The 72,089-nt window shown below is 38.4% G+C and overlaps 2 protein-coding genes and 1 pseudogene across 2 annotated transcripts in view; 1 reads left to right on the forward strand and 2 right to left on the reverse strand.

The window, feature by feature from the left end:
* Window positions 1–4,072: 4,072 nt before the first annotated feature.
* LOC120073697 (aspartate carbamoyltransferase, chloroplastic-like) lies at window positions 4,073–23,216 on the reverse strand (annotated as a pseudogene).
* LOC120072650 (Pentatricopeptide repeat (PPR) superfamily protein) lies at window positions 23,123–25,939 on the reverse strand. The gene has a single exon (XM_039025079.2). It carries the CDS (start codon window positions 25,715–25,717, stop codon window positions 23,555–23,557), a length of 2,163 nt encoding a protein of 720 aa, XP_038881007.1. The 5' UTR covers window positions 25,718–25,939; the 3' UTR covers window positions 23,123–23,554.
* Window positions 25,940–70,986: 45,047 nt separating this feature from the next.
* LOC120073909 (patellin-3-like) overlaps window positions 70,987–72,089 on the forward strand; it is a 4,787-nt gene continuing 3,684 nt past the window's right edge. The window contains exon 1 of the mRNA XM_039026823.2: window positions 70,987–72,089. This exon is cut by the window's right edge and continues 375 nt beyond it. Coding sequence (XP_038882751.2) covers window positions 71,016–72,089 — 1,074 coding nt within the window. The 5' untranslated portion in view covers window positions 70,987–71,015.

Here is a 72,089-nt window from a genome sequence, read left to right on the forward strand (position 1 = left end):
CCGAACAAAAACCTCTTTTACCTCTGACTTTTTGTTAACATATAAAACCAAGTTAAACGAGTGTGGTCATCTATAAAGGTAACAAAATAAAGCTTACCACTATGAGTTAAGACTTTAGACGGACCCCAAACAACAGTATGAATTAAAGAAAAAGGTGATGAAGCCTTGTACGGTTTAGGTAAAAAGGTGGATCGATGATGTTTGGCAAAAATGCAACTTTCACATTGAAAAATTGAACAATCAAATCCTTTAAATAAATCGGGAAACAGATACTTTAAATAAAAGAAATTTGGATGCCCTAATCTACGATGCCAAAGCATGATAGTTTCTTTAACAGAAGAAGAACAAACACTACTCAAGCTCTGAACTTTTTTATGACTAGCAGAAATTTTATCAAAGTAATAAAGACCATCAATCATCCTAGCACGTCCAATCTACGATAAAAAGATAGTTAGCATCCTTAGAGTGTTTACTAACAGACAACAAGTTACAGGCTAATTTTGGAACATGAAGGACAGAACGTAATATAAGTTTTGTAGTCAAAGGAATAGTTCTTTTTCCTGCAATAGAGGTGAAGTTGCCATCGGCAATGTGAAATTTTTCATTGCAATACACAGGAGAATATGATTCAAATAAATAAGAAGAACTGGTCATATGATCAGAAGCTCCAGAGTCTATAATCCATGGAGATGAATTAATGCAAGAGAAAGCTTGAGGACAAGTACCTTATTGTGCCAAAGAAATACTAGGATTACCAGATGATGAATTTGTCTATAGCAGCTTCAGAATTTGATCCATTTTCTCTTTGTTAAATGAGCTGGAGTCAACAACGTTAGCATTAGAGTCATGTTGCTTAGAACTTTTCCAATTCGCAGGTTTTCCATGAAGTTTCCAACAAGTTTCACGTGTATGTCAATGTTTATTGCAATCGTCGCAAACTCAAATGATGGGTAACTTAGTGGACCTGGACGATTATCCCTACACTCCATAGCTTACAACATATCGTTGAAAAAAGGAAACCCAGAATAAAAAATCAGTAGATCTAGGAAAAAAAAACAACAACAACACAAAGGCTTAAACGAACCAGCAACTAGGAAAAATATAGTTGATGGACAGCGGCAACTGGTCGGCAGAAGACTAAGTTTTTTCTAGGGTTTCAAAAAGAAAAAAAAAATAGGTTTTTTTTTTGGGTTTTTAGGGTTTCAAAAATTTTGTTGCTCTAATACCATGCTAAAAACCATTATTCTTTTCTCGTATTAATCTTAGGAGGAAATGGTTTCTTAAATAGAAGAAATACCCAATTACAAATAACGAAAGAATAAAATAATTACAAATAACGAAAGAATAAAATATAACAAATATAATACAATAAGTACAATATAAAAATTCACAGTAAAGGAAATAATCAACATCATGTTTGAGTGATAACCTAAATGGTCTGTAGTAGATGGATAAGGCTGGGTACCTTATCCTGGTGACACTACGAGTATGGCCCGCTTTGTAGATGTTACAATTGTCTTAAAGTGCTACAAATGATATGATCCTCATCATTCATGTGGAGACATGTGAGTGGGGATATTCTATACAAAAGAATTCGCATAAGGTCGAACCACAAAATGTTTAGTCTCATTATATAACGTCATTCATAATAGAGACTTTTATTTGACCAGAATGACTATAGGTAACATGACATGAATCCTGAGTGAGTTATGAACTCCTGCATAAGAAAGCGATCCTTTGATTTGTATGGGTGAGAGTGGCTAGATCGCCGACTCAACAACCCTACCATTTTGGGGATTCAGCTGATTGAGAAGCTTGGAACACGATTACACAAGAAAGAATTCATTCCTTCCTCAATGTTAGAGCAAGTAGATAAATTGCTCTCTTAAAGACTGATCCCGTGGCTTGAACAATGTGGCGTCACACCCACTCCTGGACAAGAGGGGTTTGATCATAGTTGGACTATGATTTATTGTTCATTAGAAGGATCAATGGTATTTAAGGAGTTAGATGTAACTACAGGGACAAAACATTAATTTTGGCCCAGTTGTACTTACGAGTAATTTGTGAAGGGTCATTGTACTGTTGACTGGTAATATCCAATGGACATCGAAATATATCTGTAGTGTGAAGAGTGCAGTTGTAGGTCTTTAGTGGAGTACCCGATAATTAACGGATGGTGAATATTTAAATTAAAGAAGTTTAATTAATTATTCACGTACTGTTGGAGCTTCAAACTATAGGTCCATGAGGTCCCCTCTGTAGCTCAACGAAAATTAATGAGAATCAACTTTTGGATTAATTTGAATTATTCAAATTAATTGAGGGAATTAATTATATGTGATATAATTAATTTAATCTAATTATATATGATAAAATTACAATAATGTAATTTGATACATTATAATATAAAGGTTATTTGAGAGGAAATAGATATTTGAATATGACTCAAATATTAATCATATGAATTTGATTCATATAATTAAATTTAATATAAATGAGATTTATATTAAATATCATTGGTGAGAGAATAGAAACTATAGGTTATATTGTATTTGGAACAATATAGAATTTATAGGTTATGTGTTATATTTGATATAACATATGGTTTAATATATATTTTATATAATAAGGTAGTTATCATATAAATATATATTAAATTTATTTATTAAAATAAATCAATCTAATTTAGTTTATTTTTAAAAAAAAAAATTGGGAGGGAGTTGTAACTTCTTTCCCCTCTTTTCTCTTTAAAACGCGTTAGTGGGAAAGAAAAGACTGGTTGTTGTTCTTCTTCCGTGTGTGTGTTTTTCCCATCAGAGTGATATACAGAAGATTTCTATGAGAAATTAGGAATTTCATCTCTTCCTCTCAACACTCTAAAAATCCCTTTTTTCCAAAATAGCCAGAGCCCACAAAACTCCTGAATTCTCATCCAGAGAATACAAAGGAATCTTTCATGCTGGTATCCTTGTAGAAGGTTAGAGGGTTCAAGATCGATCATGACAAGATTCGGAGAAGGAAATTCATGAAGAAGAGTTCTTCAAGGGTAAAGTTTCTTAGACCTTTTTTCTTTCTTGTTCTCTGTTTTAAAGCATGCTGCAATTTTCTTTTAAATGCATAATCTGTATGTTCTTACTGTAAAATTTATGATTTGAAAATTTTGGGTATTTGGTTCGATCCCCTCCTTCCGCTCAATTCACTAGTTCCTTCAATTTCTTTTCCTTTGGAGAACAAAATTAAAGGGGTCGTATTGACGATCATAGATTCTATTATGGCACTATTCACAATCATTTTCAGTGCCTTTGATTTCTTTCTTATCCTTTCTCCCTTCAGGGACTAGAAATCTTTAGTTCTCCTATTGGTGATGCTCAGCTCTATGTCATGAGTGCATGTTGCTAACTCCTCAAATGTACAAAGTTTTATCCCTTGTAGGATATAGATACGCTCTCAGTGCATGCCTTGGTGCACATCTCCACTATGGATAATTCAGTAAGTCTATCTTTGCAATCCAAACTCAGAGCTCTCTATCGATTGATGTAGTCGATGGCCAGCTCTCCCTTCCGCTGCTTGGTGCTTGACAGCTCCATCATGCTGACAATATGCCTAGTGCTATAAAAGCAGTTGAGGAACTCTTTTTCCAACTGTTCCCAGTTGTCAATCACATTTAACTCTAAATCAGTATACCAATCGAAAGCATTTCCTTTCAAGGTACAGACGAACTCTTTGACTAGTTGGTCTCCTCTGGTTCATACATTTTCACAGGTTTTAGTGAAGTGAGCAACATGTTGTTTTGGATTGTTCTTTTCATCAAACTATTGGAACTTTGGAGGTTGGTACCCAGCTAGGATTTTCAGGTTATCAATTCTCTTGGTGTACGGCTTGGAGTACATAAAAGAAGATTGTGATAGTTCTTCATACAGAGCCCTATGGAGTTTGTAATCATATCCTACAGCTGTTGAACTGATAGGGAGGCGACAGAGGTAGATTGTTGCATCTGAGTTTCTTGTGAAACAGTCTTTCCTTTGTCATTGCCTTTAACAACTAGAGTTTGACTTGTCTCAGCAATTTCTCAAGCTTGTATTTGATCTCTTAAGGCAGAGATTTCATGGTCTCGCTCTTCAAAAACTTCCATCAAGAGATTTATCTCTCTCTCTATCTCTACCATGGCCGACTCAGTCGTTATGTCAACCATCTTGACAGACACTGCATCAAAGTGTGATTCTTTCTCTGATTGATCAATAGCAGGAGCATAGTTATCGAACAAGGAATTTTCTCTAAAGAAGATCCTGCCTTTAGGAGATTCCCTCAATTGTTTCCAGATTTTCTTTGTGAGGATAAAACTTTGTTCTTGTTCCTGCATGATATCCTTTGAATGACTGCGGGTGACAGGTCCCGTGTAAGCATCGATTGCAATGATAGCTTTGGATGCAACTTTCTTTGGTGCTATCTATTGATTTGCTGATTTAGATGACGAGAGAGATGAGAGGTAAAGATGTCCTACTGGGCATGCCAATTTGTACGCACGAAGTTTTCTAAGAAACTTGTTTCGTGGAATTTGAACTTTTTTATTGATGTAGATTTGATACGGATGTGGTTCGATATCTAGAACTTGATCCTCTTATTCTCTTTCGATTGAATGCATATGCTTGATTTGAGAAAGCGAAGTACGTAATGTTCTTGAAGTTTGAGTCTTAGAATAGTCTTCTATCTTCAAAAGACTTGTATCTTCAAGGAATGTTCAGCTTCAGGAGTATGAAGTCTTCTGATTGTTGGGAAAATTCTCAATGTCTCTCTGGAGTGTGGAATTGTTGACCCTCACAAATGAAAAAAATTCCTCGATTTATAGAGTTCTCAAGTGGACTTGGGTTTGGTTGGTCCATCAACCTGGTCCTTGAGCCTAATTAATTGGACTTGGACCTAATTTGGCACTTGGTCAAATTAAGCATATTCTTGAGTCCAATTTAACTTTAGCCCAAACTTTAATATTTAATTAGACCAAAATAATTAATTTGACATCAAGACGAAAACACATGACATCATCAAGATTTGTCAATTTATGACTTTAATTTCAACTTGGGATACATGCCCGCTTTTAATTTGTCCCAAATTCAATGATTTGTAATTTCGTCATTAATTTGAGAAATAACGTGACAATTTGTGATTGATCCAAAATTTTTCATTCAACAATAGTCACATGTATTTGCCTATTAAAGATAAATGTTTAAAAATGCTTATGATTCATGCCCTGTTACCTGAATAAGCCTAGGGAGGGGGTGCATAACCAAAGCATATCTCCTCATCACTTTTAACACATTTTTATCCATAATGTACTTGCCTCTAGCTTGTTCATAAAAATCAATCATCGCTCCAAATCTTTCCCACTGAATACGACTTACGAGTTTCTGTTGGGCGTGCACACTTGATATTCTTGAATAATAAAAGCCCAAATGATGAAGCTGGCCCCTTTTTGTTGATCCAACCGTGATCAACGCAAGTTGTTTTGCCCTAAATTAATTTTGGTTGGTAGAAAACTTGGTTCTGCTTGCTTCATGATCTTCCAGGAGATGTGCAACACGTGGAATAATCCACTATCTTCTACCTGATGGAAGGAAATGCTTTCTACTCTGATGGGAAATTAATTTCAGACTAATTACTCTCTTTCTCTCTCACGTTCTCTCTACTGTTTGCAGAAAAACTTTTGCTAACCCTTTTCTCTCTAATTATTTTCGCGTAATTGCCAAGAGAATGAAGAAGAAGAAGAACATGAAATCTTGTAATGAGAAAGAAGAGAAAGAGATCTACACGATGATATACGTGGTTCGACAATACAGTGTCTACATCCATGGGAAGAAGAAGAACTTTATTCAAGAGCTAAGTCACACTTTTCTTTACAAATCTTGTAGCTTTCTTGTAAGTTTATGTAAGATTGTTTCTACAAATTGTAAATGATGCATATTTATACATTTTGTCTGATACAAGTAGTTACATAAGAAACTGTAAAGAAAAATGTAAAAGGTCGTTGATAAACGATTGTATACTTGAGCTTATTTTACTTCAAATCTCCACCTTAAGCTCAACATGCAAGCTCTTCTCCTTCCAGATTTGACATGTCTTCACCCTTTTTCAGGAAGTTAGAAGCCGATCTGACCAAGACAGTTCGCGAGCTTGAGCTTTGAAATTGGTTTGGTAAGCATATCGGCGACATTCTCGCTGGTATGAACCTTTAAAACTTCAACTTCACCTTTTTCTATTCTATCCCTTACAAAGTGATATTTAATATCTATGTGTTTGGTCCTTGAGTGATATTGAGGGTTTTTGGAAAGATGAATGGCACTTTGATTATCACAGTAGAACTTTACTACTGTTTGATTGATACCAAAATCCTTCATCAACCCCTTTAACCATAATGCTTCTTTTATTGCTTCTGATAAAGCCATGTATTCTACTTCGGTACTTGATAGAGTTGTGATTGACTGCAGATTTTCTTTCCAACATAATAAATTTGGACCATACAAGAATAGATAACCTGTTAATGATCTTCTTTTGTCTTGGTCCTCTGCAAAATCTGAATCAACATATCCATATAGCTCTAATTTTGTTTCTGATATGTTAATTTTGATTGTTTAGACCATATTAGGTATCTTAATATCCATTTTATTGCTTCCCAATTCCTTTTTCTAGAGTTAGACATGTATCTACTAACAAGACTAGTACAGTAGGATATGTCTGGTCTAGTAGATACATTAGATTACCTACAACTTGGTTATATGAAATTAACTGCATTTGAGTCAAATGTTCTATGTCTGTTTCCTTTGGTGAGTTTTCTGAAGAAAGTTTAAAATGACTAGCAATAGGTATAGTGACAGGTTTTGCATTAGACATGTTAAATCTATTAATAACCTTTTCACAATAGTCTAATTGACTAATGGTGAGGATAGAGGAAGCCCTGTCTCTACTTATTTCAATCCCAAGAATCTTTTAGACTGACCCAAGTCCTTCATGTCAAACTCTCTCTTTAGGAGATCTTTGACATGTTTTAAATCCTCCTTAGATTTTTCAGCTAGTAACATATCATTAACATAGAGTATTAGATAGACTTTGTCCTTATAGGTTGTTGAATTAACATAAGAAGAAATGTCATAGGTTTTGAAACCCAATACTCTCTATGTAATCATTAAATCTTCCGTACCAGCATCTAGGGTATTGTTTAAGACCATATATAGATTTTTTTAGGAGACAATAAAGGTCTTCCTTCCCTCTTTCTTCAAACCCTTTAGATTGAACCATATAGATAACCTCTTCTAGATTTCCATGAAGGAAAGTTGTTTTAACATCTAGTTGATCTAGTTCAAGGTTGTACTGAGCAACTAGAGATAATAAAAGTCTAATAGAAGTTTTTTTTACTACTGGTTAAAAAATATCAGAGTAGTCTATGCCTTCCCTTTGAGTAAACCCCTTAGCCACTAACCTAGCCTTGTACCTGGGCTTTTCTTCTTTGGTAGAACCCTTCTTTAGTTTATATATCCATTTACAAGCTATAGGCTTGCATCCTCTAAGAAGAGGGGCTAGGGTCCAAGTGTTATTGACAGTGAGTGATTCCATTTCTTCACACATAGCTTGGATCCAAGACCTACCATTAGGGCAATTCACTGCCTCTTCAAAAGTAGCAGGTTCTTGGTCATTAGGACCTATTGTGGCATTTAGGACTAGGTTCATGTAATTAGTTTCAGTATACCTAGCTGGAGGAACTATCACTCTTCTTTGTCTATCCCTAGCCAATGAATACTGACTTAAATCAGGTAGAGTTTCAGTATTCTCAGTAGGCTCACTTGAGTTTTCCTCTTCTTCTTCTTCAGTTTCATTAGGAGGGTTATAACTAGTGGAAGAATCTTTAGGTCTCTCCACCTCAATCCTCGCAATACTAGGGCCTTTAGAAACGTCACAAGTTGTCTTTTCTTCTTGCATAAACATCTCTTTTTCTCTAAAAGTGACATCCCTGCTTACAACAAATCTTTTCTCAATAGGATTCCATATCTTAAAGTCTTTAACACCTTCTGAGTACCCAACAAACATACACTTCACTACCCTGGACTTTAGTTTCCCCTGACTTTGGTGAATATAGCCAACACATCTAAATACCCTTAGATTTTCTAGGTTAGGTGGATGTTTTGTCCATTTTTCTTCAGAAGTTAGGAAGTTTAGGGAGGAATGAGGACACCTATTTAAGGTGAAAACAGTGTAGCTTGCTGCCTCAGCCTAATACTTTTCATTAAGAATTGCATCTGAAAGAAGACATCTAACCCTTTCCATGATTGTTCTATAAAATCTTTCAGCAACTCCATTTTGTTGAGGAGTGAATCTAACAGTCCTATGCCTAGTTATTCCTATTTCTTTACAGAACTTATTAAACTCTTCACTACAGAATTTCAGTCCATTATCAGTTCTTAGGTATTTAATTTCTTTAGAAGTTTGCTTCTCTATCATGAGTTTCCACTCCTTAAACTTATCAAACACTTTGTCTTTAGTTTTAAGGAAGTAAACCCAACTTTTCCTAGAGAAGTCATCAGTAAAAGAGAGTAAATACCTTGAGCCATTTAGGCTAGGTGTAGAAGTTAGACCCCATAGGTCTAAGTGAATGTAATCTAGGATAGCTTTTGTGGTGTGTTGTGCTTTAGTGAAACTTTGCCTTGTGGCCTTTCCTAAAACACAGTGTTCACAAAAAGTTAGATTTTCTGAGAGACCTTTAGGTAGAATCCCTCATTTGGATAGGACTTCTAGGCCTCTAGCTCTAATGTGAGACAATCTCTTATGCCAAACATCAGCCTCTGTGATCTCATTTGTGGTGGCAACATATGCCCCTGTCATCATTTCAACTCCTTTGACCACAAGTAAGTCATTTATCTTTTCCCCAACTAGTATTACCTTAGAATCCTTTAGCACCTCAAGGGTTTCTCCTTTACCCCTGTATTCACACCCAATTGTATCAAGCATTCCTAAGGAAATTAGGTTTCTTTTAAGAAGTGGAACATATCTCACATTCCTAAGAAGTTTAATAGTTTCATTCTTAAGTTTCATAGAAACAGAGCCAATGCCTTCTATCCTACAACCTTGGTTGTTTCCCATATAAACCATTTCTCCTTCAATTTCTTTAAAAGTGTTGAACCATGGTCTCATTGAGGTCATGTGATAGGTGCATCCAGAATCTAGGACCCAATCATGTTTTCCTAGAGGATTTACATGGTTGGATTTGTCTAAGGTTGAGGCTAAAGCATCTGAGTAGATAAAAGAACCTTCTACCACAGAAGCTTCGAGCTATTTACCTTTAGAGTCCTTTTCTTTCTCTTGGTTCTTCCTTCTAAGAATAAAACAATCTTTGATTAAATGTCCTTTCTTTTTGCAATATTTACATTTTAATTTCTGTTTAGGCTTGTTTTTTTCTGAATTATATGGTTTTCTGTCCTTTGAGTGATTTGGTTTAAAGTTTCCTTTAGCAAATAACCCTTCACCACTAGAATGATCCTTTTTGTCAATTTGTAACTCTAGCTCTCTAGTTCTTAAGGTTGATATTATAGTATCAGTACTTATACTATCCCTTCCATATTTTAGAGCATTTTTAATCTCCTTATAGGGTTCAGGCAAAGAATTAAGAAGCACATAGACCTCATTTTCATCCCCAGGTTTTTCTCCTAAGGTTTTAAATTCAGTAACAATTTTCTTGAATTCATCTGAATTATCAGTCAAAGATTTTGATGAATCTATTTTAAATGTAAAAAATTTCTCCCTAAGGTACATTTTACTAGGAAGTTCTTTGGTAGCATATAATTCTTCCAGTTTTGTCCATATCCTATATGTTGTTTCTTGATCTAAAACTTGTCTTAAAACACTATTACTAAGGTTTAGGATCAACGTACCATAAGCTACCAGGTTCCAATCTTCTTTTTCTTGAGCTGTCACTGAGGCTGGGAGTGTTGATGAGTCAAGGAGAGCTCTGTGAGCCTTCTGTTGGCTGAGAATTACTTTGATTTTGGCCTTCCATAGGCCAAAATCTCCTTTGCCATCAAACTTCTCTACTTCGAATCTTGCTACTGACATCTTGGAGTGAAAAACTTGAATAGATTCAAGAACTACAATCTTGTAAGTCTTTTGCTCTGATACCACTTTGTTGGGCCTGCACACTTGATATTCTTGAATAATAAAAGCCCAAATGATGAAGCTGACCCCTTTTTGCTGATCCAACCGTGATCAACCCAAGTTGTTTTGCCCTAAATTAATTTTGGTTGGTAGAAAACTTGGTTCTGCTTGCTCCATGATCTTCTAGGAGATGTGCAACACGTGGAATAATCCACTATCTTTTGCCTTATGGAAGGAAATGCTTTCTACTCTGATGGGAAATTAATTTCAGACTAATTACTCTCTTTCTCTCTCACGTTCTCTCTACTGTTTGCAGAAAAACTTTTGCTAACCCTTTTCTCTCTAATTATTTTCGCGTCATTGCCAAGAGAATGAAGAAGAAGAAGAACATGCAATCTTGTAATGAGAAAGAAGAGAAAGAGATCTACACTATGATATACGTGGTTCGGCAATACAGTGTCTAGATCCATGGGAAGGAGAGGAACTTTATTCAAGAGCTAAGTCACACTTTTCTTTACAAATCTTGTAGCTTTCTTGTAAGTTTCTGTAAGATTGTTTCTACAAATTGTAAATGATGTATATTTATACATTTTTTCTGATACAAGTAATTACATAACAAACTATAAAGAAAAATGTAAAAGGCTGTTGAATAAACGATTGTATGCTTGAGCTTATTTTACTTCAGTTTCATATACCACGTCACACTTTGATGCAACTTCCATCAAGTCGTCACATTCTTCCCATTTCACATCTTGTGATGTCACATGGTCTTTAATGTCATCCTAAATAAACAAACAAGTTCAACAGTCGGAAGATTTTAAAGTAACCAATAACTTCATACAGTTTTGACTTCTCCGATTTTCTTTAAAATAGCAACAACAAGTGATAGCAGAGTCATTGTTTCCCACATCATGGCACAACAAATAATGTCATTCAATAGGCAATCATGTTAGAGTTTTGCTTTAAAACTTACCTTCATTTTTACATCTGGAGAGAAGTATATTTTCACATCTTGATACTTGGCGAGCAAATATGCAAGTGACCGTACAGTCCTCCCATTAGCAAGATCACCCACGAGCCCAACTCTAATTCCATCCAGTTTTCCTATCTCTCTCTGAATAGTTTATCCATCTACAAGATCCTGCCAAAACCAGAACAAGGTCAAGGGTTTCAAAAGGAACAGATGCAGAAATCCATCATAGCAGAAGAAACCAACAAGATTATTTTCAAGTTCTCGCAAAGCTTAGCAAAAGAAGCTCTGGAATCTGGATCCATACATCATTTCTGATGTCTTTTTAATGACCCTCAAAATAAGTTAAATATCTCATTCTTTTATGAAAAAAATTTTACAAATAGAAGAATATCAAACTATTTACAGAAATTAAAAAAAAAAAAAAAACATTAATAAACACTAATAGACTTATATTAGTTTCTATCACTATAGTATCAATGATAAATTTCTAGACAGTTATACGTATTTAGTGGCTATTTATAACAAATACTCTTAATTGATTCGGTTCTTTAAAAATTCTCTGTAATGTGCATGGAACAATTGAGAGTTGCAGAACGTGGTGAATGGTTGCTCATTTTTAGCCGATTCTTTAATCATTTTGCAAGAAATACTATGGAAACTTGCTGTTTATATTGCTTAATGAATGCAGAAGAGGGGTATGGAATCAGTAATGTGTCAAAACTGAATTTTCTTGCGAGGACGATTTAAAAATCAGTGAAATTTGGGGGATAAAAATTCTCTCAAATGAAAATTCTGTTTTCAAATATCTAACACTCATGTAATACTTTGTTACCAATAATCATGTTTGTAACACTTTCTTACTATTTAGTATTTACTCTTACATGGAACATATTCATACAACCATTATATTACAAGACTAAAAAAAGGCGCTAACAAACCTGAATTGGATGTTGTCCAAGACCATCACCAGCAGTAATAATAGGCTGCAGCAGCTTCCCAGCAGCACTGATAACGCATAGATTTTATGTGATGATATGTGATACTACTTCTAGATATGCGTTATTAACAATATTCTTGTAGTATGTTGTGCGTTGTCACAAGTTTCCTTACATTAAAATCAAGTATAATTTCACCGCAAGTTTCTCTGTGTAATCCAAGGTCGAACACAAGGACTGTTTGAGGTTATTGCGTTATGCTTGTGATACATGCGACCAAGGTTTTTCAATTTATAAAAGGATTTGTGTACAAGAAAGTAAACATGCGATAAAGTAAAGTAAAGCGGTAAAAATGTGATAATAACATAAATTGCGTTAAAGTAAATCTAAGCTAAGATGATACAAGATACAAGTTTCATGATACAAGATACTGAGGTCAAGGCGAGCTGTGAAGATTATGCAAAGATCGTGTAATATGGTGACAAGTCTTATGTACGAAGCAGAAACAGAAAAGATAATTAATACAAACATCGCAAGTTTCTTAATTGCGTTAAAGATATAAGTACGGTTCCGCTTTTTCCTTGGCGTACACCTCTCGGTGATCGGCCATGTTCCCACATTTCTGTGGTGAAACAGGGACGAACGTAATGAATGCAAGGTTGCTTCCATCTCTGGAAGTACTACTCGCTTTAGTTAACGCGCTCTTCTAACCTTCTCTCGATAGATCAGAATGACATCTTCACTTCTACTTTCACAGGAGAAGATGCCGTCTAGCATGCCTTAACTAAACACATTTATCTCTTTATCACAGATTAAGTTACTCGTTTAATCCATATTAATTACCAAGTTATTAAGAAAACTTCATGGAGAAATCGATAAACGGAGGAACGGAAGTAGACAGAGAAGTGGTAATGAAAGTGATCAAGACATTCAATATTTCTATTTAGCGTCTGATACATGATTTGTGAATGAAGAGATTAAGAAGATGAAATACACTTGATGAAATAGAGTTAGAAACAAATACAAATAAGCGCCAAGGTCTTAGCGCTGATCTGGATGGAGATTTGCTTGCCAGTGTGGATGGATCATGCGGAAGGATGAGCTTCCCTCTCAGGCTTGCTAAACTGGCAGCAGGGATCTAAGCATAGAGCTTCATGGCGGGGATCTGGCAGATTTGCACTGAGACTCACCTCTCGGCCTTGTCTCTTCTCTTCCCAGATTTCTTCCGATCAGTACTCAGCTCAGCCTCTCTCTCAATAATTCAGCAGTAATTAGCCCTCGTATCAATTATACCCGTATCCAGTATATCTTCTATGAATTCTATGGGGGTATTTACAGGTGAAAAGCTTTGACTCTTGGCCTGTGAACCCCACTTCTTGTTATGGAAATTTCGAAGATGGAGGAATAAATATTCCTTCTGTTATGCAATCAAACCGTCAAATATGCATAACGGTTAGTTGTACACGTGTCGCAATCCTTCGCCTTTGCATTGCTCAGCTGCATCTTTCGATCGGTTGCTTGCATGCGGTGTTGTTTTTATTACCGCATGCGGTTGAAATTCAGCTCTGGATCAACTGTCGCATTGCTTCTTGCATTAATCGTCTCTTCATTGTTGATTGACGGGCGCAATATGACAGAGATGCGTTGTTCAGTTTCTCGTTGAACTTTGATCGCAAGCGGTGATTTGGTTTCCTACAAAACAGAGTAAAAATATCCTCTTCTACCATCTTGACGATGTTAGTGGGTGTAATTGCGATAATTCATAATTATTGTATTTCTGAGCTAATTTTCATACAATCAACGCATATTCCTTCTCTTTTGGCCACAATATCTAGATAAGGCAGCATAAATAACTTGTATTTCTACAAGTTATCACACCCCCAAATTTAGATATATGCTTGTCCTCAAGCATATCTTCTACGCAGGCAATAATGCTAAATTCCTATCCTATAAGTCTGCGTCGATTGGCTACTCCGAATGCTACACTTAGGCATATTTCTTAACAACGCAAGTTCCTTCTATCCTTGCTAATTCTGAACAAAGCCCTACTTTATTCTTCTATATAACAAAATTCTGCTCAATGCTGCTTTTCTAGTTTTGAAAATAGAATGTTTATCTCTTATTTGCCAAAACAACTTGATATATCTATATGCAGTGGTCAAAATTTGCATTATTTATTAGAGACTATTGGTCATGGTTATACTCTTCGTTTTGGCTTGCTCCCACGAGTGTCATGCGAACATCCAACTACGGTTGTGTGCCAATTTCAACTTTAACTCATGATATTCAGAGGAGTTGTCTCTTACACTCTTTTATTTTCTTTTTTATTGCGTTGTTTTTGGAAACCCACCTTCATTTTGGCTTACTCCTACGGGTATCATACGAACATATAACTACAAGCAGGCTCCTTTCACAACTAAACTCTTATCAGGTTGGGAACATCTTTGAAGTTTTTCCTTGTGCTGACATTGGAGTTTGGCATAATAAATTTTTTTTTATTTTTTTATTTTTTTCTTAATGAACGCCTTTTCTTAATCATCGCATATTCTTGATCTTATCTGCTCAGACCTTCCCCACCCCTAAATTTAAAGATAAGCAAGGTTCTCATTGCGTTGTTTGGATAGACTAGACAAACACTTAGAATAAAAATTTCAAAAAGAAAGTTTGAGCAGAACTTTGAAAGATAAAAGGTAAAGTACTGCTAAACTAAAATTAACTAAGTGTTAGTAAGAATTTACAAAATATGGGAAATGTTTCTAAGTATAAACATATATTACATCATGGAAACGCAATGAATAACGCAAAAGTAAAAGATCAGAACATCAAAAATATTGACAAAGGATGATAAGGAAAAAGGCACAGGCAAAAAGGAGAGAATATGTACTCGATTGTATTGAATATTAACAAAGTATACAAAGAATTAAAAATTAACGCAATACAAAATGTTTTGCCTATACAAAGAATCAAAGAATTTCGTTAACTTAGAAAGAATAATGAATGGCCGCAAAAATGTAAAAATTATTGTTGAGGAGCAGGAGGATCTGGAGGAGGATTTTGAGGTGGTGCTGCCGGAGCTTCTTCAAAATTCAGTTGCTGCCTGAGATGTGGAGGCACCATGGGACCATGAAGATAAGCTATGAGAAAGTTAAAGTACTCATGGTTTTGCTCCGCAATCTGTCTTTGATGGCGATGGACTTTAAAAATATTGCGTTGAATATGGATCAATGCCTCCCTTGATGTGGCAGCACTATGCTGTATATCATCAATTTGCTCCATTACCACCTCAAATCTTTGGTTGAAAAAGGGTTGTTGGTGAGCAAAGAGTTGTTGTTGTTGGGAAAAGAGGGACCGCATTTTAGCTAACTCTGCAGCCAAGGAAGGGATGGAAAGTTGCGCCTACGATGTCTCGCCAGCATCGTTTTGGGGTTGGGCAGAGGTGCCTTCACCCAAATCGTGTGGGTCATCAATAAACGGTGGTGGAATGGAAGGTTGTAGTGATGAAGCTGCAGGTGAGTAAATTGGTGGGTATGCAGTTGGAGAATTTGGAGTGAGGACAAGGTTGGTGAAATGCTCATGGAGTGGAGAAGAAGGTTGTGCGGGTGGGCTTGAAGGGCTTGGAGGGCAGATAACTAAGGGTAAAGGGTCCAAAGGTTCCGGATCTTGCATTGTTTCTTCTTGGACTTTCCCTTTTCCCTGATCATCTCTGCGCTGTCTCTTTGGCCTAGGTTCTTGCGGCACATTAAGATCGATTGCGGGCCTCTTTAAAGGTAACTCTGGACAATGCAGGGAGTCTTTGAGGAGCAGCCTCAGGATTTTGATATTGATGAGGCCATGGATTTCTTGCATGGGTTCTTCTTCAATGCCTACCCCCACTGACAGGCACAGACTTGAGATAGTCCATGGAAAGAAATATTGTCCTCTAATGTGCCCTACAAAGCCTCAAATTTGACTTGTGATCAACCGGCCCACATCGATTGGAATGTCGCATGCAATGCAGTATGCGGCCATAACTCGATCCTTTGAAATGGTCTTGTCATGGGAAGTTGGGATCAACTGCTTCTTAACCAGATAAACCCAAAGCCTTGCCTCCGGAAGCAGAGTCTTGGACGCCAAGGTCTTGATGCCTTTTAAAGAAACCAACCACTTCGTGCCCGATTGCGTTAATACTAGCAGCACATCTTCCAACTGTTATTCTGTGGGATCATCAATGATTGTGTTACCCTGTGCATCTGGTTATCCTTCATTTGGTATAGTTCATTGATGTCCTTTGCACTAAAAGGCACCACTTGCCCTTTTATGGTCACCACATCCCTGGTGTCATGTAGTCCATGGTAAAAGTCACGCACTACCTTAGGAACAACAATGGCTGGGCACTGGCAAAATGTGTCCCAGCCATGCTCCATGGTCACGCTCGTGATGAGATCAGGTAGTGGTGTTGGCGTAGGGTAAAAGCCCATCTCCATCAACAAGTCGTCATTTTCTTTCTTTTTGAATGGACGTGCCTTTACCAACGCGGGCTTGCTGCTTTCTGCGACCGCTTTGCCCTTTCCATTAGCCAACGCAAGGCAAGTTTGTTGCCTTTTTTTTATTTCCCGTTCCTTTCGTTGTTCGTCCTTCTCTTGCTCGATAAGTTCCTTGCCCTTCTTCTTCTGTAAGCGCCTTTTATTAGCTTCACACTTCTTCTTCCTTCTTATTTTTCTCTTCCTCTTCTTCTTCTCTTTCTTCTCTCTCGAACTCCTCCACAAACTGCTCAGAGGCCAACAAAAGGTGTTGTTCCTTTTCAATCCGGCTTATTTCTTCAAGCCTTGAGATCTCGCTATTGCAGCAAACTTTCTCATCATGCAGTTTTCTTCTTCTATCACCTTCTGCGGTGATGAGTTTCACCCGCTCCATTTTCTCCTTTTTCTCCTCCTCTTCTTTTCTTCTTCTTTCCTGTTCCTCTAATGTGATGATCAGTCTTTGAGGGTCAACAGTAAACCCTTGCGGCGCATTCTCCCTACGATGCCGCATTAAGGGGTATCTTTTCCTTCTTTGCCTTCCTCTGTTGCAACCATTTGCGTTGTTTTAGGTTACGCCGGTTCCATCAATTGCGTTGTTTCCCCCCTGTCCTCCCTTACAAAGGTCGATTCTCCATCATTTTCCGGGCCCGCAGCCTTCTACTTCTTTTCTTCTTCCTTTTTTAGGCGCCTTTCTTCACGCCGGTGCATTCTTCTTTCTTCCTTCTCTTTCTTCTTCCTCTCCTTCTTCTCTTCCTCATCTTCATCATCAATCTTCTTCTCTTTATTCTTTTTCTCCTTGTGATGATGAGATGACTCAACTTCTCCAACCTTTCTCCCTTTTCTTTTCTTCTTCTTCTTTTCCTCTTTAGCTCCTTCTGGTTGCATCTCCATTGCAACTACGTCCATCGCAACTTCGGGAGTTTCTACCACAACTTCAGCCTCCTTAGTCTCCTCCACCACAATTCTGGAGGGTCCGTCATAGGTTTCTGCGTTGGCAGTTACCTCAGGATTCTCTAAGGTCAGAGTGTCTCTTCCTGCCTCTTCTTCAACCACCCCGCCACCACCATTTCTTCAGCCACCGTCGCCGTCACCTTCTCCGTGGACAGTGGTTGGTTTACAACCCCTAGCTCGGGTAATCCTCCTCCTTGCTTCAAATGACTCAGAATGTTGCCAAACACTTCCTTGTCATCACGCCTCTTCTTCTCGCTCTCAGTTGAGACGGCAGGAGTTGGAACTGGGGTATTTTCAATGTTGTGCCCCCTCTTGAACTGAGGAGGCCGGACGGACAATGGATTTCTCCAGGTTCTACTGGCGATTCTTGGGATGATATGGGGTTGGGCAGCAAGCCTGCGACTGGCAGTAAGGAATGTTGCTGCTCGCATAGCGATTTGGTCAGAGGAAGGGGTTGAGGGTGAAGTAGAAGATTGAGAAGCTTGGTCAGCCATGGATGGTAAGCTAGAGAAGACTGAAAAATTTGCTAGGGTTTTGGGAAAAGAAGGCTTCGTATGTTGGCGCTAAGGTTTTTAAAAATGCAAATGAGGTAAAAATCTCACAAACGGGGGAGGGTTCCTATTTATAGGTTGGGCCGCAGTGGGCCCAACGTGATTTTTCCGACGACAGGCCTCGAGAAGCTCAAAAGGTTCGTCGTTCGAACTTCCCTTTATGGAATTTCAGAAAAACGTCCTTTCATCTGCAGAATCATCATTGCTTTGGGATACGAAACGATTGAACTTCTCAAATGCAGAAAGAATTTTCTTTAATATTTTATTTGAATGGACGCAATGTGCTCGTCAACGCAAATGCATCTTCGCAGAGGACGGGCAACAACACATACACCGCCGCAACACACCCCTTAACTAACACATTTTTTTAGGATGCCTCAACATAGTGCATTTAGCTAAGGACGGGCAAATGACATATACGCGCACAACACACCCCTCAGTTTCAATGCATTTGAGTTGGATGAACGCAAAGCGTGTCTTGCTTGGTTCAAGATGCGTCTATTATCGCCTTACATACTTGTTGTTAATTATATGATTTTATTATTATTTTTTTTTTCATCACCGCAAGTTGCTATGACTTGCGGAAATAAATTTTCCTTTATTTCTCAATCATTCACTAATTAAGGACCAACGCATTAATTACAGAAAAGTTAAAGGAATTAAAGACGGTATAAAAATAAATGCAAAGGAAGTAAATGAAGAATTAATTCATAAATTCATGAAACGAATTAAATGTAGAAGTAAAGACAAAATTCAAGAATTCAAAAAGACAGAAATTGAAGAAAGCATTAAACATAGTTGTGAGATATGGACCGGAAGATGCGTTTCTTTAAATGAGCGCAATTCACATCTCTGCAGGCGGTTCAGCTTGCCTGCCTAATGTCCTAGGGACATTACTCCTTTCCATTGGATCCCAGGGCTTCTAAGTTGCTGGGCAACGTTCCTAGTGCTCTATTTCTCAGCTCAGATGCCAGCTGGCCCACTTGGATCTCCAAGTTCCGAATTGAAGACACCTGTGCTTGCATCACTGCGTCATTTTTGTCCATATATTATTTCAGCAGGGCCTCCAATGAGTTTCCAGAGGTGTTTGATGATGAGGGTTGCTGGTTATGCGATTGCCTTGGTTGCCCCTGGTTCGAGTTATGGTGAAAAGGATGATTTCCTCGACTGCCATTCTGATGGTTGATTGGCCCCCCTTGGTTAGGATTGCCACCCCAACTGAAGTTAGGATGGCTCCTCCAACCAGGATTGTAGGTGTTACTGAAGGGGTTCGTTCTGGATGGCGAATACTTGCTGGAGATTCGATGGGCACATTTCTGCTACATGAGCCCCTCCACAATTAACGCAACTTATTGCGGCCACTTAAGCCGGTGCAGTGGGTTACGCTGATTATTGGGAGATGGCTCCTTGATTGATTGCCATCGATTGAAGGATCGTGGTCAACGCGGCCATCTGAGCAGCCAACGTGCTCATTCTCTCCGCAGGGACAATGGCAGTTTCATTCTTTCTTCTTTCGGCGCCTCGGCCTCCATAGCCATTATCAATCCAGTCATCCATATTCCATGATATGCGGTCAAGAATGACTTTAGCCTCAGTATACGTTTTGTCCATAAAACCTCCTGCCGCGGAGTCATCAGCAACATCCTGCGTCGATCTGTTCAGGTCCTTATAAAAGGTCTCCATCAAAACGCAATCGGGTATCCCGATATGCGGCTAGTTTTTCACAAATCTTCTAAACCTCACTCAGGTGGTGCTCAGGGTCTCATTTTCCATTTGCTCAAAGTTCAGCATGCTCTTTCGTCGCCTTGCGTTGACGGCCGACAGGAAGAACTTCTTCATGAATCGTTCCACCAGTTGATCTCATGATGTGATCTCGTTCGGCTCCAGTAAGTGAGGCCACCTCTTGGCTTCGTCCCTCAAGGTGTAAGGGAACAAATACAATCTAATACTCTCTGGGGTTACGCCAGTTAATGAGAAGTTGCCGCACATTTCGACAAAGCTGGTCAAGTGGGCATGCGGGTCTTCACTTTGTAGACCCCCAAATTGCCCTGCATTTTGGATCATTTGTAGCATGATCGGCTTTATTTTGAACCTTGCGTTCTCCTCAACAATAGGTCTCGAAATCCCAGGCGAAAATTCATACAGGTTGGGTGCCGCATAATTCCTCATGGGGATGTTACGATCAGCAGCTAGGAACACAGGATCCTGTGCTGGCCTAACAGCCTCTTGATTTACTACGGGAACCGCATTGTCGTTATTATCTGCCATACTCGCTGCTTTCTTTCACCTTATCCAATTCTAATGTGCCCGTGCGCGAAAGGTACACTCGATCTCAGGGTCAACTTCGAATTCTAGTTCAGCACCAGTACTCATAAACCGTCAAGCTGCTCTTCGCGTTGAACAGCCAGTACAATAAGATCTGTCCTGCAAATACCACAAACACACTCAAACAATAAACCATTAACCAATCCCTGGCAACAACGCAATAAACTTGATAACGCATAGATTTTATGCGATGATATGTGATACTACTTCTAGATATGCGTTATTAACAATATTCTTGTAGTATGTTGTGCGTTGTCACAAATTTCCTTGCGTTGAAACCAAGAATAATTTTACCGCAAGTTTCTCGGTGTGATCCGAGGTCGAACACAGGGACTGTTTGAGGTTATTGCGTTATGCTTGTGATACATGCGACTAGGGGTTTTTCAATTTATAAAAGAATTTGTGTACAAGAAAGTAAACATGCGATAAAGTAAAGTAAAGCGGTAAAAATGCGATAATAACATAAATTGCGTTAAAGTAAATCTAAGCTAAGATGATACAAGATACAAATTTCATGATACAAGATACTGAGGTCAAGGCGGGATATGAAGATTATGCAAAGATCGTGTAATACGTGACAAGTCTTATGTACGAAGCAGAAACAAAAAAGATAATTAATACAAACATCGCAAGTTTCTTAATTGCGTTAAAGATATAAGTACGGTTCCGCTTTTTCCTTGGCGTACACCTCTCAGTGATCGGCCACGTTCCTACATTTCTGTGGTGAAACATGGACGAACGTAATGAATGCAAGGTTGCTTCCATCTCTGGAAGTACTACTCGCTGTAGTTAACGCGCTCTTCTAACCTTCTCTCGACAGATCAGAATGACATCTTCACTTCTGCTCCCACAGGTGAAGATGTCGTCTAGCATACCTTAGCTAAACGTATTTATCTTTTTATCACAGATTAAGTTACTCATTTAATCCATATTAATTACCAAGGTATTAAGAAAACTTCATGGAGAAATCGATAAACGGAGGAACGGAAGTAGACAGAGAAGTGGTAATGAAAGTGATCAAGACATTCAATATTTCTATTTAGCGTTTGATACATGATTTGTGAATGAAGAGATTAAGAAGATGAAATACACTTGATGAAATAGAGTTAGAAACAAATACAAATAAACGCCAACGTCTTAGCGCCGATCTGGATGGAGATTTGCTTGTCGGTGTGGATGGATCGTGCGGAAGGATGAGCTTCCCTCTCAGGCTTGCTCAACCGGTAGCAGGGATCTAAGCACAGAGCTTCACGACGGGGATCTGGCAGATTCGCACTGAGACTCACCTCAAGGCCTTGTCTCTTCTCTTCTCAGATTTCTTCCGATCAGTACTCAGCTCAGCCTCTCTCTCAATAATTCAGCAGCAATTAGCCCTCGTATCAATTATACCCGTATCAATTATATCTTCTCTGAATTCTATGAGGGTATTTATAGGTGAAAAGTTTTGACTCTTGGTTTGTGGACCCCACTTCTTGTTATGGAAATTCCGAAGATGGAGGAATAAATATTCCTTCTGTTATGCAATCAGACTGTCAAATCTACACAACGGTTAGTTGTACACGTGTCGCAATCCTTCGCCTTTGCGTTGCTTAGCTGCATCTTTCGATCAGTTGCTCGCATGCGGTGTTGTTTTTATTACCGCATGCGGTTGAAATTCAACTCTGGATTGACTGTCGCATTGCGCCTTCATTCCGTTAATCGTCTCTTCATTGTTGATTGACGGGAGTAATGTGACAAAGATGCGTTGTTCAGTTTCTCGTTGAACCTTAATCGCAAGCGGTGACTTGGTTTCCTGCAAAATAGAGTAAAAATATCCTCTTCTACCATCTTGACGATGTTAGTGGGTGTAATTGCGATAATTCATAATTATTATATTTCTGACCTAATTTTCATACAATCAACGCATATTCCTTCTCTTTTGGCCGCGATATCTAGATAAGGCAACATAAATAACTTGTATTTCTACAAGTTATCAAGCACCACTTTCAAAATGCCGCATGACAATTATATCCGAATAGCTCTTCGACAATTCTTATGGTATCTGAATCAAGTGCATATAAATTACAACTGAACTACTGTTGGAAGGTAAAGAAGAGGTGAATGATTCAATCACCTTCAAGGGTTTCCCCTTTGGCTGCTGAATAAAACTCCCGCGCATTTTCAGCTGTCACTTAACAATACCTCCCCATCTAACCTTTTCATGGCAGATTGAAACGAAAGCCTAGTTCCAGTTGAGGGCTCATAGAACAGTGTAGCCATCAAATATCCCTTCAGCATTTGGCTTTTAGATGAACTTTTTTCAGTTTTTTCCATATCAAGTGCAACTTCAAAAAAATAATTGAGAATCTCTAGAGCTTCAATCACATCGCTCAAACTTTTTGCCAACAAAAGGAGAAAATGAATTCTCAGTTTCCACAGCTCGGCACCGAATTTCATTTCTTAATTGGACATTTCTCAATATGTTCCCGTTTTGATGAATTCTCGTTATGTGAAAACATAGGATTTGTTAAGAACTTGGACTTGGAATATCCAATCCGGGAGTACGATGAACACAAGTTACAATACATATAGCCCTTAACAGATTTTATTGCCGTTTCAGTGGACACGTGCATGCAAAGAGTGTGACGTAAGGCGATGAAGCAGCCATTATAATGTACAAATATCCTGGATAGGCTCGGTTTCTAGTAAAACAGAGACCCTTATTAAATCAGCTTTGACATAAGTCATAACCATCTAACATGGAGAAGTATGAAATAATAAATGAAAAATAAAAAGATCTTATTGTTCACACAACAGCATACAAAAATATCAGTTCATACGTCTGCATCTGCCTTGCAGAAAAACACATGTTGTGTAATAAAAATATGACTCAGGAAACTGTTATAACATTACAAATAATCAGAAGAAAATCCAAAGCCATTTAGCTTGCTACGTTGGCCTACCTTTATGAATCTCGTACAGAGGGCATGAAAGCACCAGGGATGGTGAGTGAATAGCCCCCTGAAACTTATGGAGTTAGCATATTTGGGATGATTTGCTAACCATTTAAAGAGTGATTTCAAGTGGAAAAAAATGGTTTCTTTTTTTTTTTTTAAGACCCAAAACCTAGGGACCACAAAAGTATCCACCCCTTTTTTTATCAATCTGTTTGAGTGAAAAAGAAGCAGTAGCCACACCTTTAAAAGTTCACCAATAATCACCACAAGAGCATTGCCCGTCCTTGAAGCAGTGAAATCTGTGGGAATCTCTAACAGTAATTTCCCTCTTGACAACCCCAGAGATATACTTAATTGCATTGTGGCAATCCACACATATCCTCAGATTTTTAACTATCAATATTGGCTCACCTTCTCTAGTAGACATGAGACCAAATGCAACAGCTAACTTCTCACTGTGATGTCCTAACCTTAACTCTTCCTCTGTTTGCCTTTCTCTATCGTAGTCCCCTACCGATGCTGACCTCACGTCCTGAGTATATCCCGCTTCCTTAATCTTTCTCATCATCTCTTCCAAGTATTCCTGAATCTTCTTTATCATCGGGTGGGAAGTATCTTCGGCCACAAAAATGTGTATTCTCCTGTTTACTTCAATCCAGCTACAACCAGGTTTCTTCTTCACACCTCGGTCTCGCATAAGTTTTCTTACAGCTGCAGCATCCTGCAATCTCCCATTGTCAGCATAGATATTTGCCAGCATGACATAAGGTGCAGCATTTGAAGGATCCAGCTGAAGCAAATGGTTTGCTGCTTTGACTGCTAGCTCCACGTTCCCATGTGTTCGACAGGCCCCGAGTAATGCAGACCAAAAAATGGAACCAGGGTCAAAAGGGATAGTCTCAATCAACCTCTCTGCCTCGCTTAACTTCCCTGCTCGACCCAAAAGATCTACCATACATGAGAAATGCCCTGCTTCTGGTTCAATGCCAAACTTCTGCTTCATCATATTGAAGTAAATCTTACCATCCTCAACTCTTCCGGTGTGTGCACAGGCAGCAAGTACTGAAATAAACGTTATGTTTGTAGGGGTAAAGCCCATCTCCAGCATCCTCTGAAAAAGATGAAGTGATTGAAATCCCATCCCATGTTGTGCATAGCCTGCAATCATTGAATTATATGACACTGTATTATGCTCCGGCATTGTATTGAACAACCTTCTTGCGTCCCTTAGATTTCCACATTTTGAGTACATCGCAATCAGAGCATTATTCACTGATATTCTATTGGAAGGAATGTCCAATTTGAAAGCTAATCCATGAACTTGTCTTCCTTGAGAGGGTGATGACATGTTTGAACAGGCACTTATTACACACACAAGGCTGCAATCGTCAGGCTGGTGGCCAACACCTTGCAGCTGCCGGAAACATTCAAGAGCTTCATCGGATAACTCCTCATACAGGGAGTATCCTGAAATCATTGTATTCCAAAGGACCAAGTCCGGCTTACATATTTCATCAAAAACTTTTCTACAATCCAACATACATCCACCACATTTTGAATACAAATCAATCAAACCACTGCCCACATGACAATTCTTATGGTACCCAGACTTTATCAATTTGGCATGAAACTGAAGCCCGCCTGATAAGTCCTGCACATTCGTAAACGCTGTCAAGACACTTGCTAAAGTAAACATGTCAACAATCAAGCACCTCACAGTCATTTCCAAGTACAATTCTAAAGCCTTAGAGCCGTCACGATGCTGCATATATGCCACAACCATTGAATTCCACGATACGTCATCTCTATCTTCACCCATCCAATGAAAAATCCGCTGGGCCTCATTCAAAAATCCATTTTTGCTGTAATGTGTGATGAGTGCATTACCAACAGACACATAAGAATCTAACCCAGCAACAACACTCAGTGTGTGCAACTGCCTTATCAAAGCAACATTATCGCCACAAGCGGTAATTATACCAGAAAGAGTAAACCCATCCATCTCAAGAAAGGACTCCCTCATCTCCATAAACAACTGAAAAGCAGGCTCAGTATCCCCACGTTGCGCATATGCAGCAATGAGAGTGTTATACGAAACAGAGTCTGGTTGGGGCATTTCATCAAACAGTTGGCGTGCAACTTCAACAAACGATTCTTTCGCGTAGGCAGAAATCAGGGCATTGAAGGAAAAGGTATTGCAATCGTGGGTGTGATCGAAGACTCGACGAGCAGCGGAGAGGCGACGACATTTGGAGTAAAGAAGAAGGAAGTGGTTTGAGAGGTAGGTGGATGTGGGTACGAAGGACTTGATATACAGAGCATGGAGGGACTTTCCAGTACGGAGATCTCTCTCTGCAATACATGTTTTCAGAATCTGCCGAAAGCTTTGGAGAACAGAGGAGAATTGATGCATTTGCAGTGTTCATGGTGAAAGCTCAAGTATCAGTTCTCTTACATTTGCTTCGTGGAATTCCCTAAAACAAGCAATGGTCTTTCGGGTAGTTGCTCTTCTATTCATCTGCATTGGGTTGTTGTCATCTCTCACACCCTCCAAAGCTTAAGCTTAAAAAGTAGTGTGTTTTAAGTAAAAACAAAATTGGTTTTAATCCTAGGGAGGGTGGTGGTCGCCAAGGGTTTCTTAACTTTGGGGTTAAAAAAATTTAAATAATAATAATAAATAAAATAGTAAAATGCACTTTTAGTTCCTCACTTCGGAGCGGTTTGGGGGCCCAACATAAGATGGTATAACATAGGTTGGTATATCAACTTTGAGTTGAAGTCGGAGTTGATTCAAATGGCTAAGAAAAATGCTTTTAGAGGACACCCTACTGAAAATATTAGATGCTTATGAGGGTGACACTGATCAACCCCGACTTCAACTCAAAGTTGTTTGCATTGATAGGCACATTCAAAATTCCAGGTTGAGTATAGGGAAGGGTGGTTGGAAGTAATCCTTAATTGCTTTTTCGCTTCTTCGGCCATCTCTTCTTCTACTTCTTGCTTATCCCTACGATTTCTCCTCAAAGTACACTCAATCTCAAGATCAAAAGGCAAAAGAATAGTGTCCTTATCACGAGACATGCACCAGAGAAAACACCAACGAAGGTTAGAACAAAAATAAGCCTTAGTCTAAAATATCTCTGATTCTTAAATATTAAGCCCACATCGTTATTTTGTATCCCTGACAATGACACCAAAAACTTGATGCAACGCAAGTGAACGTGGTTAAATTATAGTAAATTAAAACGACATAAAAGGTCGAGTATTGTCCTTAGGGATCAAATGAACAGTTAATACTTACCTATTTAAAACCATATCGATTTTAGCTAATGAATTGAAAAGTGGATTTGAGTGATTTTTAATTGTAAGAAAACTAAATGACTAGAAAAAGTAAGTGTGAACTTCATATTAAAAGAGTGTTTTAGGGTGTTGATTTCACTACAAACTTCATTAGTTAATACTTAAATTAATCATGAAAATTATGCATAACAATTTACCTAAGTCACAATACTAAGATCCAGATTATTATCTCTTGAAAAAAATATTCTCATGTAATCATAAATGATAACTAACATAATGATACCAAATTAAGATTCATGGCATTAGGTATTGTCATAAGCAACTTTTACTATTCCCCTAGCTTTTTGCATGGTAGGTTAATGGCAATCCAATGTTATACCCGATCAAACATGCAACATACCGAATTGAATATTTAATAGAACATTCATTGATGGTCAGTCAATAGAAATTAAGAACAATAACATTGCAAGGCATAAAGTTCTACAATTCCTTGAAATCACTAAGTATTAAACTAAATTCATAAGTAAATCTAGAAATACCCTAGAACAAGAGAGTTTAGTCGCTCATAGTTCTCAAACACATATTTTCATACAATTTTGACAACATTGAAGTCGAAAAAAATAAAGAACCAGAGAAGATAACTATCGTAATGCTCCTCCTTTGATGAAAATCGGTCAACACGTTGAGAATTCGTACAGTATCCATAATAATTCTCCACACTCTCTAACTTTTCTTTAGCAAAAATTCACTCTTTTAGGCCTGGAATTAGGTTAGAATTTTGTGTCTTGAGTGTTGAGGATGTCCAAATATGTAGAAGATGGAAATTTGGAGCATAAAATCTTTCCAAATTTTGCATCTTTTTTAATTAAGAAATGGATTTGATCCTTACGGGACACAGACTCTGATTTTCAAACTGAAAAGGATTCTAGGAAGTCCACATCAGGATCAGTGTCACCCTAAACGGGGGAGCTGTAGTATGGCATAGCATCAGGCAAGGATGCAATGCAAACTCAACCATGGAGGCTGAGTATGTAGCTGCTTGTGAAGCATCAAAGGAGGCAGTTCGGCTAAGGAAGTTCCTAAGTGATTTGGAAGTTGTTCCAAACATGAACTTACCGATCACCTTATATTGTGACAACAGTGGGGTTGTGGCCAACTTGAAAGAACCTTGCAACCACAAACAAGGAAAGCATATTGAAAGGAAGTATCATTTGATACAGGAGATTTTGCAACAAGGAGATGTGATTGTCACAAAAATCGCTTCAGAGCACACATTCCTGATCCACTTACAAAAGCTCTCTCGGCTAAAGTGTTCAAGAGTCATCTAGAGAATATAGGTGTATGAGATATTTACATTGTGTAATCTAGGGCAAGTGGGAGATGTGTAATGGGTTATGGCTAACATTGTGTAATCAGCCCCCTTTTTACTACACAGTCGTGTACCTTTTGCTAAACGATCAAGAACCCGTCTATGCGATAGACTCCATATATCTCCCACTTATATTGTCATGGTAAACGATCGTCATTTCCTCCTCCCCTCTACCAAATCCAACAAAGCCCACACCTCCTGGATTCTTACTCCAAGAATATCGAGGTTTTCGAGTGGTTATGTCCTCCTTACTGCTTTGTTCATGAGAAGTTCGCTCAGTGGTAGACGACAGCGTCATTTGGTGGACGATAGACTTGGCGAGCGCAGCAACTGCGTGAGTTGCCGATTCCTTGACAAGAGCGAATTTGAAGTGAAAAAGAGTTCTTGTAGAGGTATGTCTCTTGTCTCTTTGTTGTTTAAGTTTGAAAAGCATGTCGTAATTTGTTGTAGATGCATAACTTGTATGTTTGTTTGTGAATTTGGTATTTTTGTCACAATGAATTTGGAGCGATCTTGCTTCTGCTCATAGGTACTCTTTGATAAGAGTTCCTTCAATTGGTATCAGAGCCAGGTTCTGATATTCCAAATTCATTTATTAGATTAGCATTTACTTCTCGGTGGGTAAAGCATGTCTACACTCTGTTTAATTGTTAAATGGTTTTGTGGATGTGGATTAATGGAGTTTTCTGGGATGATGTCTCTGGTTATTTTATTCTTTTACATTCGAAGTTAATTGTAAGGGCCCCTGTGTTTTTGGGCATATTAACTTGCTATTGAGTCTATAAATTCAAAGTGTTTAAGTCTCTGTTGAGTCACTCGTGATGAGACTTCAAGGAAAAGAGTTGCTATTCTTCGAGGATGAAGACGACCAAGCATTGGTCGGGTCATGTAAATGATGGGGTAAGCGATCATAGAGTATTGGATACTCGGGAGCATGTTGACGCATGTGCACTAGACGATCGTGTAGCTCAGCAAGCTTCATCGCTTAGTTCCTAACTACACGATTGTGGAGTAAACTTGTTACTTAAGTGCTTGTTATGTGATCGTCTAGACGATCGTGCTTCACAGCAACGTCGTCGTTTAATCGATCATTTAGACTTGCACGTTTAATGTCTGGTGCGCTAAACGATCGAATGTCTCATACTTCATCGCATTGTAAATGGTACTCAATCGTAGCTAAATGATCGTGGATACCCGGTCAGTTTACTAAACAATTAGGGAGGCTTCGCCCGGGTGGTTCAAGACCCGGTTCGCCTGTGAACCGGTTTGCTTGATGGAAAAATGTAATAGATAGAATTTTATTTCCGGTTTTTAGGCGGTTCATCCAGGTCCATTTATCTTTTGTGAATGTACATAGGATGTATGTTTAATTATATGTCATATGGTATGCCATATAGTTGAAATCACACCTTAGGTTATATATTGATCATGCATCATCTCTAATTGTAAGTGTGATGATTTAAAGAAGCATGATTTAAATTACATAAGGGCGTGCTCATGCATCATATAATATAAGAGTTATATTTATGCATGCGTTAAGTATAGACATGCATCATCTTTATATTATAAGTGTTATAGTATAAAGGTGTATGGAAGCATGTTTGCTTAGTTCATTACAAGTAAATAAAAGTTATATATAGTAATGAATGGACATTGCATGAAGCATGACACATAGGTTAAATTTATAAATGTTATAAATACCTAGTTACGCATGGCAATGTGTATGGGTTTTAATTGTTTCTTTTATAAGAGTTATAAGGAAATTAGAACTAAAATATATAAGAAAGACATGCATGCGAACTTAGGCTTGAATCATGGTTTTAAAAGTGTTTTGAAACTTGGTGGAGATAGACCTAAGATCATGGTTCTAATAAGATTAGTAACCTATGGTTTAATCTTTTAATCAGTTTAATATGGTTAAATTGACTAATAAAAGATTAAAAGTGTAGAAAATCTATCTATAAGGGACCTTTTGTCTAAGGCGGGTTCTATCTAGGCTGGACTATTTAAGATGATGGAAATAGAACACCTCTACCTGGAAACCTACTTGGAAAGGTGAATTAGATAGATGTGATACATGCATGCAAATTTGAGCACAGTCCGTTAAAGAGTTTAATGTGACTACTTGAACTTATTTAATTTCAAAGACAAAAGTTGTTTTTGAGAAAATTAAACTGACTTAGATAAAATCAGTAGCCGAATGGTCTAATTTAATGAACCCCTAGGTAGAACATTCAGTGGGAGGTACTTGGGGTATCTGATACTTCATTTAAACCTCTTCGTATTTCTCCTTTTATGTTCACACCGTGAGATCTATCCTCAGTCTCATGGCACCCTGGGATGTCCCCTTAAAGTTTTTGGGTAGGTTAATATCAAGGTGGATGGAGAGAATGTTCATAGTAAGTGGGAGCGAGACGTGCAGCAACATATCCCACGGTCTCTCTTATTAGGTTGGATAAGGTTTCTGCGCATTGCCTCGAGGCACCCTGGGAGTATCCCCCTATAGGATGGCAGTTTTGCACGATTCTTTATCTAATCTCCTATATAGGATAAGGTCACTTTAGTATCTTGTCCTAATCTACTTTTTCCCTATGGTGGGCACATTAGGGCAGGACTTTAGGGCCGAAAACGAGGGGTTCACTTACGCGAAATTGTTAAGGGTTAATAATTCTAGACCGAACGAATGGTGATTGTTAGGTGCAGTTACAAGAGTTGTTTCTGCCTAATGGTTGAGAGTGTCTCATCCCAATAAAGGGGCATCTAATCACCCTACCGATAATGTTTTCCCTGCTTTGCTGGGGCACCATTGTGAAATAAAGTCTTTTCACTTAAGGTACTTGGAAACTAATTTGCTAAAACTAAAATTGGTGTTAAAATGTGGTATTGCATAGACTTATTAAGTTTATTAGTTTTTTCAACAACGTAATTATGGCAACCACCACACTAGCTTTACTTAGGCTGATAAACTGACTAGTGAAAACTACGCTAGTTGGAAACACACGATCACAACAATATTAATCATCGATGATCTCAGATTCATCCTTATGGAGAAGTGTCCTCCTATTCCACCTCCTAACGCCGCTAGAAACGTTCGGGAGGCTTATTAGCGTTGGACACAAGCGAACGAGAAAGCCCGAGCCTATATCTTGGCCAATTTTAATGATGTTTTGGCCAAGAAGCATGAGCCTATGGTCTCAGCGCATGAGATCATGGAGTCCCTGTGGGGAATGTTCAGACAACCGTCTAGACAGCTCAAGCATGAGGCTCTTAAATGTATCTTCAACTCCAAAATGGAGGAAGGCACCTCTGTTCGAGAACATGTGCTTAATATGATGGTTCACTTCAATGTGGCAGAGATGAATGGGTCTCGAATCGATGAGGGTAGCCAGGTTACTATAATCCTGCATTCGTTGTCGGATAGCTTCCTGCAGTTTGCCAGCAATGCGATTCTGAACAAAGTGGACTATACCCTTACAACTCTCCTCAACGAGTTGCAGACATTCCAATCCTTACTGAAAAGTAAGAAGAATAAGGGGTGAGGAAAATGTTGCTTCATCTTCAAAACATTCCATAAAGGTTCGACCTCAAGAACGAAGTTTGCACCTTCTACCTCTAACACTACTAAGTGGAAGAAGAAGAAGGGTGGTAAGAGGAAGGGGAAGGCGCCTGCTAACCCACCGCCTGTCGCCCAGCGGGGAAGGTGACCAGCACCCAGAGACAAGGGAAAGTGTTTCCATTATAACCAGGATGGGCACTGGAAGAGGAATTGTCCTCGCAAGATTAAGGAGAAGAAAAAGGATAAGGCCAAGGCCAAGGCAAAACAAGGTAAATATGATTTACTGATGTTAGAAACTTGTTTAGTGGAGAATGATGATTCTGCCTAGATATTGACTCCAGGGCCACTAATCATGTTTGTTCTTCTTTTCAGGGGATTAGATCTTGGCGGTAGCTAGAGGCTGGTGAGATGACGATATGAATAGGCACCGAACACGTCGCCTCAGCTGTGGCAGTGGGAGGAGTCCAGTTGACGTTACAGAAGAAGTTTATCATTTTAGATAATGTTTATGTAGTATCTACATTGAAAAGGAACTTAATTTTTATAAAGTGTCTAATGTAGTATAATTATACTCTAAATTTTCAATTGAATAAAGTGTTTATTCATAAAGATGGAGTAGAAATTTGTACAGCATATTTGGAAAATAACTTGTATGTGCTAAGGTTGTCAGCAATGAGTTCCCTCCATAACATAGAGATGTTTAAAACTGTCGTAACTCAAAATAAACTACAAAGGGTTTTTCCAAAAGAAAATGCCCAACTTTGCCACCTTCGATTAGGGCACATCAATCTCAATAGGATTGAGAGGTTGGTGAAGAATAGACTTATAAGATAGTTAGAGGAAAATTATTTACCAGTGTATGAATCTTTCCTTGAGGGCAAGATGACTAAAAGACCTTTTACTGAAAAAGGTTATCGAGCCAAAGAGCCGCTAGAGTTAGTACATTCTAACCTTTGTGGTCGGATGAATGTGCTAGCTAGGGGAGGCTATGAGTATTTCATCACCTTTATTGATGATTACTCTAGGTATGGGTATGTTTATTTGATGCAACGGAAGTCTAAGTTCTTTGAAAACTTCAGAGAGTTCAAGGCTGAAGTTGAAAATGCATTGGATAGACGGATTAAGACACTTTGATCTAATCGAGGTGGAGAGTTTTTGGATTCAGGGTTCCAGGACTATTTCATCGAACATGGAATCGTTTCCCAATTCTCAACACCGGGTACACCTCAGTAGAATGGTGTAGTGGATAGGAGAAACAAAACCTTGTTAGACATGGTTTGGTCGATGATGAGTTGTGCTTCCTTACCGGACTCGTTTTAGGGTTTTGCAGTGGAAACTTCAGTGTATATACTCAACTGTGTTCCTTCCAAGAGTGTTGCGAGAATAATTTTGGAGTTGTGGAATGGGCGTAAAGCTAGTTTGCGTCACTTCCGCATATGGGGTTGCCCAGCAAATGTGCTTGAAGCTAATCCAAAGAAATTGGAATCACGATCGAGGTTGTGCCTCTTTGTAGGCTACCCTAAAGGTACACTAGGGGGTTACTTTTATGATCCTATGGAAAATAGAGTGTTTGTATCTATGAATGCTACCTTCCTGAAGGAGGATCATATTAGGGAGCACAGTCCACGTAGTAAGATCGTGTTACATGAGCTTTCCAACGAAACTACTGAAACTTCAATAAGAGTTGTTGAAGGGTCTACTTCATCAGCAAGAGTTGTTGATGATAGTTCATCTGGTAGGTCGATTCCACGTCATGAGTTGACGGAACCTCGACGCAGTGAGAGGGTTGCGAACCCACTTGTACGCTATCTGGGTTTCAAAGAAATCTTGGCTAAGGTAGCTGATGGCGACATTGAGGATCCGTTGTCTTATCAGAAGGCAATGGAGGATGTTGACCGAGATGAATAGGTCAAAACCATGGATCACAAGATGAAGTCGACGTACTTCAACTCAGTGTGGGATCTTGTAGATCAGTCTGATGAGGTAAAACCTATAGGTTACAAATGGATCTATAAGAGGAAACGGGGTACCGATGAGAAGGTGCAAACCTTCAAGGCTAGACTTGTGGTAAATATACCCAGGTGGAGGGAGTCGACCATGAGGAGAATTTCTCGCCTGTTTTCATGTTGAAGTCTATCCACATCCTCCTTTCCATTGCCACTTATTATGACTATGAGATATGACAAATGGACATCAAGACTGCCTTTCTGAATGGAAATCTTGAGGAGAACATTTATATGGTACAGCCCGAGGGATTCATAGCCCAATCTCAAGAGCAAAAGGTTTGCAAACTGAATCGGTCCATTTATGGGCTAAAACAAGCGTATCGATCTTGGAACATTTAGTTTGATACTGCGATCAAATCATACGGCTTTGACCAAAACATTCATAAGCTTTGTGTTTACAAGAAAATCATCAATAATTCAGTAGTTTTCCTAGTGTTGTATGTAGACGATATCTTATTCATTGGGAATGATGTAGGACTACTGAATGCAGTTAAGAACTGGCTAGCGACCCAATTCCAAATGAAAGATTTGGGAGAGTCTCAGTTTGTTCTTGATATTCAGATCTTTCTGGATCAAAAGAACAAAGTACTAGCACTGTCTCAGGCATCGTACATTGACAAGATGTTGCTCAAGTATTCGATGCAGAACTCCAAAAGAGGCTTATTGCCTTTTAGGCATAGAGTTACTTTGTCTAAGGAAATTTGTCCTAAGACGCCTCAAGAGGTTGAAGAGATGAGACAGGTCCCATATGCATCTGTCGTTGGTAGTTTGATATATGCGATGCTCTGTACTAGACCAGACATCTGCTATGCTGTGGGTATAGTCAGTAGGTATCAGACTAATCCAAGACAGGGTCACTAGACCACAATCAAGAACATCCTCAAGTATCTTCGGAGAACGAGGGACTACATGCTCGTGAGGTCGCTAAGGAATAAGCAAGGGTGCATCGCCGACTCCACGATGGAGGCCGAGTATGAAGCGGCTTATGAAGCTACTAAGGAGGCCGTTTGACTTAGGAAGTTCCTGATAGATCTGGAAGTTATTCCAGACATGTTTAGGCCCATCACCCTCTATTGTGACAATAGTGGTGTTGTGGTGAACTCCAGGGTGCCTAGGAGTCACAAGCGCGGCAAACATATAGAGCAGAAGTATCATCTCATCCGCGAGATAGTGCATCGAGGGGACATGATAGTCACAAAAATAGTTTTGGAGCATAACATTGCTAACGCGTTTATGAAGGCTTTCACGGCTACAGTTTTTTAAGGTTACCTTCAGAGCATGGGTCTATGGGACCGCCCGCGACTGGACTAGGGCAAGTGGGAGATTTTTGTACTAGGCCTTAGTGCTCTAGTTTATTGTTTTGTACTATTTGTTTGTACACCCTACTCGCTTTAGGACAAGTGGGAGATTGTTAGGGATGATGTCATAAACTCTCATTGGGTCCTGTAGATTGTAAACATTGTATTGAACAAACTCCTGTGATGTAATAATATATGATATTTTTTTCACTATTGTCTATGAAACATTGGATGTTTTATTTTCTGTACCATAAACCAATAAACTAAGATCCATGGTTGTCGTTGTAACTTAAGCATTTATGTGGAGACTTACAGGTGGATCATGCCTTAAGTGATAACCAAAATGGTCTGTAGTATACGGATATAGGAGGGAAACCTTACCCTGGTAACGCTACGGATGTGGCCCGCTTTGTAGAATAGTTATAAGTGTTGTGACTTGCTACAGATGGTCTAATTCTGATCATTGATGTGGAGACATGCGAGCTTGGGTGAACTATACAAAGGAGTTTGTATAAGATCGGACCACGAAGTGTTATAGTCTCATTATATAACGTCGTTCATGACAGAGACTTCACTTGACTAGGATGACCATAAGTAACATGACCTCAATCCTGAGTGAGTTGAGAACTCCTGCCTTCGAGGGCGGTTATTTGATTCGCATGGGTGTGAGTGGCCAAATTACCGACTCAAACCTACCACTTTTGGGATTCGTCTGATTTGGAAGCTGGGAACTCAGCTACACAAGATGGAGTTCACTCCTTCCCCGAAGCAAGGGTAAGTAGATAGATTGTGTCACACCCCGTCCCAAACTACTCTCTGAGCCTAGGAGAGGATATGACTGCAGCAATTATCAACCCTTTTGTTGACACTTATTGCCTAATAACTCTGGCAGAAATAACTCTGATACCAACATGGAACTCATACACAACAGATGCCTCTTAGGCCCAATACATTAAGTTTAAACACACAACATATTTAGAGAGATTACATTACTAGTTTCACAAGTCCCGATGCCCAAAACCTTAGTCTCTATATGAACAACTGTAACATGTGTACAATATTTACAGTAACCACCTAACAAACGGGTTACAATATCTTTGTCCTTTAGTGGTAGAGCAGATGCATAGCTATCTCTTGAGGATTTGACCGCTACCTGGGGGAAAGGAAAAGATTTGAAAATGGGGTGAGCTTGCTATCCCAGTGAGTGACTTAAAAAAGAAAATTGATTCTCATGCAAAAGTCTCAATAAAGAGATTAAGCTGAAATATAAAATTCTACAGTAACCTTGTACTGTAGTATAAACATTTTCCAAGCATAAAGCATATAAAGTTGTTTTTGTTAGAAAACATTAAAACTGTTCCTTAGTTGAGAATAACCTTGTTGTGGTTAAATCCCAACATCAATCTCTGACTTTAACTACCTACGTGCACGTGGCCATACTAAGTATCTTCATACCTTAGGTACTTTTGCTCAAATACCTTCTCAAAACTTGTCCTTCAGTATCAAGCTGCTCGGATACCTTCTCAAATGTCCTTCGGTATCGAGTTTCAAGTAAAACTAGTCATAAAATAACTTTCTCTTTAAAGCATGTAAAGCATAACACATAGAAAACATGCCTTTAAAGATATAAATGCATGCTTGGTGTATTTAAACACACATAAATAGTTTTTCAATAAACTTTCATACATGGCATGCGTTTAAAACATAACTCATGGTTTGCTTGGAAATTACTTTGTAAAACTAGCTAGCATGAGAATAATCTTTCTTCAAAACATGGTTTCTTTAAAACATTGTAAATATTTAGTTACTCACCTTGGCCGTTTAGGAACCTTTCTCTCTAGAAGTTCCTTGGTTACCTCGGGCTCCCTTTTGAACCCTAAGATCCAAATTTAATTTAAAGCTCATATTACTCATAGTTCTAAGCCTTATCTCGAGATACTCCCTTCTAAAAACATGCTCTAAAATGTCTCAGGAAGTTTACCCTAAAATATTAGCTCAGAACTTCTCGTGGTTTGGCCGGAATCATCAAATCCTCAAGACTGGCTTAAGCTTACCCGACAGTCGACCCTTCTGCCTTTTCCTGACTCTCCAACTTGATCCCTTGTAGTCTCTTCCCCGGAACCCTACCATGAAAACTAGACTCTCTCAAATTTCAGATGGCTTTAGATTCACTCCAAACGCACAAGTATTCTAAGAGATATTCTTGTCCCAAGTTGATGCTACTTCCAGACTTCACTGTCCGATAGCATCTCCTCCTCTTGGAACTTCATGACCAATGCATGGTCTTGCTACCAACATATGCATTCTTTCATCAACTCATAGTTTCCTCACAATCGGCCCTCATACACTCTTCTTAATGTCCTTTGAAGAGAATTTGAGTTATGATTTAAAGAGAAGTCCTTGGCCCTATTTATAGGCATCCAAAATCTTTCCAAGGCCAACACCTCCTACTTGGTCGCATGTCCAAGTGTCTTTTCCCCACACTATCAACGCAACCTTCATGCCATCGCAATCTAAGGTGTCACCCTCTTCCCTAGCCAACACATAACGCTCAAATTTTATGTCTTCTTGTGCATCCACCTCACTTTCTTGAAGCCCAAGATTTCTTCCCAACAAGCCACATGTCCGGATGATCACTATTAGCGCATTCCACACCCTTATGGTCACAAGCCATCTTGGCCGATCGCTCCCTCACATGGCCTATGCGCCCATCTGACCTCAAATGCGTCCATCCAACCTCAAATGTGTCCATCCAACCTCAAATGCGTCCATCCAATCTCAAATGGCACTCCAATTGGCAAAACTTGACCACATATGCTAGATGCTCGCATGGCTCACCCTAACCTCAAATTGCTTGGTCGTGCATGTCCTTTTCTCGGTTAGCCATCATCAACCCATGGCTTCTCATCAACATATTACTTGAGTCATACTAAACTCAAGACATCGCATCCTTGGCCGCATATCCTTCTCTTTCGCATGGCTTACCTTTGGCCTATGCAATCAACTAGGATTATGATCAATACTCTTCCAACGCATACTTATTAGCCTTGTTCTATGCGCCCATATGCCCTCGGATGTCCTTGGTACATAGCATATCACCAACACATAATAACCCTTGAGCCAAGCTAGGTCTCAACTCAACGCCTCATGGTATAGCTTACCATCGCCTAACCTCTTGCTAATGCATCCCTTATGACCAACGCATGTATGTCCTTGTTTGCCAACGTCCTTAGTCTCTTGTTCAAGACCAACGCAACTAACCTCATAAGCCTTATGTACCGCCAGCCTTAGCAACGCAAAGAGATTTCACCATGCGTCCACCATGGCTTGTCCCATTGCCTAGCTCATCGTCTAATAATGCTATCGCAAAGCACCATCATATAGCGCTTGCGCCTATCGCATAGCACATAGCCTACCGCACCGCTCTTGCTCATCGTGTAGTGCTAACGCCCATCGTCTAGCGCAGCACGGCTATCGTCTAGTGCACATGCCCATCGCATAGCGTCATCGCCCAGCATCATCGTGTAGTTCCAATGCCCCATCACTTAATGTTATCGTTTAACATGATCCTTCGCCTCGTCTAGTGTCGCGCATCTGCTATACGATTGCCTACCGCATCGCTTAGCTTCACGCATTTACTACATGATCGCCTACCACATCGTGTAGTGTCATTCATTTTCTACACGATCGCCCAACGCCCATTCATTACTACACAATCATCCCCGCGCGCTCCTTCAACGCCCAACGCCCATGTCCGTGCAACTTGAGGATGCCGCATGTTTTGCTAACCTCTCAAGACATTGACTGCCGCATTCTTTTCTCTTGGCCACACTTTGGCTTTCTTCAACGCCTAAATAACCTCTCAAATGAGCAAGGCCAATGCATGGAACAAACTTAGCCAATTTTCTAGCTTCCAATGCATGGGTTACACTTAGCCAATTTTTCAAGCTTTACCCAAGAGTCAAGCTTTCAAATTCTAACTTTTCTTCTAACTTTTCGCCCTTTTCTCTACAATTACCCATTAATTTTCACATCAACCTATTCACCATACTGGTCTCAATAGGGAACATACTCAAGTAGAGAAATTAGGGCTCAGGGTTCACAGATTGCTCCCTTAAGGGCTGATTCCGGGGCTTGAACGATGTGGCGTCACATACCTTCTCATGGCCCGAGAGGTGTCCACACATAGTATGACTATGTTGTATTGTTCATTAGAGGGATAAGTGGTACTTAAAGAGTTAGATGTAACTACAGGTGCAAAACGGTAAATTGGCCCAGCTGTACTTACAAAAATCTGTGAAGGGTTATCGTACATTTGATTGGTTATATCTAGTGGACACAAAAATATATCTATGGTGAGAAGAGTGCAACTGTCGGTCTTTAGTGGAATATCTGGTAGTTAACAGATGGTGGATCTCGTGGCTAAAGAGTTTATTCAGCTATTCACATACTATTAGAGCTTCGAGCCATAGGTCCATAAGGTCCCTTTGGTAGCTCAATGGATTCAAGTTGAGAATCAGTTTTTGGGTCAATTTAAAGTGTTCAAATTGACAAAAGGGAGTTTGATTATATATGATATGATTAAACTGGTCAATTATATATGATATAGTTGACATGATGTATGAGATACATTAATTAGAGGAAAAGGATATAAATATAATTTATATCTAGTGGAGGAGAAAAGAACTAGGGTTTATATGTTGTATATGATGTAATATTAAACCATAGATTATAAATATAATATGATTATATTTATTTCTTATTAAACAATTATAAGATAATTGTTGCCGATTTTTCTTCATAACCGAATGAGATAATGGGAGGTTGCAATCAGTTTTCATAACTGAAGGATAAAATGAAAATAGTTTTCATTTTGCAAAGAGATCAAATAATCGCTTCAAGTACTGCCCATCATCTAGTAAACGAGAGCCTATATGATAGCTCAAGTTGTCTTAAACAATCGTGTACACACACAGATTACTAAAGGATCGCATAGTCTTTTCTAAACGATCGCGCGGCCGAGTGATTTTACTAAACAATCATCTAAACAATCAGCCCCTTTTTACTACACGGTCGTGTACCTTTTACTAAATGATCAAGCACTCGTCTATGTGATAGACTCCATATATCTCCCACTTGCTTGGTCGTGGTAAACGATCATTGTTTCCTCCTCCCCTCTACCTAATCCAATAGAGCCCACACCTCCTAGATTAATTACTCCGAGGATACCAAGGTTTCCGAGTGGTTATGTCCTCCTTGCTGCCTTATTCGTGAGAAGTCCATTCAATGGTAGACGACAACGTGATTTGATGGACGATAGTCTTGGCGAGCACAGCGACTGCGTGAGTTGCCAATTCCTTGACGAGAGCAAGATTTGAAGTGAAGAAGAGTTCTTCCAGAGGTATGTCTCTCATCTCTTTGTTTTTTAAGTTTGAAAAGCATGCCGTAATTTGTTATAAATGCATAACTTGTATGTTTGTTTGTGAATGCGGTATTTTAGTCACAACGAATTTGGAATGATCTTGCTTCCACTCATAGGTACTCTTTTATAAGAGTTCCTTAAGGTTTTCATTAGAAGAGCACTGGTACTTAAGGATGTAGAGGTAACTTAGGGGTAAAACAGTAATTTGACCCAGATAGTGTTATGAACACTTGTGATGGACTAACTTGCTATTATTGATCTATATCCATGGGCACAGAAACATATCTAGAGTGAGAAGAGTGCAGTTGTGGCCACAGTTAACGAATATTGATTAATTTTGTGATTGAGTTTAGCCAATTAATCTGACATCGTTGGAGCCTCTAATCTGCAGGTCCATTAGATCCCCTTCCTAGCTTGTTAAAAATATTGAGGTGACTTTATTATTAATTTTAGATATGATTCAAAATTAATAAGTGAGAGAAAAAAATATTTGAAAGGAGTTTAAATATTAATTTAATATGAATAAAATTCATATTGAAAATTATATGTTAAAAATAATGTGTATTGGATGTGCATTAAAACTATAGGTTAAGTGAGATAAGTGTTTTTGAATATGATTCAAATGGAAAATTAACTTAAATATGTTATATTTAATTAGATGATTAATTAATTGAAGAATTAATTAATTAATTAATTTTGAATTTAATTAAACTGATTAAATCAAAACTATAGGTTAAAATTAATGCACATTAGATGCGCATTAAAACTAAAGGTTATGTGAGAGGGAATAATTTAAATATGATTTAAATGGTTATTGGCTTTTATTTAGTTAGTTAAATTAAATAAATAGTTTTATTTAATTTTAATTAAATAAAATGTAACTCCCCACGTAAGGGAGTGTTAGTATTGGTGTCCTAATTCTCCTGGTGGTCTTTTAGTTTGTAAACATTTTGTATACATTGATCAGATACTCGATGCAGAATTCCAAGAGGGTTTTATTACCCATCATGCATGGAACTATTTTGTCTAAGAAACAGTGTCTTAAGACACCTTAGAGGTTGAAAAAATGACACAGATTCCCTATGCTTCGGCTATTGGAAACCTCACGTATGCAATGTTATATACTAGACTTGACATTTGCTGTGCAGTAGGGATTGTACGTCAATATTAGTCCAATCCAGGATTAGATCATTGGGCGGTGGTCAAAACGATTCTCAAGTATCTTGAAAGAATGGGAGACTATATGCTCGTGTATGGAGATAAGGATTTGATCCTTACAGGATACACAGACTGTGACTTTTAGACTGATGGAGGAGCTATAGTTTGGTGAAGCATCAACAAGGATGCATCGCGGACTCCACTATGGAAGCCGAATACGTAGCCATTTGCAAAGCTGCTAAAGAGGTTGTTTGGCTTAGGAAGTTCCTTACAGATTTGGAAGTTGTTCCAAATATGTCTTTGTCGATCACACTCTATTGTGATAACAGCGAGGCTATGGCAAATTCTAAGGAACCTCGGAGTCATCGTAGAGGCAAGCATATTGAATGAAAGAATCATTTGATTAGGGAGATTGTGCATCGCGGTAATGTGATAGTCACAAAGATCACATCGGAGAACAACGTTGCTGATTCGTTTACAAAGGCTCTCACGTCTAAGTGTTCGAGGGTCATCTAGAGAGTTTGGGTCTATGGGACATGCGACACTTTGTATAGGGCAAGTGGGACATGATACTGGGGTATAGAGTGTGCCCTAGTTTATTGTATATTGTACTGTTTTTATGTATTGTACATTAGTCTCTCGAGGCATTAGGACAAGTGGGAGATTATTGGGATTGGTGTTCTAATTTTCCCGGTGGTCTTGTAGTTTGTAAACATTTTGTACATATTGTTATTACTAAAATAAATATTATTTTATTTGAATCTACTCATATCCAATAAACTAAGATCTGTGGTTATTTCATGTAACTTAAGCATATATCTGAGACATACAAGTGGATCATCCTTAAGTAATAACCTAAATGGTCTGTAGTATAAGGATAAAGGAGAAATACCTTATCCTAGTGACACTACAGATACGGCTCGCTTTGTAGATATTTACAAGTGTTGTAAAGTGCTACAAATGGTCTGATCCTGACCATTCATGTGGAGACATGTGAGTGGAGGTATCCTATACGAAGAAATTGTATAAGACTGGACCACGAGATGATTAGTCTCTTTATATAACGCCGTGGATAATTGAGATTTACATTTAACTAAAATGACCATAGGTGACATTACCTTAATCCTAAGTGAGTTGGGAACTCCTGCCTATGAGTGCAGTCCTTTGATTAGTATGGGTGAGAATGGCCATATTGCCAACTTAACAAGCGTATCTTTTTGGGGATTCGTTTAATTGAGGAGCTGAGAACTCAGCTACACAAGACGGAATTCACTTCTTTCCCGAAGCAGAGGTAAGTAGATAAATTGCTCCCTTAAGGGCTAATTTCGGGTCTTGAACATAGTGGCCACACCCTCTCTTTGAAAGAGAGGACTCAGTCATGGTAGGACTATGACTTATTGTTCATTAGAGGAATCAGTGGTACTTAAGGAGTTAGTGTTGGGGTTGATACCCTAAAGTCTCGTGTCTTGTAGTTTGTAAACAGTACATACGAACACCTGTGATTGTTAATATATGATATTTACTTCACATCTTGTTGTTTTGCTCATTTACTTGTTTTAGTTTCTTTACCACAAACCAATAAACATCAAATCCCTGGTTATCTATATGTGACTCAAGCATGTATGTGGTGACATACAAGTGGATCTTGTCTTGAGTGATAACCAAAATGATCTGTAGTATATGGATATAGAAGGGAAACTTTATCCTGGTAATGCTATGGACGCAGCCCGCTTTGTGGAATGGTCACAAGTGTTGTCACTTGTCACAGATGGTCTGAGCTTGATCATTCGTGTTGGGGACATGCGAACGGGGGCATCCTATACAAAAAGTTTGTATAAGACCTAACAACGAAGTGTTAACGTCTCACTATATAACACTGTTCATGATAGAGACTTCACTTCACTAGGATGATCATAGGTAACATGACCTCAATCCTGAGTAAGTTGGGAACTCCTGCCATTGAGGTCATGGGAACTCAGCTACACAAAATGAACTCCTGCCATAGCCATCTATCCTGAGTAATTCCATTCAAACCTACCATTTTAGGGATTCATCTGATTTGGGAGATGGGAACTCAGCTACACAAAATGGAATTCACTCCTTCCCCAAGGCAGCGGTAAGTAGATAGATGGCTCCCTTAAGGGCTCATTCTGAGGCTTGAACAATGTGGCACCACACAACTTCTCTTAGCCCGAGAGGTGTTCACACATAGTTTGACTATGTTGTATTGTTTATTAGAGGAATCAGTGGTACTTAAAGAGTGAGATGTAACTACAGAGGACTATGTTGTATTAAACAAATGCATTCTCAAGAGCTGAACGCAAAGTTGTGGTGAATGAATAAAAAGTTTTTAAGCAAAGGCTTGCCGAATTTAACTTAGAAAAGATTTCTTTGGAGAAGCAACTGAAGTGGAGGAGAGCATTGCGTCCATAGTTAGAGGCACGAGTAAATTATATTCTGAGAAGACAGTCATCGCAAAGAGACGTCGGAAGGTGAGTTAAGAATTTCTTGAGTATAATGCATGCTTGGGGACAAGCATGATTCTAAGTTTCGGGGGTGATAACTGGCAGAAATACCAGTTATTATAAGCCTTTTATTTAGAATTATGAAGGCTAATAAGTAGAAAATTTGGTGATAATACTTAGCATTTGCGAAAAATTGAGTTTTGCGTCGATTAGCACCTAAATCCTCACTGACCCCAATATTATGCGTTACTCCAAGCCAAAGTGTCTATTTTTGTAGCTATCGCAGGAATCAAATGCATGCGTTTGAAATAAGCAATCGCAAAGACAAATGCATGCGCTGAAGCCAGGCGATCGCAAAGACAAACGCATGCGCTAAAGCCAAGCGATCGCAAAGACAAACGCATGCGCTAAAGCCAGGCGATCGCAAAGACAAACGCATGCACTGAAAGTTGGATTGCATGCGTCCATCGTATGGAAGTTATGGTGATCGAATGCATCCATCGCATGGAAGTTGTGGTGAACGAATGCGGGCATCGCATGAAAGTTGCGGTGACGAATGCGTCCATCGCATGGAAGTTGCGGTGATCAAGTGGATGTGGTTATCATTTCGGAATTGTGGCCACGGAGTGATAACCATAATAAAAGGACGATCGCAAGATGGGTAAGACGTGTTGATGCTTCAGCTGAACCAAGCTCGGGCACATACCTTGGGAATATCAACGAGATAAGACGATGTGACTTTGCCCATACCGCGACAAAAGCATCAATGAGCCATAACGCAATCATGATAGATGTCGGCGTTTAAACTCTATAAATAGCCTTTGGACCTTCATTTCAAGACATCCGAACTTCTGCCTCAAGGCAGATGTTTGCGATCACAGATGAGAGCTTGAGCAAGATTTTCAGTGAGAATTCTTCACCTCCACAAACCAGACCGAGTGACGACTGGAGCTTTCACCGGAGATAGAGCTCGAGAGAGACATCTCCACCATTCATCCATGGCATCACCGGCTGCCTTGACGCAGAGTCCTTCATTTCTCTTCTAACCTCTATATTGTATTACATTTTAGCTTAAGATATTAAGACATTTTGAAATCATTGCATCTCTTGATTCTTTCAATGTCATCTTCTTCTTCATCTTTATCTTTGTCATCATTTACCTTCATCGTTTATTTATCAAAGGCGATCGCATACTTAACCGTGTAACCTAGAGATAGGATGCATGTAGCAACCCACCGAGAGGTGTGCGTTGTGTGAGTATAGTGAGTTAATCCTCTTTGCTTGGTGAAAGGCTGTAGCAACGCTTGTCTATGGGTTGTTGCATTGCTTGTCTATAAGTTAAATAGCCACGTCTAACTGCCTGAAAAGGTAAGAGATGGAACGCACTAAAGCAAAGTATGCATTGTTCCTAGAGATAGGCACAATCTTATGCTCGACGCAACCATGCACTATAGAGATATAGTCATGTGGCTGACCACCGAGAGGTGTGCGATGCGTTAGTGCAATGAGCTGGGATTACTCGGGCGATTTAAGAAATAAACATCACTATGCGTTAATGGTTGTTGTGTATCTATCTATTCTCATCGTAAGTCTTCTATTGCTCAATCTGTTTAGATAGGAGCAGAAGTAGTGTGTAAATCCATTAAACTTCTTTTTATTTTTCTTTTTATCGCCTCAAATGTATTGCTTCACAAGCATTATTGAGTGACAAGTCCCTGTGTTCGACCTCGGATTACCCAAGAAACTTGCGTTCCCGTTATACTTGGCGCAAGCATAAGAAAACTTGTGATAGGAACGCGTGGTCATTGCATACCAGATTAACATATTATCATTCTGATGCATCATCTCAGATGCATGGGCGTAAATGCATAGCTTAAGCCATGTCTAACACATGATTGCGTGCACAACCCCATCCGTCCCTAATAAATTTTTCCTGCCAACAAGTTTTTGGCGCTGTTGCCAGGGACTTGGCGGCTAATGTTTTGTGAAGTTTTGTGTTTTCGCAGGCACTCTTTCAATCTTAGGCGTATTGTAGATTGTGGACCAAGCTGCAAACAATATTTGGAGTATAGACAATGCGTCGAAAGTCAAATATTGACCCCGAGATAGAAAGGCTATCTGTCGCATGAGCTGGAAGCAGTTTTAGGTGCATGCCAATCATCATGTGTCCAACAATTGCTGGAAGCTCCAATGGTCAGGGCAAGCCCCTTGACCCAAGCAGTTGAAAGCTATCTTCTGCATGGGAGACTCCTTGCGATGACAATACTCCAATTTCTCCAGGGACGTCTTCTACTCTATCTTTTACATTGCTTTCTTAGTTTAGTTTATTGTTTTTATTTATTTATTTTTATATTAAGTACCATAAAATAGAAAAAGAACTATGGTTTATATGGTTCATATGATGAAATATTAAAACTATAGGTTTTAAATATAATATGATAAGTTGGTTATCATATTTATTTATAATATATTAATTATATAATAATTAATTCTTTTTCACTAATAACCGATTTGAGTGGGAGGTTATTGGAAGTTTTATGGTAACCGTGAGATAAAAGAAAAATTATTTTCCAATTTTAGAAGTTGATTCATTCGAAAAAATTTCACGGATAAGCTATTAAGAAAAAATAGTTTTTACTAAGCGATAGCCATTGAGAGCATACACGATCGCTTAGAGATGACTATACGATAGTTACTCGTTGATCATTGCTACATGATCGAGTAGCAAAGTCTCTGCTGAAGGAACTCTTATCAAAGAGAACCTATGAATGGACGCAAGATCTTTCCAAGCCCATTGTGATAGAATTAAAGGCATTCACAAATATACAATTTAGTTATGCATCTTTTAACAAATTACAGTATGCTTTATAATTAAACACAAAAGGAACAAGGGACATACCTTTGAAGAACTCTTCTTCTACTGATTTCTCGCTCTCATGAAGAACTTGGACAACAATCTCTCTCTCTCGCCCAGATCGCCTACCCAATCATCTAGTGGTCACGAACAATCTTCTCCACAAATAAGCAACCTCTCGGACACCACCACTCGGCAACCTTGGTATTCTTGGAGTGAGAATCCAAGAGGTGTGGGCTCTGTTGGATTTGGTAAAGGGTTGGAGGAAAGCAACGATTGAACCAAACCAAGCAAGTGGGAGAATAAACCGTCTATCGTATAGACTTTGTGTGCTTGATCATTTAGAAAATCTCACTAGGTACACGATCGTTTAGAAAAACAGGCTTGATCATTTACACGATCATTTAGTGAATCTCGCTTGGCATGCAATCGTTTAGTAAATCATGATGGATCATCTACACAATCGTCTAGTCAAAGGCGCTTTACACGATCGATTAGAATCTCGTTTAAAGGGCTATCGTGTAGTCTCCCGTGAGCTAAACGATTAATAATGCACTCAATGAAGCGATTCCTTACTAAAATGAAAAAAAAAAATTATTTTACCCTTCAGTTATGAAAACTGAACATAACCTCCCACTTTCACGCACGGTTAAAGGAGAAACCACCCATAATTATCATATAATTGTTTTAAATATAAATAAATATAATAACTAACTTATCATATTATATTTATAACCTATAATTTTAATAACACTTCATATGTAACATTTAAATATAAATCATATTTATATTAAATTCCTCCAATTAATGTATCTCATACATCATATCAATTATATCACATATAATTGAACCAATTTAATTATATCATATATAATCAAACTCCCTCTTGTTAATTTGAACACTTCAAACTAACCCAAAAACTGATTCTCAACTTGAATCCATTGAGCTACCAAGAGGACCTTATGGACTTATAGCTTGAAGCTCCAACAGTACATGAATAACTAACTAAACTCTTTAATCACGAGATCCACCATCCATTAACTGTCGGGCACTCCACTAAAGACCGACAGCTGCACTCTTCTCACTATAGATATATTTCTGTGTCCATCGGATATAACCAATCAACAGTACGGTAACCCTTTACAGATCGCTCGTAAGTACAGTGGGCCAATTTACCGCTTTGCCCCTGTAGTTACATCTAACTCCTTAAGTACCACTGATTTCTTTAATGAACAATAAGTCATAGTCCTACTATAACTAGGTCTTCTCTTCCAAAGTGAGGATGTGACCACTATGTTCAAGACCCGAAATCAGCCCTTAAGAGAGAAATTTATCTACTTACCCCTGCTTCGGGAAAATAGTGAATTACGTCTTGTGTAACTGAGTTTCCGGCTCCCCAATCAAACAAATCCCCAAAAAGGTAGGCTTGTTGAGTTGGCAATCTAGCCACTCTCGCTCATACTAATCAAAGGACCACCCTCATAGGCAAAAGTTTCCAAAACACTCAAGATTAAGGTCATGTCACCTATGGTCGTTATAGTGAGATGTAAGTCTCAATTATCAACGGCGTCTGATCCTGACCATTCATGTAAAGACATGCGAGTGGGACGTATCCGTAGTATCACCAGGATAAGGTATCCCTCCTTTATCTTTATACTACAGACCTTTTAGATTATTAGTGAAGGCATGATCCACTTGTATATCTCATTTACATGCTTAAGTTTAGACAAGCATATCCTCTACTAAGGCAATTCAGTTCAAGTCCTCACCTTACTTTGCGTCAATCGGCTACTCCGAATGCTCCACCTCTACATAATTTCTCAAAATTACTAATTCCTTCTATCCCTTGAACATTTCTTTAGCATGTCTTTAGCATGCTTTACTTTATTCTTACCTTAGACAAACCTCTGCTCAAAGTTCTCTTCTTGTTTTGAAAAGAATGTTTTTCCTGTTCTTGTGAAAACAACAAAGTGCGCCTTTTATGAAGTGGCCTGGTTTGCGTCTTACTATATAGAGCATTGATCATGGTTACACCCTTCGTTTTGGCTTGCTCCCACGGGTGTCATGCGAACATCTAACTTCGGTTGTGTACCAAGCTCAACTTCAACTCTTGACCCTTAGACAAGTTTTCACTTTGGCTGGTCAGTGGAGTTGTCTCTTTTATTTTTTTATTTTTTTTTTTTTTGTATTGCGTCGATCCTGGTAACCCACCTTCATTTTGGCTTGCTCCCACGGGTGTCATGCAAACATCTAACTACGAGCAGGTTCCTTTCACGACTTAACTCTTATCAGGTTGGGATTTTCCCTTGTGCTGACAGCAGAGTTTTTTTTTTTTTTTTTGAAGAATGCATTTGCTTGATATGAATGCATCCACTTGATCGCATCTGCTCTGACCTTTTCCACCCCCAAATTTAGAGAGTCGCAAGGTCCTCATTGCGTTGTTTTGGACAGAAGAGACAAAACACTTAGTCAAAATTTGAAAAGAAGGTTTGAGTAGAGTCTTGTGATAGAGAAGGTAAAGTGGAAACTATTGCGATGAATTGTCTAAGTGTTAGGCAGAAAATGCAATATATAAAGAAATTACTCTAAGGTTACGCATAATACTCGTCATGGCAGCGCAAATAAACAACCAAAAGAAAAGAAAGGAAATACCGCATTAAATTGACAAATGATGATATAAATAAAAAGGCCAAGACATAAGGAAAGAATAGTCACTCAATGTATATAAAAATTGTCTAAGTACACAAAGAATTGTAATGATTGCAAACACAAAAATTGTAAGCATGTAAGGAGAATACAAGGGTATAGCTATATAAAATAATTGTAATGACTGAAAAAAGAATTCAAAAATGTGAAGGAGAATACAAAGGTATAGGAGAAGGGGGTACACCCCTAAATTTAACTTTGCGGCGGGGGCTTGTGGTGAGGAGGGCGTTGCAGAGAAGCTCCTTGCGGCGCTTCTTGAAAGAACAGAGACTGCTGCAGATGCTGAGGAACCATGGGATCATGCAAATGTGCAGTCAAGAAATTGAAGTACTCGTGATTGCGTTTTGCCATCTTCCTCTGATTCAGGCGAAGAGTAAAGATGTTGCGTTGAATGTTTATCATTGCCTGTCGCAGCTCTGTGTTGCTCTCTCGCAACTCCATCAATGTATGGCAGAAGGAAGATAATTCTTGCGTCAAGAAGCCCCGCATGTCCTCAAGGGCAGTAGCTATGGATGCGCTGGGGGGCGGTGCCGTCAATGTCTCACTTGCATCGGTTTGGGGCTGAGCGGAAGAGCCTGCTCCCAAACCATGTGGGTCATCAACATGCGACGATGTTTAAAGGGAAAAGTTGGGTGGAGATGGATGGCTGATGGATGCTACTGGGGATGCGGGGTTGGAGTCAGGCGCAAGGAGGAGGTTTGTAAAATGCTCGGAAAGAGAGGAAAGGGGTTCAGTGGTTAGACTCGGTGGACGGATGACTACGGGTAAGGGATCCTCCAAGGGTAAATTGGTTGGCTGATGCGATGCACTTCCTTGGATTATTTCCTTTCCTTTTTCATTGCGGCACCGTTTCTTAGGTCTAGGTGGTTGCGCCGCATTTAGGTCGATGAAAGGCCACTTCGGTGGAGGCTCTGGGCAATGCGGCAAATTCTTGAGAAGGACTCTCAGGATTTTCGTGCTGATGAGGCCATGAACGCTGGCATGGGTTCTTCTTCAATGCCCACGTCATACATAGGCATAGACTAGAGATCGTCCATGGGAAGAAGTACTGGCCCTTGACGCGGCCTACATAACCTCTGATTTACTTCGTAAGAAGTTGGCCCACGTCGATTGGAATGCCGCACGCAATGCAGTATGAGGCCATGACTCTGTCCCTTGCAATAGTTTTATCATAAGAAGTCGGGATGAGCCGTCTCTTCACCAAATAGACCCAAAGGTGTGCTTCTGGCAGCAGATGGTTAGAGGCGATGGTTTCAATGCTGGTCAAAGACACCGTTCACTTGGTGCCTGGTTGCGTCAGTACTCTCAGCGCATCCTCCATATGCTCTTCGACAGGATCATCAATCAATTTTTTGAGCGGTGCTTCCGGGAAATTCTTCAACTGATAGAGCTGATTGATGTCCTCCGCGCTGAATGGCACTACCCTCCCGTCAATGATCACTGCATCTTCAGTGTCATGGAGCTGGCCGTGGTAAAAGGCCCATACTACCACTGGAATGATTATGGATGGGCATTGGTAGAAAGTTGCCCACCCATGCTCCACCACAATATTGATGACAAGATCTGGTAGTGGTTCCGGCGCAGGAAAGAAGCCCATTTCCAACAATAAATCATTGTTTTCCTTTCGGGTTTTTGGGTGCCTCCTGGCCGGCGAAAGCTTGCTGCCTTCCACCTTCGCTTTTCCTTTTTCTTGAGTGAACGCAAGGCGGGATTTTTTGTTGTTGAATGTGTTCTCGCTCCTTGCATTGCTCTTGATTTTCCTTTTCCCACTCTTCTTTTTCTTTTCTTTTTAGCTCTCTGGTGCACTGAATGTTGGTTTTGCGGCGAAACTCTTTTTTCTCCTTCTCCTTCTTCTTTGCTTCTTCTTCTTCTTGCATCTCTTTTTCAAATTGCTCGGAGGCGAGTGCAATGCGTTGTTCATCCTTGAGCCTTCTCTTCTCTTCTTCTTCCACCCTTGCATTGGCAAGGCGAACCTCCTCATTGCGATGCCGCATTAGTGGGGAGATGTCAGGGTCTTCCTTGTCATCCGAACCACGGAGTTGAGCCTCCGACGCAACTAATCTTGAATGCGGCCATGAGGTTTGTTGTTGCGTTCTGGTTCAAATTACGCTGACATTCCCACTTCCACCCTTGCGGTGGTTGACTCTCCGTCGAAATCCATGCTTTCTACCCTTTTCCTCCGCTCTTCCTCTTTTCTCAAGCGCTTTTCTTCTCGTCTGTGTTATCTTCTTTCACTTCTCCTTTTTTCCTTCTTTTCTTTCTCCAGTCGGGCAACTTCATTTTCCTCTGCCCGTTTCTCGTCGACTCTTCTCTCCTTCTTCTCCACTTCTTCGGACTGCTTCATCTGCCTCCTTGCCTCCATGACCTCTAGAACAGCCCTAATGGGTCCCTCATTGGAGTCTGTTGGGGCAGTCTCCTTAGGATCCGAGATGGTGACGGTCATCCTCTACAAAGTCGAAACTAAATCCGTCTCCGATGGCAGGGGTTGGTTTACTACTCCTGCTTCCAGCAACCCCCCATCCTTCTCCAGGTGACTCAAGATGCTCTCAAACACCTTCTTATCGTTTTTTCTCTTCTGCTCATTCTCAGTTAGAGGTAATAGGAGTGCCACCTCAGGTCTAGTGGCAGGGGCACTTTTCGTGGGCGGCTGGTGGTTTGGGTTTTTTCCTGGGCTTTCCAGCGATTTTGGGAGTTGGTTTGGGTTGGCCGGCGAGGCGGCGGCTGGTGGTGAGGACAGTCGCCTCCCGCGTGGTGACAGGGGCTTGAGAAGGGGATGATGGTTGGGAATAAGAATGTGACGACTGTCCGGCCATAAGTTCGATGAAGGGAAAGAAGATGGTGGTGATTTTTTTTCTGTGGAAGAAAGAGCGGACGCACGGTCGATGTATGCAGAGGGTTTTTGGTAGGGTTTTCGCGAAGAGAATGCAAATGAATTCCAAAACGAGGCTGAGGGGAGGGGGGATTTATATGTTGGGCCTTGATGAGCCCAACGCAATCGGAAGTGCGCTGGCGGGATTTGGTAATCCAAAAAGCCTGCTGCGCCCCTCCCCATTATGACATAGTAAGAAAGGACGTCCTTTCGTCTGCTATGTTATAATTCATCTTGGGAGCTGAAACGATCATACAACTACCTTCTTCGCGAATATTTTATCATTTTTTATTATTATTTTCGGAGGACGGGTGCAATGTATATCTATTAATGCAAGATACACCCGTCAACGCAATGCATACCTGACATTGCATTGTATCACCAACATCGCAACGCTTATCCCAAAACCATAATGATAAGACATTACGATGTTCACTCAAATCATTCATTCAACATTTCATTAAAACCAACACAATCAGAGACCGAAATGGAAATTAATTCAATAATGCAGAGAAAATAATAAAGCAATAGTAAAGCAGTAAAGAGAGTTGATTTGGATGCTGTTTAAAAAGGATTTTCAATGTTACCGCAAGTCCATCCCCGCAAGCGATCAGTCTTGCTTGCCTAAGTCGATGGTCTCTTTGATTCATTCCACATTGCCCCCATAGTAGGGTTTAATTCGTTGAGCATTGACTTTGAATGCGTTGTTTTCATCCTCGTTTGTTAACTCCACTGCACCATGGGGAAAGTTAGTCTTGATTCGGAATGGCCCAAACTAGCGGGACTTCAACTTTCTTGGAAACAATCGCAAATGTGCATTAAATAAGAGTACCTGTTGACCCACGAAGAACGTCCTCTTGCATATGCGGTCATCATGCCATTTCTTGGTTCGTTCTTTATAAAGTTTAGCATGCTCATAGGCGTTCATGCGTATTCGACCAGCTCATTCAACTGCAGCTTCCGGACTTCTCCCGCATTCGTCAGATCAAAATTCAGCTTTTTGATTGCCCACATTGCCTTGTGTTCTAGCTCGAGAGGCAGATGGCAAGCTTTTCCGAAGACCAGGGCATATGGGGACATACCGATTGAAGTTTTAAAGGCAGTCCTATATGCCCATAGTGCTTCATCAAGCTTGGGTGACCAATCTTTCCTGGAGGTACTGACTACCTTTTCCAAGATGGTCTTGATTTCTCGATTGGAGATTTCTGCCTGCCCATTGGTTTGTGGGTGATAAGCAGTTGCAACCCTATGGCTGACATTAAATTTGATCAACAGGTTGGTGATGATGCGGTTGATGAAATGCGTGCCTTCATCGTTAATTAATGCACGGGGCATTCCATATCGTGCGAAGATGTTTTTCTTGAGAAATTTTGCCACCGTGGCTACATCGTTTCTAGCGCATGCGATGACCTCAACCCGCTTTGAAACATAATCAACCGCAACCAAAATATAGTGATGACCCTCTGAAGGCGGAAATGGGCCCATGAAGTCAATTCTCCATACATCAAAGAGTTCAATCTCTAAGATAGAAGTTAAAGGCATTTCGTCATGTCTGGACATGTTCCCTGTTCTCTAGCACTTGTCACATTGCACAACATGGGCGTGGGCATCCTTGAATAGCGTTGGCCAAAATTAGCCACTCTACAAAACTTTTGCGGCGGTTCACTGCCCCCCAAAATGTCCTCCATAAGGGGACTCATGACAAAGCTCTAAAATGTGCTTGGTTTCATGCTCAGGAACGCATCGACGCAGAATATGATCAGGTCCAAGGCGATACAGGAATGGATCATCCCATAAATAAAATTTAACCTTGTGCCTCAACTTCTTCTTCTGCTGGTATGAGTAGTCTTTAGGTACTTGGCACCAAACTATGAAGTTTACAATATCCGTATACCATGGGACGTTAATGCATATCGTCATCAGGTGTTCGTTGGGGAATCTCTCTTCAATCTCTTTCTCTCTCTTCTGAACCTTGCAATTTTCTAAATGTGATAAATGATATGCGACTTGGTTCTCAGTGCCCTTCCGGTCTTTGATTTCTAGGTCAAATTCTTGCAGGAGTAGTACACCTAATTAGTCTTGATTTTGCATCCTTTTTCTTCATGAGGTATTTGATCGCAGAGTGATCCGTATACACTACCATGTTCGATCCAATCAGGCACTGTCGAAATTTCTCCAAGGCAAACACCACTGTGAGCATTTCTTTTTCTGTGGTTGTATAATTTTCTTGCGAATCATTCAACGTCTTACTGGCATAATAGATAGGATGCAAAACTCTGTCTTTTTGCTGGCTCAAGACTACGCCTACTGCATATCCACTTGCGTCGCACATCAGCGCACACGGTTGTGTCCAGTCAGGTGCAACCAGAATTGGTGTTGTGATGAGCGCATTTCTCAGCGTGTGGAACGCTTCAGCGCATGTGTCATTAAAATCATATTCGTGATCAACCTCGAGGAGCGCACTTAGAGGTCTTGCAATTTGAGAAAAGTTGCAGATGAATCTTCGATAGAACCCCGCATGTCCCAAAAAACTCCTAAGTGTTTTCACATTGACTGGTGGTGGTAACTTGGCAATTGTGTATATTTTTGCTTGATCCACTTTCAATCCTACCTTCGATATCTTCTGACCCAACACTATTCCTTCTTCTACCATAAGATGGCATTTCTCTCAGTTCAAAACCAAATTTGTTTCTATGCATCTCTTCAAAACTCTTTCCAAATTTGATAAATAAATTCATAGGTGTTGCCAAAAACCGAAAAGTCATCCATGAACACCTTGACTGACTCTTCTAGGAAATCTGAGAAGATGGCCATCATACACCTTTAGAAGGTGCCTGGTGCATTATAGAGTCTAAATGACATGCAACAGAATGCAAATGTGTTGAATGGGCATGTGAACATTGTCTTGTCTTGATCTTCTAACACAATCGCGATCTAGTTGTACCCTGAATAGCCGTCAAGAAAGCAAAGAATTTGTTCCCTGCAAGTCGATCCAACATTTAATCAATAAATAGTAGTGGAAAATGGTCCTTCTTTGTGGCCAAATTTAGCTTGCGATAATCCATGCATATCCTCCACCCTGTAGTTGTTCTGGTTGGAATTAATCCAGTCTTGCTGTTGGTGAGGACGGTCATACCCCCTTTCTTTGGAATGCACTTCACTAGGCTTACCCAACTGCTATCAGATATGGGGTAAATGACACCTGCATCAAGCCACTTCAAAATTTCTTTCTTGACAACCTCCCTCATGGCAGGGTTTAGACGGTGCTGCCTCTCTACGAATCCTATTTTTCCCTCTTCAAGACGGATCTTGTGCATGCAATAGGAGGGACCGGTCCCTCGAATGTCTGCTAAGGTCCATCCCAATGAGGATCTGAATAAGTGCTTCCTCATTTTCTTTCCTCAGCGAGGCAGAGATTATGACTGGTAGAGTGTCATTGCCTCTTAAGTAAACGTATTTGAGGTGCACTGGTAACGCCTTCAACTCCAACACGGGTGGTTCTTCCAAGGATGGCTTAGTTCATTGTGTTGATCGTTCAGATAACTTTATTGATTCAAAATCTTGGTCAGCCTGTATTGCGACACAATTTTCCTCCAACATTGCGCCAACCTCAAAGTCTTCTTCTTTCATTTCTTCCTGAAACTTGTGCCATTGTTCTTCCTACAGTTCTCCAAGATACTGGTAGTTTTCCATATCATTTGGGTATTTCAACGCATTAAGAACGTTGAACTTCGCTTGCTGATTATCAACCCTTATAGTGAGCTCTCCTTTTTGTACGTCGATCAGGGTGCACCCTGTTGCAAGAAACGGGCGACCCAATATGATCAGCACCTCAGTGTCAGCTTCGTAGTCCAGTATAATGATGTCAGTCAGAAAGATGAATTTTTCCACTTGCACAAGTACATCCTTTATCTTGCCCTCTGGATGCGTTATTGACCTATCAGCCAAATGCAACTGTGGTGGGCCTTGCATTGCCAATGTTTAAGTTTTTGAAGATTGACAAGTGCATCAGGTTGATACTTGGCCCTAAGTCACAGAGCGCATTTCCGACTTCTTTCCCCCTAATTGTGCATGGCAATGTGAAGCTCCCCGGATCTTTCATTTTCTTGGGGATATTGTTCTGGAAGAGTGCACTACACTCATACGTTAGTACGACGGTTTCATTTTCCCCGATCTTCTACTTATAGGCGAGTATATCCTTGAGGAACTTCACATAGCTGGTCATCTAGTCCAGCGCTTCTACTAGGGGAATGTTATATGTAGCTGTTGGAGAACATCCAGGAACCTCTTGAATTGCTTACTATCGTCTTTCTTTTTCAACCTAGACGGGAATGGTGGAGGATCCCGCTGTACTTCTTGATCGATTGACTAATCTTTTAGGTCCCTCACTTCCTGTGTTCTTGGGGCTGGAGTTTGCGATGACTTTGGTTCTAGGTTCTGTGAAGATTCATTCTATGTAGTGGTAGTTGCTTCCAAACTGGTGGTTCTGCTGTTCGTAATCAAGTGGTCATTGTTGGTGATTGGTTCTTCTGATCGTCCTATTGATTCTGATACTATTGACACGGGGACCATCTTTCTACCGCTTCTCAATGTCACTGCTTGACATTGCTCCTTCCCACTTGGTCCAGGTGCTTCCGAGCTGCTGGGCAGCATACCAGGTGTTCTGTTTTTAAGTTCGGTCGCAAGCTGCCCAACCTGTACCACCAAATTCTTAATGGAGGATGCTTGTGATTGCATGATCGCCTCGTTCTTTTCTATGTATTGTTTAAGCAGTGCTTCCCAAGGATGATGTATTGGATGAGGTGTTAGATGCAGAGGGTTGGTTGTGCGGTTGCCTGTTCTGATAATTACTCTGGCCTTGACTCTGGTGATGAAAAACTAGAGGATTTCCTCTATTCCCGGAATGATTGGTCTGTACATTTCTCTGGCCTCCCTGGTTGTTGTTCCCTCCCCAACTAAAGTTGGGATGATTCCTCCAACCTGGGTTATACGTGTTGTTGAATGGGTTATTATGGATAGAGTATACTGATTGTTGGTTTGACGGGCAGACTTCCACTGAATGGCCCTCTTTGCATTGTACACAGCTTACTGCTGCCACTTGCATCAGTGCACTCTAAGAGAGATTTCCTTGATTTATAGCCACTGTCTGGAAGAGCGAGGTGACTGCGGCCATCTGGGCGACCAGTGTGGTCATTGTATCCACTAGTACAATGGCGCTCTCTTTTTTCCTTCGTTCTGTGCCTCTCCCTCTATAATCGTCATCAACCCAGTCAATTGTATTTTACGAGATACGATCTAGGATGACTTTTGCTTCAGTATACGTTTTATCCATAAACCCTCCTATCGTGGAGGTATCTGCAAATGCTTGTGTTGCTCTGTCTAGGCACTTATAAAAAGTCTCCATGAGGATACAATCGGGAATCCCAATATGCGGACAGTTTTTCACCAATCGTCGAAATCGCACCCATACAGTGCTCAGAGTTTCGTTTTCTGTTTGCTCAAAACTTAACACTTCCCGTCGTCTTCTTGCATTGACAATGGAAGGGAAGAATTTCTTCATGAATCGTTCAACCAACTGATCCCAAGAATTTATCTCATTTGGCTCCAACGAATGAGCCCACCTCTTTGTTTCGTCTCTAAGTGTGTACGAAAAAAGATATAGTCTGATGCTTGAAGTCACGCCAGGAATGGAAAATGTGTTGCACATCTCTACAAAACTGGTCAGATGTGGATGCGGGTCCTCTCCTTGCAAACCTCCAAACTGACCCGCATTCTGAATCATTTGGAGCATGACAGGCTTAATTTTGAATCTGGCGTTTTCCTCTACTGTAGGCCTTGTGATACCCGACGAGAAGTCGTATAAATTAGGCGCCGTAGGAATGTTGTGGTCAGTGGCCAGAAAGACTGGGTCTTATGGCGGCCGATTCATTCCCTTATTCCCCTCGGCCTCTCATTGTTGTTTGCCATATTTCTTCTATGCCTAATACGTTTTTAACGTGCTCTTCTGCGAAAGGTTCTCTCGATCTCTGAGTCGGTGTTGAATTCTGGATCCATTCCAGTACTCATGCACCGTCAACTACCCTTTGCTTAAGCAGACTATACGCCAGAAATCTATCTTGTGCAATATCATAAAAATATTCAGCACTAAAATTGCCAATCCCTGGCAACGGCACCAAAAAACTTGTTGAATTAATTGTCGATTGAATTGCAGCGGACGTAATGCCACACCGCAAAGACCGATGATGTGTATTATTTGCGTTGCCTAATCACGTTTCTCGATAATATATGCGATACTACGCTTTAGAATAATGTATGTGATGCTGCTTAGATGCGCTCGTAGTATGCGTTCATGTAGTATGTGCGTGTCACAAGTTTTCTTGCGTTGGAACCAGGTATAATTCCACCGCAAGTTTCTTAGAGTGATCTGAGGTCGAACACGGGGATTGAAATGCTAGATACGATATTGATGTGATACATGTGACCGAAAACAAAATAACAATATGTTGCGTTTAAAAAGTAAAATGCGGCGACAAACAATTAAATAAACAAATAAATGAATAACTGTGAAGTTGTGCAAGTGTATGAGGGAATGCGATGGCAAGTCTTGTGAAAGATATCAAAAAGAGAACGGGTTGGGGGAAAGGACATCGCAAGTTTGTCAATCCTGTTGAGGACGCAACTAAGGTTCCGCCTTCCCTTGGCTTACACCTCTCAGTGATTGGCCACATTCTCATATCTCTATGGTGAATAGGGATGAACGTTGCGAACGCAAGGTTGTTTCCATCTCTGGAAATACTTCTTGATTTAGTTAACACATTCTATCAACCTTCTTTCGAGAGGTGGATTGACATCTTCACTTTTGCTCTCACAGGTGAAAATGTCGTTGAGCATGCGTTAGCTAAACTTAGCTGACTTTTTCAACATGGATTAACTTACTCGCTTAATCCTTCCCCCTTACCCTAGAGGATTAGTTACACATGGTGAAAGAAATGGAAGATGAATGTATGGTGGTGAACAGAGAGATGAAGATGAATATGATAATGATATTAAAAGATAAGCGTTTGTTACAGATAGATGAATGAAAGATCAGAAATGAATAATAGTTGATGAATAAAAAGTGAGAACAAATGAGGAAAGCATGTCAAGGTCTTGACATGGATCTCGATCGGAGTTGATTTGCTTGCCGACGTGTAGGAGGAGTGAGGTGGAAAACTTCCTTCTCAGGATAGCTCCCCAAGTAGAAATGACCCTTGCATAGAGCTTTTCTTCGGGATTATGAATGAATTTCTGGCTCCTGAGACTTCCCTTTCGGACTTATCTCGTCTTTCTCTCTGACTCTCTGTGAATGTCTCTTCAGACCAGTCTCCTTTCTTTGGTATTGATGTAGCTATTTATAGACCTTAGCACCTCTTTTGTCAGTGGTCCCGCTCTGAAAAATTACTTTTTCTACCGAGGCTTGGTGGAAATGTCAGCTCTGCTCCACATTCAGAAATCCTCGTGAATGCATCACTCCTTTTATCTACGATCGATCACCGCATGCGGTGCAAATGCGTTGCTCTTTTTGTCCTCAAGCGATCTTCGCATGTGGTGATACCTGTTTCCTGTAAAACAAATACTTGGACATCCCTTTTTGCCATCGCAATGGGGTCAGCGGGTGTGCTTCCGACATTTTACAACTTTTGCGTTTCTAAGTCAATTTCTATATGTTCGACGCAAATTTTTCCTTCTTTTTGTCGCATATTCTAAATAAGATGGTACAAATAACTTATATTTCTACAAGTTATCAGTCGTTATAGTGAGATGTAAGTCTCAATTATCAATGGCGTCTGATCCTGACCATTCATGTAGAGACATGCGAGCGGGCCGTATCCGTAGTTTCACTAGGATAAGGTATCCCTCCTTTATCCTTATACTACAGACCTTTTAGATTATTACTTAAGGCATGATCTACTTGTATATCTCATATACATGCTTAAGTTTACATACAATAACCATGGATCTTTGTTTATTAGATATGAGTAAATACAAATAAAATAACTCTTATTTTATTAATAACAATGTGTTTAAAGTTTACAAACTACGAGACTCCGAGAGAATTAGGAAACTAATCCCGACACTACAGATCATTTAGGTTATCACTTAAGGCATGATCCACTTGTATGTCTTCACATACATGCTTAATTTACAACGAAAACCAAGGATCTTAGTTTATTGGTTTGTGGTAAATGCAAATAAAATATCTTATATTTTATAGACAACAGTGAAGAAAATATCTCATATTATTACATCACAAGCGTTTGTTCATATAGGTGTTTACAAACTACAGGACCTTATGAGATTTTAGGGCATCAACCCCAACATATACGATAGGCTTCCGTTTACTAAACAATCGAATACAACGTCTATGCGATAGATAGTATTCATATCTCCCACTTATTCGATCGTCTACTCGATCGTAGACCTCCTGTCTTCCTCAATCCAAAACCATACAGAGCCTACAACTCTTGGATTCTCACATCAAGAATACCAAGGTAACACTTGTGGTGGTACTCTAACTCAGTTCGTGGATCGAGTTGGACTCGATTGGGTTCGAGGAGCGTTCAGATGATTTTTGTATTTGTGTTGTTGGCTATTCTAGTCATTGCGTTTGAGTGCACTGTTGGACGCATTGGAGACTAATCGAGGGATACTTGAAGAATAGTTCTTCAAAGGTACACATACTCTATCCCTTGTATTTTCATGTAGCATGATGTAATTTATGTTTATGTATAATCTGGTTGTTTCCGGTTAGATTGTGATTTGTTTTGTTCATTCTGAATGGAATTTGGAACGATCCATTTCCGTTGCTCATGGAGATCTCTGTTTATGATTTCCTTCAGGGAGTTACTAGAGACGTATGATGAATCTCACATCGCTCACTTCTCTCTCATTCTTTCTATATTAAAAAAAAAAAAAAAAAAAAAAAAAAGAGAGAGAGAGAGAGAGATACAGAATGAAGAGCATTTTTTTATCTTTTTTTTATATATAAGAAAAAAGAAATTCTCTACCTAAAATTCTCCCAATTTCTAAAGAGAATCTCACAATTCTTAAATCCTCAATTTTCTTGCAAAAATAGGGAGGACTTTAGGTGATGGTGCTCATTCCCAATTTGTACGGGAGAATTCACATAATTCCCAAAAGGTACAGTTTCTTCTCTGTGTAGGTTTTGTTTCTAGTTGCATGCTTAATCTATTTTGATCTGTAGTTTTTATTCCAAAAAAAATTGTTTTGATTTTAAATGGCATTTTGAAATACGTTTTGGGTTCTGTATGTTATGACTTCCAATGTACCTTAGGGTTTTCATCCCTTCAGTTAGTTTATTGGTTTCTGGGTTAATGCTACTAAATGTCAAATAAAACATCTCATATTTTATTAAATAAATAAAAAGCTTGTACATTACAAATACAAACTACAGGACTCACGAGATTTAAGGCATCGACCCCAACAATTTTTTATTGGAATATTCATTATGTAAAGGTGTGTTTGGTTTTCAAGTGTTTATTTTTTAAAAAGAAAAAGTCATTTTGGAAAAAGTTCAATTGTTTGGCAACCACTCAAAATAAATTTTGAAAAAATGAGTTTATAAAATAAGTTGATTTATGATAAATGCTTGAAATCAAATTTTAGAAAAATGACTTTTAAGTGTGTAATAGTTAATCCCTTCCTAATTTGTTAAAATTACCAAAATGCCCCAAAAGTCACTCTACGTCACTTATACTAGGTTATCGTGGCTACCACCGCCCTTCGCTGACCAACTTCGTCGTCCACCTTGAAGGAACTCTTATTCAAAAGTACCTACGAGCGGAAGCGGATCTTTCCAATTCATTGTGACAGAATTACTGCATATACATTCAAAACATATTAATATGCATTCATCATGCTAAAGAGATCAAGAAATCATGCCAGATGAGGATTTCTCCTTCACAGCAAGTCTAAAATCCAATTGTCTACCTTGAACAATCACCACTCGGACAGAAGGAAACGGAGAAGACGACACCACTCAGAGCCCTCAGTATTCTTGGTGTGAGAATCCAAAGTGTTGGCTTTGTTCGGATTTGGTAGAGGGAAGGACGAAGAGGTACTGTACACAACAATTAAGCAAGTGGGAGAAGATGTCATCTATCATATAGACAAGATGCTTGATCGTTTAGGTGAAGTATACAATCGTGTAGGAAAAGTAAGCGATCATCTAAACGATCATGTAAGGAAAGGTCAACGATCGTATAAACGATCATGTAGGAAAAGGGTGAGCGATCGTGTAGGAAAAACTAAGCGATCGTCTATACGATCGTTTAGTAAATAGCGGGAGTTAAACGATCGCTTAGGAAAAAGGTAAATGATCGTTTAGATAATAGCGTGCGACAGTGTAATCGGGGTGCGATCGCTTAGTAATATCGTATATGTAAGCGATCGTGCAGTCACTATCGTATAGGAATTGATTTTCTAAACGATGAAACTATCTTTTCACAATGTCCGTGCACACCGAGATCAACACATCGTCAACTATTTATAATGCACTCATCTGTTATTTAGAACAGAAGAGGTGCCTTCCCATTTCCTTTATAACCGTCCAATGAATATGATCTTATCATATTCATAACATATAAATTAATATCATATATTAATTATAATATTTTTCTCTACTAGATATAAATCATATTTATATCAATTTCCTCCAAATTAATGTATCTCATACATAAAGTTAATTACATCATATTTAATTAACTCGTTCAATTATATCATATATAATCAAACTCCCTCTTGTTGATTTGAACATTTCAAACTGACCCAAAAACTAATTCTCAACTTGTATCCAAGCTACCAAGGAGACCTTATGGACCTGTGGCTCGAAACTTCAACAGTACGTGAATAGTTGACTAAACTCTTTAGTCACGATATCCACCATTCGTTAACTACTAGGCACTCCACTAAAGATCGACAGTTGAACTCCTCTTGCCATAGATATATTTGGATATAACCATTCATCAGTACGATGACCCCTCACAGATACTTGTAATTACATTAGGCCAATTTACCATTTTGCCCCTGTAATTACATCTTCCTCCTTAAGTACCATTGATCCCTACATAGTCCTACTATGTGTGAACACCTCTCGGGCCATGAGAAGGTGCGTGGCTCTACATCGTTCAAGCCCCGGGATCAGCCCTTAAGAGAGCAATCTATCTATTTACCCCTATTTTGGGGAAGGAGTGAACTCCATCTTGTGAAGCTGAGTTCCCAGCTCTTAAATCAGACGAATCCCCAAAATGGTAGGTTTGAGTCGGCGTTCTAGCCACTCACACCCATGCAAATCAAAGGACCGCCCTCAATAGCAGGAGTTCCCAACTCACTCAGGATTGAGGTCATGTTACTATGGTCATTCTAGTGAAGTGAAGTATTAGTCATGAATGGTGTTATATGACAAGACATTAATACTTCGAGGTCAAGTCTTATACAAACTCTTTGTATAGGACGCCCCTGCTCGCATGTCCACTATACGAATGATTGGTATCAGACCATTTGTGACAAGTCACAACATTTATAACAATTCCACAAAGCGAGCCACGTCCATAGTGTTATTAGGATAACTAGGATAAGGTTTCCCTCCTATATCCATATGCTACAAACTATTTTAGTTGTCACTTAAGACATGATCAACTTGTATGTCACTACATACATGCTTAAGTTACATAAAGACAACCAGGGATATTAAGTTTATTGGTTTGTGGTAAAATAAAAAACATCTAAATGTGCAAAGTCAAGTAGTGAAGTAAATATCATTTATATTATACATCACAAGTGTTCGTACAAAGTTGTTTACAAACTACTGGACACGAGACTTTAGGGCACAAACCTCAACACACCTTTGCTCGTTGCCACTAGCCACCTTTAGTGATCGCTCACTGCCCCCACCCACTGGCTAACTAGTGGCCACCATCGCCATCGGCGTATAACTCTAGCGACCACCTTCACCAACTCCGGCAATGACCAATTCTAGTTACAATTATTTCAAACTATTAGTTCATAGTATTTTATTGTCATCCTTTATATTATTTTGACCTTAATAAAAAAAACACTTTTGGTATATAACAAACTTATAGTAAGAAATACTTCTGAGAAAGAGTTTCCAAACATTAGAGTGTTTATTTTAAACATCTTTTCATCAAAAGTGTTTAAGTGAAAATGATTTTTTGAAAAATATTTCTTTTTCAAGTTAATCCAAACATGCCATAAATATGTAATAATTGCTAGTGATGCTATTAAATTTGTTCATCTTTCACTTAATGTAATTTGGCAATTACAACTTAGGTTGATATAACTTTAAATGCGTGAACAGGATGATATTTTTCTGAGGTTGTATCTTCACTTTTATTTTTCGTTTAAATGTAAAAAGCTTTGGTATATATTTGTTGTTACAACGTAAAATGAAAAATGTATCTTCACTTTTGTTTAAAGGCTTAAAATATGCAAATATTTGCAAGGTTGTATTATTCAAAAGATTATTATATTCTAAATTTTATAAGTTTAAATATCAAATTTGACGTTATTTTTTAATTAATAAATATCTTTCACCGAAAAACATTAATAAATTGTAGATTATAATTTAAGAAAATAAGTAATTTGAATAGTAGCACAAAATATAAATTTTCCCGACACTTATTCTTGTTGTAAAAGACGCGTGCAATAGTTGATATTGTACATTGCTAAAAGTATACTTGGAACAACACGTGAGTGTCAGTGAAACTTATGTTTTAGTGGCGCATGAAAAATTCACCACTAAAAGTTTTTACTATACAGCTCTGCGGTGACATGTCTTTCCACATTGCTAATAGCTTTAGTGTTGTTTGCTTGCATTGCTAATAGCTTTAGCGGTGTTTGCTTGCTTTTAACAACACCTTTTATTTGTTACTAATAGCGGGGGATTTTTTTTTTTTTTTTTTTTTTTGTAGTGGGGCAATACGTTTTGGACACACATAACCATGATATTATACATGCAAGTTGCTCAACCTAAGAGAACAATATACACACGAGTCAATTTAGTTCTCCATTCCATCAAAAATCTAATTAAGTTCACTGAAACCTTTCAATACATGTGGCTATCTCGTATAATGCAATCCATAGTTCACAATGTACTTCAAGTACCTTAGAATTCCGATTAAAGCATTTCAATGATCATATCTAGGATTGTTGGTATATTAGATCTTGTTCCGTTCATTACATATATGTTTGAAATGAACTATAAAAAATAGAATTTGAATTCTAAAATTATTTGAAATTTTATTTTTAAAAAAAATTGCACTCGAAAGAGGCTGAAGACCGGATTTCAAATAAACACAGGACTAATTCCAACTTTACCCTTGTTGAATGGATAACGAAAATTGATCCAAACGTGCTTTGGGGGCAAGCAGATAATAAGGATAAAATAGTAAAATCCTTTTTTTAAAAGAAATAAAGAAAATAAACCATACATTTTTTGTCCCTAAGTTTTATCTCTAGTTTCTATTTGGTTTTAGGTTTTACAATACATTAATTCTTAAGTTTTAATTCTTGTTTCAATTTAGACCTTAAGTTTCAAAATATTACAATTTTATCATTTATATTTGAATTTTATTTTAATTTAGTCCCTGTGTTTCAAGATTTTATATTTTTTACCTCAATTTTTTTAATTAAATACTCACTTTCATTCATTGACGTCAACTTCTATTAATTAATTAAAAATAATTATGAAGTAAAATTTTAAATTTAATTTGAAGGTAATAAAAATAATGAAACTTAATTAATTATAAATTTTTTTATCAATTTTTAATTTATTAATATAAATTAACTCTAAAGATGGAAATTTAGTATTTAGGCCACGTTTACTAATCTGAAAATTGATGTAAATGTAATGAAATCATATTTAAAAAATCATTGTTAAAAGTGTAAATCTTGAAACACAGGGATTGAGAGACTAAATTGAAACTAAATGTGTAACATTTTGAAACTATGAACTAAATAGAAACTAAACCTAAAGCTTCAAATGTAAAGAGTAAAATTGTAGTAATTTTAAACCTAGAGATCAAATTGAAACTAAATATCTAACAGTTTGAAACTATGAACTAAGTAGAAACTAAATCTAAAATTTATGGATGAAAAAGATATTTTTCTGAAAAGAAAATAATAGATGGTTTGATTTTTTTTATATATAAAATGATAAAATTGTTTGATTAATGAGGGAATGTTGGGTCCATGTCCAGATAGATAAGAAAAGCAACGGCAAAATAAAGAAAGAAAAGAAAGGAAAAAAGGAAAAGAAAAGAAAAGAAAAAAAAAGAAGAGAGATGGAAAAAGGAGAATGGTTTTGTAGAGAGGGAATGCCGTGCCGGCAGATTCGGCGAAGATTTCTGTAAAACGGCACCGCACAATTATGATTTTTGCCTAAACATTGTGGACTGGACACCCTACGAAATTTAAAATAAACCTCTTCTTCTTTTCTTATTAAAAAATAAATTTTTTTAAAAAAAATCCTCATTTTCTGGGCCCCACACCTAATATCCACTCAATTATCCAACTAATCCCCCACCTTTCTATCTCTCTTTCTATATATACAACGTTTCCCGGTTGTTTGGGCCCGATTTCAAGTGTTGGCCCTACATTTTAATTATAATATTCTTGTTTCTCACTATTATAATTGTATTAACTATTTCTTTTTTTTTTTTTTTTGGTTAGTTTGTAACTCAAATATATACTATTATAAGAGGAATTTGTACGGTAGGACCAACTTGAAATTTGACATTCTGCCGATGTATCTACATGTAAAAGTACCCATTTGACCTCAAAATGCCCGTGATGGCCTATTTCTAACTTCTTACTCTTGCTCCCACTCCTTTGTCTTGATCCTCATAAGATACAATCTTCAATTTTTCTTTTCATTTGGTCAGATATTTCTCTCGTTTTCTCGCCTATTCTCGCTCCTCTCTCCTTCGTCTTGTTCTTCATTAGACATGCCTGTAAATTTTTTCTCCGAGAAAAAAGAAAAAAAAAATGGTGCCATAAACCGAAATCGCCAAAGAAGAAAAAGGGAAATTGCCCAAATAATAGTGTAAATGAAAGAATTCGTCGGAACAAAAAGAAAATAAGAAGAAGAAAAGCAAGAAAAGGGAAAAAGAAGAAAATTGCCTCAAAAGAGTTGAGGAAGGAGGAAGAAGAAAGAAGGGCTAAAGTGGTTAATTCACAACGTTATGACATCAATAAAAGGCCAAACTATATTTGTTTGTAAAAGTGAGACCAAATTTCGAGCTGATCTCTAAATAGGGGCCATCCGTACAAATTCCCCTCTATTATAACCCAAAAATTATAATAATCAATTCACCTTTTATTTTTGGTGTAATAGCATGCAAGGAGATTCAAATACAAACCTCTTAGTCGTTAACATATTTTTATATGAGTTATGCCATACTTGTTTTGCTATATATATATATATGCAAATTGCAAAAATTACTCTTGAAATATGATGATAGTTATAATTATACCATTAAACTTTAAATTTTAAAAGATGAACTATCAAAATTATATAAATGTTAAAACTGGGTCAGATTGGACCTTCAAACTTATATAATTGTAAGGTTCAATTTTTATCATTTGTGGGTCCAATTTCTACGATTATCGTAAGTTTGAGGATCCAAATTTAACACTTGTAGAAGTTTAGAAGACTAATTTTTATAATTGAAAAGTTTGAGGGTGTAATTGTTACTACCACCATACTTTCAGGGATAATTTTTGTAATTTATCCTATATTTAAAACAGAACATAACTTAATTGATATATGAATAAATTAGAAATTATAAATGTACTTTAAAAGAACCCAAAACCTTAATATATATTCATAAATTTTAAAACTCCTATCAATTAAAATTTCGACAAACTTTATGATAATACTTCCTTGGTGATTATGGTAGGAATAGTTTTGCTATCTACCGCCAAATTTTTGTACTGAATTGTTGTACCTCTAAAAATGTCGTATGGTTTAAAAAATTAGATGTAACAGAAAAATAATAGTGATTTTTTTTCTTTTTCTAAGATGAATAATAGAGTGAATTGAACATTGAAATTGACAAGCTAACGTTAATCACACTTTAAAAATAATGATTTTGCTTAGATCAAAGATGTTAAAAAAAATATATTTTTGATCATATATAAAATGAATTTTAACTTGCGAAAATGAGCATAATTCAACTACTAAAATACAAGTTTTGCATTATAAACATCAATGTTTGATTTCCAAATCTATGTATTATAAAAAAAGGAAAATAAATTCCAAATTTAAGATAAGAGATTTGATTTCCTCAAATATTGGCATAATAATAATAATAATAATAAAATAGCAACAATATGAGAGATTTATTTTTTTATTAAAAAAAAGTTTAATTATTATTTTGGTTCTTATACTTTAGAATTTGTTCGATTTTAGACCATACACTTCAAATTGTTTAATGTTAGTCATTATATTTTCAATAAATCTTAAATTTAATACATAGTGCTAGTTTATTGTTGTTTAATGTTAGTTATTTTATTTTCAATAAATCTAAAGTCTTGTTTTGCAAATTTTTTGTTTTTGTTTTTGAAATTAAGCCTTAGACATTATTTTACCTTTAAATTTCTTCATTTGCTATCTACATTTTATGGATGGTTGAAAAAATCAAGTCAAAATTTAAAAATATTGTTTTTGTTTTTGAAATTAGGCTAAGAATTCAACAATTATATTTAAGAAATATGCAAATCATTATAAATAATGTAAAGGAAACATACTTAATTTTAAAAAACTAAAACAATAAAACGAAATGGTTACTAAATGAAACTTAAGTGAATTTTTAAATTTTAAAACTAGATGACATCAATCGTAACTCAATTTTAACTACATACAAGATTAAGGCTTAAATTGTTGTACCACTTACTACAAGAAAAATTACCACGTGTCAAACTAATATTAATTGTTTAATCATATTATTAGATACAATTTTAAGGATGAAACTTTCAAAATTTAAGAGTTAAATTTGACACAACTAAAATACAAGGTAACTAATACAAGTGTGACTCGATATTACTAATTGACGTGTACTAATTGTATTAAGATTAGAGATTCAAATATAATACTCCTTATTTAGAAATAATTTAAAGTTAAAACTTTTTTTTTTCCAATAACAATTATGATGATAAGAGATTGAACCTCCAACCTCAAAAGCAAGATTGCACTAAGCTAAGCTTATGCCGATAAAGTTAAAACATAGTTCCCGTACTTTCAATAAATCTTATAATTAGTCCCCACTACTAGAATATTATTGATTTTTTTTTCAATTGTTACCCACTATCATTTTTACAATAAAATTTGAAAACATATTTACATTTTGTATTTATAAAATTATTATTATCATTTAACCAATTTCGGTGAAAATTAAATTTGAGGAACTTAATTTATGATTTATTAAAACTACAATGACTAAAATTGGACAATTGAAAGGTAGATTACAAAACAAATTTAGTCTCTGAACTTTCATGAAAGAAATAATTTAGTACCTCAACCTTAATTGATAATGGTTTAATCTCTATACTTTCAAATTTGTAACAATTTAGTCTTTTAGCATAAAAAATTTCATCAAAACGAAGACTCACTGTTTATCATATAACGCCTTAGTATTTATAGTTTGTAAATAAATTTGATTATCCATTGGTTCATCAATTTACAAATTAAAGAAATTTCATTAAATCATTACGTCGTTTAAAGTGTAGGGACTGAATCATTACTTATTATAATTTAAAGCCTAAGGTCTCGCGTGACAACAATTTGGTTTTGGTTTTTTATTATTAAAATTAAGTATATAAACACTACTTCTATTTCCAAAATTCGTTTTTTGTTATCTACTTTTTACCAATTATTTAAAAAATCAAGCAATTTTTTTAAAAGCTTTTCATTTTTTTTTTTTGGAATTTGACTAAGAATTCAACCATTTTAATTAATAAATGTACAAATCCTTATAAGAAATTGGGAGGAAATATGCTTGATTTTAAAAAACAAAAAACAAAAAACAAAAAACAAAAAACAAAAAACAAAAAAACAAAATGATTATCAGAGGAGGCTTACATTATTACAAATTTGAAAATGTAAAGTCTAAATCATTACTATTGAAAATTTAGGACTAAATTGTTATTTTCACAAAGTTTATAAACCAGACGGATTTTTGAATTCTAAAAATATAATGATTAAAATCGAATAAATTTTAAAGTATTGAGACCAAAATGATATTTTAATGGTTTGACTTTTATTTTGGTCCTTGAACTTTGAATAGTGTTATTTTGGTCCATAATTTTGATATGTTGGTTGTTGACATTTTATTTTACTATCACTTTGTTCAATATGTCTAAACTTAGTCATCCAAAAATAGAAACTCCTTTCACATTTCTGTTGAATAATAAATATAATTTTAATAATAGAGACTAAAATAAATATTTTTTTAAAAGTTTAGAAATTAAAAAGAACGTTATGAAAAGTTGAAGGACCAAAATCGAACGAGATTCAAAGTTTAGAAAATAGGATTTAAACCTATTTTATTCTTAATATATATAGATATATTTTTGTAGAATTATGAATCATATGGATAGAGCCGTTTAAATAATTTGTATCTCTACTTTTCCATGAACCCCACAAAAGACTTTTGGTCACGCCCCCACGACCCACACGCCTTTTCTTTTTTTCTTTTTTTCTTTTTTAATTTCAATGATGAATATTACATATCATTACAATACCACCAAACGGTTCAAACCCACTCTTTAAAATGGCGTCTCTCAATCTCACCATCTCCGCCATTACCACCGCCATTTCCATTTCTTCCTTTTCTTCACTCCCTCTCTCTCCTCTCTAACACTCTTATTTATCTCTCTATTTCTCCATTTCCGCCCCCCACGACGGCCATGACTGACCAAGAAGTTGTTATCACCGATGTTCCCCTCCCCGAGAAGCCCAACAAGGACCTTCCGCCTCTGCCGGACTCTGCCGTGAAGGCGGAACCACAGGTTACTGATGCGGCGGAGACTGAAGTTTTGAAACCTGCCGGTGATGACAAAGTACCGGCGGATGGTGATTCGTTCAAGGAGGAGAGCACTAAACTTGCTGATCTTTCTGATTCCGAGAAGAAAGCTTTGGAGGAGTTTAAGCAGCTTGTTCAGGAAGCGCTTAACAAGCACGAATTCACTGCTCCGCCTCCTCCTCCCTCGACATTGCCGGCTAAAGTTGATGAAGCGCCGGCGGAGGAGGTCGTTGTGGAGAAGACAGATGAAGTGATCGATGATGTGGAGAAGCGCTCCGATGAAAAAGAAGAGCCGACGAAATCCGAGGATAAAATCGCCGGAACAAATGAAGAAGAAGGAGTAAAGGCAGAGAAATCAAACGAAACGACGCCTCCTGCAGAGGAGAAAGAGGTGGTCGCAGTGAAAACCGAATCGGCCGTGGACGACGACGGAGCGAAAACAGTCGAAGCAATCGAAGAGACTATCGTCGCTGTTGCTGTCTCTGCCGCAGCACCATCAGAGGAAGCTGTAGAAACAGCGGCCAACCCTCCGCCGACTGCGGTGGAGCCAGAGGAGGTTTCAATTTGGGGAATACCACTACTAGCGGACGAGAGAACCGACGTGGTACTGCTGAAATTCCTTCGAGCAAGGGATTTCAAAGTGAAAGAGTCATTGGCGATGCTGAAGAACACGATCCAATGG

Source organism: Benincasa hispida, chromosome 3 (assembly GCF_027475165.1).
Source record: "Benincasa hispida cultivar pf3 chromosome 3, pf3_genome.v1.1, whole genome shotgun sequence".
In the NCBI taxonomy this organism is placed as follows: domain Eukaryota; kingdom Viridiplantae; phylum Streptophyta; class Magnoliopsida; order Cucurbitales; family Cucurbitaceae; genus Benincasa; species Benincasa hispida.

Excerpts from the sequence above, each read along its gene's own strand:
- LOC120072650 (XM_039025079.2), bottom strand. The coding sequence starts at position 25,717 with ATGCATCAATTCTCCTCTGTTCTCCAAAGCTTTCGGCAGATTCTGAAA.